Genomic DNA, 72,089 nt, shown 5'->3' on the forward strand with positions numbered 1-72,089 from the left:
CAAGAATTAAAGTCACTAAATGCCCATAGAAATTCTTGATTCATTAGTCTAAAAGAGATTTTTCCAAAATAATCATCTTCATTAGTAAAATGGACATCCAATGAACTCAAAAATTCCAAAACAAGACGAGGATATGTAGGCAAATGGGTGTACATAATATCACTCCAATCCAAAAACCCAATCATCAAATCTACATCTTCCCTAATTCCAAGCATATCAAGAACAGTTGGGTCCATATATCTAGTACACACTATCTTTCTATTGACAAGAATTGCAAATCTAGTTACTTGATCATCATTTCTAAACACAATATTGAATTCATTGTCATTACCTTCGTTGCGTGAAGTCCTTTTGCCTTTGCCCTTCACTTGTTGTTTTCCTTTATCCCTTGATGGCTCCTTCTCTTTGTCTCCACTGGATCCACCACCTCCTTTGCGAAGTTTCTTCAAAATATTGGACATCTTGATGAGTTTAGATAGGGGAAGAATTATCTAGAGTTGGAAAAATGGAACTCAAAGAACAAAGATCTTAGGTTAGGAGAACAAAAAGTCCAAGTCTTAGAAAGGAGGAGAATCGGATCTAAGAGATCTTGAGAGATTAGAGAGGAGTTTTTAAGAGATCGGGAGAGAAAAATATGTTTTGGAGAGTTGGGGGTGTGCGGAACACGGCCAAGATCTGGCCGTGTAAGGTAGAAAGAAGACTTTAATAACTCTCCTACACGGGCCGTGCAGATCCACACGGCCTCCCCCTCTTCCCTCTCTGGATTCTTCGCACGGCCGTGTCTGAGACACGGCCTATACCTTTTTCTCCTCGGGAGATCCCACACGGCCGTGTCTGGATGACACGGCCCAAGCACTTCCCTTCTCTGCAACCTTTACCTGGCCGTGTATAGCACACGGTCTGGCTCTGTTTTGCACCTAACCTGAAAATAAAATCAAAAGAATGCATCAAACTAAAAGAAATTAAAATACAAATCAAAACTAACTAAAAGAACCCTTGGGTTGCCTCCCAAGAAGCGCTTGTTTAAGGTCTTTAGCTCGACCACCTCATTAGATTCATCGAAATCTCTCTCTTGGAGGGGTAAGATATTTTAGAACCTTCTTACCAAGGGTTCTTATTATGGAGGGAGCTTTCAATATTGGAGTTAAAAAGTGAAGTATCGCCCTCTCCATCTTTGCCTTCTTTAAAGTTCTTTCAGGTGGTCGAAGACGGTTCAGTATGAGCTTCCAATTATTGGCTTCTTGAAAACCTTCACACCAAAAAGAAAAACAAACCTCCCACAAGCATGTTATATAAGAAGGAACTAAAACAATATTAGTATGAATTGAGTATGTATCAAAAAATGAATCACATCCAACAAAATCAATTATAGGTACATCTATGAAATTTTCTAAAAGATCACTAAGAATACTAACCTTGCATTGTTGAGATGTACCTGAAAGTTCTAAACAATGGGATGTGATTTCTTCAGAATTATATAGTGTCTCTAGCTCAGACTCAAATGGTGGTGCTTCTGAAAATGGTGATTCTTGGCACTTTGCTTCCATTGCATAAGTCCCTACACAATTATCATCAACCAATTCTATTCTTACACATTCCATAGTATCAATTGGTTGTGTGACCAAAGGAGGTGATCCCTGGGACATATCCTCCATAGTACATGTCCCTACACTTTTATCCACCACATCATCATCATAAGTAGTGAAGAGTCCACTAACATCAATATCATCAATAGAGGAATCAACAACTTTATTGAAATTTTGTAGTAGTAGTCGTAAAGCTAAGATTCCCCGTTGTACCATTAGCTCTTTAGAATCTTGTGTTGTGGTCTTCATCTGATTGGGAGCAAGAGTATTTGAGTTTTGGGAGTCCTCCCAAACAATTGGCTCATCAAATTGTGAACAATGTGGTCCATCTAATGAAGAATCATCCTGAAATTTTGACAAACTCTGATTTACTTGGGAAGTATACTCAACATTTTGTATGTAGTTGTAGTCCAAATTTTGTTGATTCATCCAAAAGTGATTATAATGTTGAGGAGGGTCAGAGATCTTCTGCTGGAATAATGACTGCTCACTCTGCTCTGAAATTAGCTGGGGTTGAAGGTACTGAATTTGATGATCTTCCCAGTCATAGCCATAAGTATTAGGAACTTGCTCATATGTATCTTGATATTGAGGTTGAACCAAACACTGAAGTTCCGGAGTTATAGCAGTCTTTTGAAAAAAATGGCAAATAGCAGCTGGATGAGATGTGCTACCACACACTCCACAAAGAAACTCAAATTTGTTGGTGCAATATCCCTCAGGTCAAGGGTGACCTGGTTAACCAAGCTGAGTCTTGGTTAGGGTTTAGATGTTTGACAATAAGATATTGATTGAAGAAGAGTCAAGTAGGTCAAGGTTGACTAGATACTTGACTGGGAAGTCCTAACTGGAATGTCAGGCAGAAGGAAAGTCCTAGTGAGTGAAGCTAGGCAGAAGGAAAGTCCTAGTGAGTGAAGCTAGGCAGAAGGAAATCCTGGTGAGTGAAGCCAGGTGAAAGTCCTAGTGAGTGAAGCTAGGCAGAAGGAAATCCTGGTGAGTGAAGCCAGGTGAAAGTCCTAGTGAGTGAAGCTAGGCAGATGGAAAACCCTAGTGAGTGAAGCTAGGTGAAAGTCCTGGTGAGTGAAGCCAGGCAAGGAAGGAAATCCAGATGGATCAAGGATGATCGGACATCTGGTGTTGGGAAGTCCAAGTAGGTCAAAGGATTGACTGGATACTTGGCAAGGAAGGAAGTCCAGATGGGTCAAGGTTGACCAGACATCTGGTGGAAGTCCAAGTAGGTCAATGGAGTGACCGGATACTTGCACGACGAGTAAAAGTCCAAGTGGGTCAGGATTGACCGGACACTTGGTGGGGAGTCCCGGCAGGTCAAGGGAGTGACCAGATGCGAGGCATGATGTACCAACAGTCAAGGTTGACCGGATGTTGGTTAGAGGTTTGGGACTTGGTTTTGGGCAAAATTGCGTCGGATCGATCCGTGATCGATCGCGGATCGATCGCGATCGATCCGCATTCTTCCCGGTCAGAAGCTCGGATCGATCCGTGGATCGATCAGAGGTCCCGATCGATCAACCGATCGATCGGGACGATGCTGCTTCGCGCGATAAGCGCTGGATCGATCCGTGGATCGATCCAGGCGCGCTTCCAGAGCACAGAGGCGCTCTGGATCGATCCGTGATCGATCGATTCGGAACATTCGAATCGATCGGGATCCGACCGTTGCGTCGGGTTTAAAGCCGCAGGCGAGCGTGGTCTTCGGCATCTCTTTACGAGCTCTTCTCAGATTCATTCCAGCTCCTCCACAGCTCTCTACAAGCACGTGATCGCCAGTTCTTGAAGGTTCTTGGAGGCTTTCCAAGTCAAGAGGCGGATCTATTGCAAGAGGAAGAAGTTAGGGTTAGGGTTTTTACTGCACATCTTGTAAGCTTAACTTGTATTTCCCTTTCTTCTTCTTGTATTGAGAGTGTTGTAGGGCTTCTCCGCCTTTGGTAGTTACCATAAAGGAGTGTTATTCATAGTGGAGGGTGTGTGCGTTGGTGTGGATCCTTGGATTAGTCACCTCTTGTGAGGTGGATACCAAGTAAAATCCTAGTGTTAGCGTGTTTGTGTTTGTTTCTGTATTTTCCGCTGCACATCCAAGAAGAAACAAGCAACGCCAAGCAACGAAGCGCACCGAGTGAACGCGACGAGCTATTCACCCCCCCCCCTCTAGCTACTTTTGGTCCTAACAAGTGGTATCAGAGCGAGGCCGCTCTTCACCGGAATCATCGCCGGAAGGGTCAAGCGTAACAAGAAAAGCTAGAGGGTGAAGAAGTTGAAGCAATTTCTTCAAGTTCAAGATTGTATCAAGCTCAACTTCAAGATGCAATTCCAAGATGGACTTGGATTTGACACAAGGGTAGCTCCACCATACACATCGGCAAGCTTCGATTCTTGGAGATCAAGAATCGAAAATTTTCTTATGATGGAGATAGAGCAATGGTTTGCTCTAATGGAAGGCTTCAAAGCTCCAACGAATTCCAAGGGCAAGCTTCTAAAGAAAAGCAGATGGAGCTCGGAGCAAATTCAAAGGGGCGAGGCAAATGACAAAGTGACCAAACTTTTGGTCAACTTATTGCCTAGCCACATCTTGGCTCAAGTTGGAGAATTCGAAGATGCCAAGGAGCTTTGGAGCAAATTGGCCAAGCTTCATGAAGAGATCCCCTCCACTGTACAAGATCAAGAAGAATCCAGAGAGGGTGACTCTTTGGAGCAAGACCAAGAGGAGGATTCCGAGGTTGAAAAATGCTCAACCTCCGAAGAAGAGGAAATCCAAGAAGCTTCATCCTCGAAGGAATGCAACGAAGGGAACAAGGAGGGAGCATACTCCTTGTTTCATATTCAAGATGATGAAGCCTCCACCTCTAGGATTGAGGGGGAGCAATCCTTGGTGACACCGGATCAAGAGGAGGAAGAAGCTTCTACCTCCACAAGTCAAGAAAAATCAAATGGAGGAGAATCAAGGTCCGATCAAGAGGAATCTTCTACCTCCGGATCCAAAGGAAAAGATGTCACCCCTACAAGTAAAGGTATAAATATTTCAATTAAAAATAAAAATCATATTATATGTTTTGAGTGTAGGGAAAGTGGGCACTACAAGAGCAAGTGCCCTAAATTGGCCAAAAAGAAGGGTCAAGTGGCACAAAAGGGCAAGGTGAAGCCCAAGGAGACCGTTCCCGGAACAAAGAAGAGCAAGGAGCATATTATATGCTTCTCTTGCAATCAAAAGGGGCATTACCGGAGTCAATGCCCCAAGGGGAAGAAGACGGCCAAGGCTCATGGAGGAAGCTCATCTAAAGGGGGAGCCTCCAAGGTAAAAAGAAAGGTAACATTTATTGAGCCCACCCCTTTACATTATGGTAAAAAGCATGCTAGGTCAAATTTATATCATTTCAATGCTATTTACCATGAACATAGGAAGCATGAGGGCTTTAAGGAAAAGCATGTGACCCTACATGCCAAAACTACCCAACCTAAGGTTAGGAAGGTAGATAGACACTTGGGCGGGAACACTAAGGAAAATAGATACATGCCCAAGATCAAAAATGCTCATGGACCAAAACCTAAGGATTTAATGATAGAAAATCAAGTCTTGAGGTCAAGACTTGATAAAATGGAAAAGACCCTAAAAAGGATGGAAAATATCCTAAAAGGGCAAAATGAGCAATACCTAGGGTTAGGAGCACAAAGGTCATCCAATGGCCATAGAGGTTTGGGATACAAACCAAAGGTTAAGAAGGATGCTCCCTCTTATCATAGAGTTCCATACAGTTATGGAACAAACCCTAGGTCTAGTGGTCAAGTCAAAAATACTAGGGAGGTCATCCCTAAGAGTGTTTTTGCAATAAAAGTGACTAAGGCTTCTAAGAAGTCTAAGAAAGTCACCAACAAGGTCACAAGGGAGGCTATCCCTAGAGTTGACCTAGAAAAAGTGACCAAGGCTTATAAGAAGCCAAACAAGGTCACTAGGAAGGTATCTAGGGAAGTTATTCCTAGTGAATACCTAGAGCATCCAAGGAGCACCAATAGGTGTTGGGTTCCTAGGAGCATCTTCTCTACCCCATAGATGGGTTAGAGAGTGTCAACTCCGATTAGAAGGGTAGGTAACCCAACTTTGAGGAAATTGACACTCAAGGAGCATTTTCAAGGTTTTTGTTAACCTTTGAAAATGAAATGGAATTATTATTTACTCCTTGAAAGAGTAAAATGTGCCTAATGGTGGAAAATTGATTTTATCTTAAAATGGCACAAATTAGGAAAATCTTGAGAACTACCAAGTTGGGATTTTGGTATGTTCTTAGGAAATTTAAGGCAATCCGGGCCTTAAATTTAAAAGTGCTACTTTTGTGGAAAAATGAAATTTGCCAATATTTGAGGAATACGCTTAATTTTAATTGGCATACATTAATCAAGGGAATTAGAAATGCCAATTTAGGCTTTGGTATTTTCTTGAAGCACTTTAGGGCAATCTAGGTGTAAGTTGTGAGTTTAGCTAAGATTTTAAGGATGCTTAGATAGTTAATCTAGGTATATTTTATTTATGCTAAATCTTGTCATGATTGTTTGCCCATCATATTCCATGACATCATAACTATTTTTGCATTCATATTTTATTATGAAAAATACAAAAATACCATGTCATGTCATGCATACATCATGTAGTTATAGGAATATTTCTTTTGAAAGTTATTTTATTTTGATGTATGCCATAACATTATCATGCATTAGTTTAATTCCTTGTAATTAAGGACAAAAGGCATTTAACAACAATTATTAACAAGTGACATCCTTGGTGGATGTCTAGTATATATCTAGAATGCCTAGATAGATATGCATGATCCCTAGATTAGGGCAAAATCAAAATCTTACATCTCACAAGGACTATAAGGTGACTTGTATGTGTTTTAGTGCACATTAGATATAAGTGAGATGTTAGGAAGATGAACAAAACTCAAGATGTTGATTTAGTGCATTCTTTTGAGTTTTAGGTTCATCAAAACACATAGTTATGTGTTTTCCCATCATTGGGAAAGCTAATGTACAAGTCATGTGCATTAAGCCCAAGGAACATGGTGGGATATTGGTTTTGAAAATGTTTTCAAAATGATTTTGGAAAACATTGGTGAAGGCTATCTTTTGATAGTAATCACCATTGAATAGTTAGACACAAACTTGAAGAAAACAATACAGTTTTTGCAAGTTTTCAAGTTTGTGTCAATCTTTGAAAATATGATGTATTTTCATAGAAAACTATTTTTCCTTGATAGTATATACCCTAAACAAAGTCTACACAAAATTTCATGATTTTTGGATTTTTGTAGAATTTTCTAGGGTTTTCTGAAGTTGACTGAAATGGAATTTCAGCAACTATCAGAGCTCCGATCGATCCATGGATCGATTGGAGTGCCTGAATCGATCCGTGGATCGATTCAGAAGGCATTTCCCGCGAGCAAAAGCTCGCTGGATCGATCAGCCGATCGATCCAGGGTGTCTGAATCGATCAGTGGATCGATTCAGAGAGGTTCAATCGATTGGAACCCAACTCCAATCGATCCAAGTTGCTGATTTTGGCTGGGAAGGCCTGATTTCAGCATCTTTGAACCGATTTTAGTCTAGGTAACCATTCCAAACCCATAAAATACATTTGTATACATAAAAAGGGTGTTTTCATGTGAAAACAAGGATGGATTGGTTAAGGAAGGCTAAGTTGAAGTTTAGGTTGAGGTTTGTTTCAAATTTTGAATATTTGAACCTCAAAACTTCTAAAATTGGTTTTCCTAATGGTTTAGGGATTCCAAGTCATTGTTGGTGCAATGACAGAAGTTACCACCATGTCTTTAGGGGGAGGGACTCTTTAAAGACATGAAAATTATTTTTCATGAACCTTGGAAGGTGGTTAACCTTCTGTTGTGAACTTGCTCAAGGTTGAGCATTTAAACTTGAAATGGGGATAAATGGGGAGTGGATATCCTCATCATTTCAAGTGGCAACTCAAGTGGTTGAAAATGCTCAAGGTTGGGTATTTGTCAACATTGAGGGAGAAGTTAAGGATAATGAAGGGTATGGGACCTTCAATATTGAGTTAATCACAATGAGTGAAATTGTGATCACGATGAGCAACTCTTCAGGGGGAGAGTCTTCAACAAATGGAGTTGTTGAAGTGTGCCCAAAATTGGAGCATAGGTTGATGTGTGTCCAAAGACGGGTTGATGTGTTTTATTAGTAGGGGGTTGATGTGTGCCAATAGGGGGAGAATGAAAGGAAGTAAGTTAGGTTTTCATTACCTAGAGGGAGTTTGCCCTCTTAGGGGGAGAATGAAAAGTTTAATTTATGGGTTCATTACCTAGTGGCATGAAGAAGGAGGCTATATGATTAGCCTAACTTACATGTGGGATTGTAAGTGTTATTGTGGTATTGTCAAACATCAAAAAGGGGGAGATTGTTGGTGCAATATCCCTCAGGTCAAGGGTGACCTGGTTAACCAAGCTGAGTCTTGGTTAGGGTTTAGATGTTTGACAATAAGATATTGATTGAAGAAGAGTCAAGTAGGTCAAGGTTGACTGGATACTTGACTGGGAAGTCCTAACTGGAATGTCAGGCAGAAGGAAAGTCCTAGTGAGTGAAGCTAGGCAGAAGGAAATGTTGGAGCAATCCTAATGGTTCGTGGGACCATGTGTTTTGGTGTTTGGGCAAAGGGTTTAAGTTAGGATTACCCTTGTTATTTGATATGTGTACTTGAGTTGTGCAGGACTGCAGGTGACACATGTGACTCAGGTTGACGGCTTCGGGTCCGGTGAAGGATGGAGCATCCGAGGGACCGTGGACAAGGCAGCAAGGACAAGGGCCGAGGGAAGCGACTTCGAGGCATACGCGAAGGATGGCATTGGGGACGAGCCGCGGGCTTGGATGCATCCGAGGGACGAGAGCCAAAGGAAGTAGGCTTGAAGGCAAGAGGTCAAGGCTGCAAAGAAAAGTCAAATGAGTCGTGAGGGTACGAGTGCATGAGAGATTGTACTCGGAGTAAAATCCTAGTTTTAGGATTTTACTGTAGCGCACTGTAGCAGTTACTGTAGCGTACTGTAGCAGTCGACTGGTGTATGGACCAGTCGACTGATGCACTGTAGCAGAGAGCCGTTGAGATAGCCGTTGGGCTGGCATCAGTCGACTGGTGCAAGGACCAGTCGACTGGTAACGGGCAAATCAGGTTCTGATTTGTTCCAAGCTCTATAAGAAGGAGCTTGGTATGGCCGGCCAAGGCGACGAAATTAGACTTGGTTAAGGTCTAATTAGTAGTCTACAAGTGCTCAAGTGTTTGTGGAATCCAAGAGGTCTTGGTGTGTTGTGGTGAGGTTTCTCCACCCACAAGGAGCGACTTGAGATAGCCGGAGTTTCCGGGGGCTAATCCACCGACGGATTGAGGGATCGTCCACCTTACGGACACGCCGTTGTGTAGGAGCAAGTTATCTCCGAACCACGTAAACGAACGTGTTAGCGGTTTGCATTTCCATTCTTGTATTTAGTGTTTAGCCTTCTATTTGTGTTTGTTTGTATTCCGCTGCGCTAACATCATAGGAAGCAACGATTTGGGGGTGCCGTCTATCCAACCCCCCTTCAAGCCGGCCACCGATCCTCCAACAAGTGGTATCAGAGCGAGGACGCTCTCCGTTGGACTAACCGCCAAGGAAGCATAAGATGGCCGGATTTATTGTCCCTCCAAAATTTGAAGGAGGAAGTCTTGGGGACATCACCTTTTGGATGGTGAAGATGAAGAGCTTCCTCGACACGGATTGGGACACAATGATGGTCGTCGAGGAACCATTTGAAGTCCCAAGAGACAAGAAAGGAAAGAAGCTCCGACCACGACATTGGACGGAGGAGCAAACGACACGATCGGAGGCAAATTCAAAGGTAATATCAATATTGATTGAAATTTTGCCTTCTAACGTGATAAGTCGTGTAGGTGAATACAAGAATGCCTACGAGTTGTGGAGCAAGGTAAAGAAAGTTCTAGGAGAAGAACTTTTGCCTACACATGAGGAGATAGAGCCCAAGGAGATGGGCTTAGTAGCTCAAGAAGAGGAGGAGGAGCAACCGGAAGTTGAGTCATGCTCAACATCCGAGGAGGAGAAGCAAGATGAGGCATCATCTACATCCTCAAGAATTGAAGAAAACTCCAAGGCAAGTGAAGAAGAAATCTTGGAGGAGGTCAACCTAGTGAGCATCTCCACCGAAGCAATGTCAAAAGATCACATAGTGTGCTTCGGATGCAATGAGAAGGGACACTACAAGAGTAGGTGTCCAATGGGTAAGAAGAAGGTAACTCCTAAACCCAATCAAGTTATTTTGAATACTAACATGGGTTGTAGGAATAAAGAAGCCCAAAAGAAGGAGAAGAAATGGCACATAGTGTGCTTCACGTGTGGTGAGCGGGGTCATTACCACACCAAATGCCCAAAGAAGAAAGAAATCAAGAAGTTGGCGCATTTGAAGAAATGGGAGAAGAAAAGAAGCAAGAGTCAAGGGGGAGCTTCAGGGTAAGGGAGGTATACCCTAACTTGAAGGTTAATTCAAATTTAAACTCCTCCATGCATGTTAGGAAAAATAATGTTAATCATTATATGCCCATGCAAAATTTTGGATTTAAGTATCATGATAGGAATAGGGTTAATGTAGATCAAAACCCTAGGAGGCCAATTCATGAAAAACCTAGAAATGGTAGACCTAAGGAGACCCAAAGCATTAATCCCAAGAAGGGGAGACACATGCCTAGGAAGGGTAGGTCTAGGAATGTCCAATTTGGATAAATTAACTCTAGGGTTAGAAACCTAGAGAAGGAGAATCAAGCTTTAAGGGGAAAGCTTGATAAGTTAGAACAATTCCTTAAGAGATTCAATGTTGGATCTAAGGAATTAAGGATGATGTTGGGTAGCCAAAGACCCAACAATAATAGATCGGGATTGGGATACCGATCTAGTCCCTCCAAGGCCAATGAGAGTTCATATGCTAGGGCGGAAAATGATCATGGCAAGGGAGAGTCCTCCAAAGCTAAGGGAAAGTCTTATGCTAGGGTTGCATATGACTATAGCAAGGAGAAGTCAATAAATGACAAGGAAAAGTCATTTAATGGTAAGAAGAAATTAACCAAGGACAAGGTGTCCAAGGTTAAGAAAGTTAGGTTTGTAGGCCAAGTGTCACCGGGGGTGGATCGATGTGGCCTAGCCATTGTGGATGAGTCACCTAGGGAGGTGGCTAACGCTAAGAGCTCTAGGGGGAGCTCCAAGAGTCAATTTGGGACTCATGGCCAATGGATCTCAGGTGGGTTCTACTTGGGAGTCTAGAGGAGCCATGGAGTGTGCCAAATGGTTTAGAGACGGACTTGAGTCTCAAACCTAGGGATTGACACACATGGTTTGTATTTTATGCAACAAATATGACAATTGGGGTCATATAGCATGATAATTGGTTTTGGATGTATAGATGCCATATAAACCAATGCTAGGGATGCATTGTGGGTTGGTATGGGCAAATACATCAAAAGGAAGCCAAAACTAGGACTTTAGGTCAAGGTTCAATTGAACCATTTAGCTAGTTTTGGATTTTGTATCAATCTTGGGATTCGTGATAGATACATTTTGTAATGTATTTTTCCCAGGTAGACAAGAGTACAATAGACCTCTCCACAAAATTTGGGAATTTTTGGAGGTCTAGGGAATTTCTGGTGCATTTCTGAAGTTAGCCTGAAAAGGCTGATTTTTTCAGAAATAGGGTACCAGTCGACTGGTACAGATACCAGTCGACTGGTAACAGTGTTTTTGAGCACAGAATGTCTCTGTAAGCTCATTTTGTCGATACCAGTCGACTGGTGATGATACCAGTCGACTGGTAACAGTAGATTTCGACCACAGAATGTTTCTGTAAGGTTCTGTCGAAAGGGGCAGTCGACTGGCACTTAGGGCAGTCGACTGATACCAATCTGAAATTGTTTTCAGCATTGGTTTGTGACCATGTCAACTCGCTTAGATGTATGGGATCCAAGGGGGATTAATACATGAGTTTAGGGTCAGTTTGGATGATAAGTTTTCAACAATTGGGATATTGTTGGAGAACTTTTTGGATGTTAGGCAAAGGGGGAGAATTAAGTTTTAGTTGGGAAAACCTTTAGTTCCTTTGCGTAGGGGAGCCTTGTGATAGGTTCTTAAAAAGCCTTGTGATAAAATCCTAGCTCAACGGGGAGCTTAGGTGTAGGGGGAGCCTTGTGATAGGTTCCAATGCATGTTTGCATTTTGATACGGCGGTTGCCAAGTGTGTAGCTTTGGCAACGTAAGTCCATTCGGCGGTTGCCAAGTGTGTAGCCTTGGCAACGTAAGTCCATTCGGCGGTTGTCAAGTGTGTAGCCTTGGCAACGTAAGTCCATTCGGCGGTGTAAGTCCAAGTGTGTAGCCTTGGCATCGTAAGCCCATCTGTTTTAGCATGTTTGTTTTGCTATTTGTTTTCCCTAACTTAAACGTATTGCCAAACACCAAAAAGGGGGAGATTGTTGGAGCAATCCCAATGGTTCGTGGGACCATGTGTTTTGGTGTTTGGGCAAAGGGTTTAAGTTAGGATTACCCTTGTTATTTGATATGTGTACTTGAGTTGTGCAGGACTGCAGGTGACACATGTGACTCAGGTTGACGGCTTCGGGTCCGGTGAAGGATGGAGCATCCGAGGGACCGTGGACAAGGCAGCAAGGACAAGGGCCGAGGGAAGCGACTTCGAGGCATACGCGAAGGATGGCATTGGGGACGAGCCGCGGGCTTGGATGCATCCGAGGGACGAGAGCCAAAGGAAGTAGGCTTGAAGGCAAGAGGTCAAGGCTGCAAAGAAAAGTCAAATGAGTCGTGAGGGTACGAGTGCATGAGAGATTGTACTCGGAGTAAAATCCTAGTTTTAGGGTTTTACTGTAGCGGCACTGTAGCAATTACTGTAGCATACTGTAGCAGTCGACTGGTATATGGACCAGTCGATTGATGCACTGTAGCAGATAGCCGTTGGGCTGGCATCAGTCGACTGGTGCAAGGACCAGTCGACTGGTAACGGGCAAATCAGGTTCTGATTTGTTCCAAGCTCTATAAGAAGGAGCTTGGTATGGCCGGCCAAGGCGACGAAATTAGACTTGGTTAAGGTCTAATTAGTAGTCTACAAGTGCTCAAGTGTTTGTGGAATCCAAGAGGTCTTGGTGTGTTGTGGTGAGGTTTCTCCACCCACAAGGAGCGACTTGAGATAGCCGGAGTTTCCGGGGGCTAATCCACCGACGGATTGAGGGATCGTCCACCTTACGGACACGCCGTGGAGTAGGAGCAAGTTATCTCCGAACCACGTAAACGAACGTGTTAGCGGTTTGCATTTCCATTCTTGTATTTAGTGTTTAGCCTTCTATTTGTGTTTGTTTGTATTCCGCTGTGCTAACATCATAGGAAGCAACGATTTGGGGGTGTCGTCTATCCAACCCCCCTTCAAGCCGGCCACCGATCCTCCAACAGGAAAGTCCTAGTGAGTGAAGCTAGGCAGAAGGAAATCCTGGTGAGTGAAGCCAGGGGAAGTCCTAGTGAGTGAAGCTAGGCAGAAGGAAATCCTGGTGAGTAAAGCCAGGTGAAAGTCCTAGTGAGTGAAGCTAGGCAGAAGGAAATCCTGGTGAGTGAAGCCAGGTGAAAGTCCTAGTGAGTGAAGCTAGGCAGAAGGAAATCCTGGTGCAGAAGGAAATCCTGGTGAGTGAAGCCAGGTGAAAGTCCTAGTGAGTGAAGCTAGGCAGATGGAAAACCCTAGTGAGTGAAGCTAGGTGAAAGTCCTGGTGAGTGAAGCCAGGCAAGGAAGGAAATCCAGATGGATCAAGGATGATCGGACATCTGGTGTTGGGAAGTCCAAGTAGGTCAAAGGATTGACTGGATACTTGGCAAGGAAGGAAGTCCAGATGGGTCAAGGTTGACCAGACATCTGGTGGAAGTCCAAGTAGGTCAATGGAGTGACCGGATACTTGGCACGACGAGTAAAAGTCCAAGTGGGTCAAAGGGATTGACCGGACACTTGGTGGGGAGGTCTGGCAGTCAAGGGAGTGACCGGATGCGAGGCATGATGTACCAACAGTCAAGGTTGACCGGATGTTGGTTAGAGGTTTGGGACTTGGTTTTGGGCAAAATCCAGGTCGGATCGATCCGTGGATCGATCCGCATCTAGCTGGGAAGCTCGATCGATCCGTGGATCGATTCAGAGGTCCCGATCGATCGGCCGATCGATCGGCTGTTTCGCGCGATAAGCGCCGGATCGATCCGTGGATCGATCCAGTGCGCTCTCGAGCACGGTGCTCGGATCGATCCGTGGATCGATCAAAGCTTCCGATCGATTCAAACATTCAATCGATCGATCCGACCGCTGCCGGGTTTAAAGCCGCAGCGAGCGTGGTCTTCGCATCTCTTTACGAGCTCTTCTCGATTCATTCCCGCCTCCACAGCTCTCTACAAGCACGTGATCACCAGTTCTTGAAGGTTCTTGGAGGCTTTCCAAGTCAAGAGGCGGATCTATTGCAAGAGGAAGAAGTTAGGGTTAGGGTTTTTACTGCACATCTTGTAAGCTTTTGCTTAACTTGTATTTCCCTTTCTTCTTCTTGTATTGAGAGTGTTGTAGGGCTTCTCCGCCTTTGGTAGTTACCATAAAGGAGTGTTATTCATAGTGGAGGGTGTGTGCGTTGGTGTGGATCCTTGGATTAGTCACCTCTTGTGAGGTGGATACCAAGTAAAATCCTAGTGTTAGCGTGTTTGTGTTTGTTTCTGTATTTTCCGCTGCACATCCAAGAAGAAACAAGCAACGCCAAGCAACGAAGCGCACCGAGTGAACGCGACGAGCTATTCACCCCCCCCCCCCCCTCTAGCTACTTTTGGTCCTAACAAAATTGATCATCTTCTGAATCATAATATTCATCAATGGAAGATCTTGCGCTCATGGGTGTGAAAAATTCTCTTGAAGCCCTGCTTGACATGTTAGTGCTCAAGATATCTAAAAAAATACAAGCGAAACTAAAAATGCAGAATTAAAGACAAGAAATGAAATGCATAATGAAAAGCAAGAAAGAAAATGCAGAATTTAAATTGCATGAAAGAAAGTGCATAATGAAAACAAGAAAGAAAAGATAAAAGGAAAAAGAAAAAATGTCTAGAATAATTCATATGCTAAAGATTGCAAGATATGTTTACAAAAGAAAAGAAGAAAGAAACTAGATCAAAAGAGAAAACAGAGAAAAGTTAGATTAGAGTGCTAGAAATCAAGAATGCAAAGTTAGAATTAGAATTAGAATTGCAACAAAAAGAATTGTCAAGAATGTTATTCAATAAAAGAAAAGCTTATAGAAACAGAATTCTAAAAAAAAAAATTAGTTACAACTATGGAAATGTAAAGAAAAAAAGAAAAGTTATGTTTAGTCTAACTCAATTGATAATCTCTAATGTTATAGCGCAGTCCCCGGCAACGGCGCCAAAAACTTGTCACGCTCCGCAAGTGTACGGAAATGTCGCAAGTAATATAAAAGATTATCGTATCCACAGGGACTGGAATAAGCACTAGAAATGTCTCAATGCGAATTAGCTAAACAACTATCCAATCGTTTCAAATGCAAAGTGAAGGTAAACAAATCTAATATTATAGATCAACAAACAAGAGTTTAGTGTTTTGGGTTATGATAAGGGAGATTCTAGGAGTTTCGGTTTCTTTGTAAGATTTCTTGAATGTAAATGGCTCACCAATTCTTATCCCTCAATTGCCAAACACTTGTAGAAAGTTGCCGGTTCTCTCTTGCAATAGATAACCGGCTAAGGACTGAGAAATGTATCTAAATATGATCAATTAGACGTGAACCTACGTTGTCCTTACACAGAAGCGCACCTATTACTATGCCTTCCTCGGATATCAACATAGAAGCCCACAACTTATTAATCTATCAAGATACAAGAAACTAATCACAAAATCCATCCTACTCTCTTGAATATTCCTATTTCCTCTTCAAGATTATCTCTCAAACGTCCTTACACGGGCTTGCACCTGTCACGTGGATCCCTCGGATGATCGAGTGAGAGTTTATCTTTACAAAGTCCACAAGAAATCCAAACAATCAATCAAGAATGAGAATTAAGCACAAATCACCATTAATCATTCAAGATCTAATTGATACAAGCAAGACAATGTCATTGAAACAAGAAAATGGCAAATCCATAAGAGATTACATCAATCCATCATACAAATACTCCCTTAATCCTAGAATACAAGATCTACTCCATGAATCGAGGAAGAATATCCGAATAAATGAAGATTACAAGCATTTCCTAAATCCCCAATCCAAGAAACCAAGAAAAGGGGGAAAGAGAAAACTTATCTACGAAGAAGCCTCGTCTTCGGATCCAATCCTCGCTCCGGAGTCGAAATTGTCAAGAACTCCCTTAGAATCGCCCAGAAATCCTCCCGAGAATGGGAGGAAACCATCAAATCTTGCCTTCTCCCAAAGGGAGAGAGATCCCTTTTCAATTCATGAAGGAGGGTTTAAATAGAGGAGGGAATCGAGCGCCACACGGCCCCGTGACACGGCCGTGTGAGATTCACACGGCCATGTCCAGTTCCTTCTCTGCCAAAGCTGCACGGCCGTGTGGTGCACACGGCCACAGCCTGCTTGGTTTCTGGAAACCTCACACGGCCGTGTAGATCCACACGGCCGTGTAAGGCTTCTGCTCTGGTTGGCTTCAAATCTTGACATGGCCGTGTGTGTCACGCCCCAGAGGAGTCCCTGTCCGAGAAAATTTCGACAGCATCTCCCCTGTACGGCGGACAATCAAAAATTTTCTACAAGCACTAAATACTCAGCCACAGGCGGCTGGAATCATAACAATAATAAAAATCAATCACCACGCAGTTTATATATATATTCAGCCTCTGGCTGACACAACCACGCAGTAATAATACTCTGACTCAAAAACCACCCTACTCAACTACACTCGTAAAGCTCAAAACCGACGAACTCACCTCTTCTGCCATCCAGGCAGGCATGTAGTAGAAATAAAACCAAATCCAAACCCATCAATATAATAAAATCTATATCATGTCCATAAGCAAATAATCCAGAACATAACGAGTTCAAACAGTCTAGAACAGAAAGAAACCAAAGAAAAACCAAACATATCCTGGAGGTCTGCAGGACCAGCACTATGTGCAGTGAGGACTAGCGACTGGAACTCCCTCCTGACAGCATCAACCTGAAAATATCAACAATGGAGGCGGGGTGAGTCCAACACTCAGCAGGTACAATTGATATGCAAAGTAAAGAAACAACACCTAGCACTAATCATGCGTACAGTCTCCTGATAAGAAAGATAAAAATGCATCTGAAGTAAACAGGAGAATACTGTACTAACCAGGTCCTGAGTATAAGGTCAAACAGTCCGAGTGGTATAGGGATCCTGTATGCATGTCAAACATAGGTATCCAAACAATATGCAGCATATAAATGCAGCAACCACAAACACAAGAAATAAATGCATCATGCATATGATGCCAATGATGCGTCCTGGTCACCCCTGACGTCAGTCGATCATCTCACACCATAGTGAGGCCGAGTGGGTAGGGCTGTAACAACCGTGCACTCTGTCGTCACTACTCCTGATGAGTGACCGAGTGGATGGGATGCTGTCGGAGTACACCTATCCTCCTACCCCAAATCATAGATGGGGGAGCGCAATGCTCTCAACTCCCGGTACACGATGACGGAGAGGAATCCCTGCCGGATAACTCGTTGTGTCACACTACCCATGAGCGGACCAACGGTACCTAACAGAGTCCCTGCTGCAACACACTCTGCCTGAATCGACCACTAACCCATGAGTGGTGGTGTGTGCAGATCCATGTAACTGGCGATGTGCTCAACAATAATGGAGCGGACTATCGCACAGCATGCAATCATGCAAATGATGCATGGCAATAACCATATAAACATCCTGACCTAATCCATATATATAGAAAAGTGCACCCTAGGTCAACGAATCATATCGAATCAAAGGTACACAGAAGGTATAAAAAACCTAGGTCCTGAACATGGTGAAGCATGGTATATCACTACTCGTATAAGCATGTATAGACAGGTAAAGTATACATGGGATGCAAAACAAATCAATCAATCAAACATATATCAAGATTTGGGTAGTGATTAACCGAAACAGATAAGAAACACAATTGATGCAATATGTTAATTTCATTACTAAGCATATCAAAGACAAAAAGTCAAAAGTACCTGCCTCCGATAAAATGGTCCAGTCCGACAAATCGAGATACTCGTCTCGCGTCAAAGTCCTGAAATTCCAATAAGTATATTTTTATTTAGCTAAAATTCAATTGAATTGCTAAATAAAACCCTTGAAACTATTTAGGGCAAAACCCTAAATCATAATCAACCTAACCTCATCAATTAAACTAAAACCTAAATCAACCGAATTTAACCTCTTACCTCAAACGCACAACCTTAATTGTACTGCCTGAAGGAGGTCCTGTCGGGATCCAAGGTGCTGCTGAATCAAAGAGCAACCCACAGCACACTATACCTCTACCTCACATCCCTCCACAACCAATGATCGTTGTTGCTGGAACAAGAACCGAGCCGCTGCTGGAAATCAAAGAGTTGCCAAAACCAAACTTCTGTTGACGCTTAAACTGATCAGAAAACCCAAAAGTAGTCGGCTGTGGAACAACACCCCGAGTATGTGGCTGAGGCTTCGTCGCCGATGGCAGCAGGCTTCTGATGGCAGGGCTAGGTCAAGCATCGGATGCACTTCGAGGGCTCTCGGTGGCTGGCGGCTAGGGCACAGGGAGTTAGCCGGCGACGAGAGCTCGGGTGGCTAGCGACCTGCCGAAACGCTGTGGCGTCGAAAATGGGATGTCGACGCTAGGGCAAAGGGGAGTCGACGGCCAGAAATTGGATGGTGTTGGGCGGTCTAGTCGGCGTCGCTGGAGGGGAAAGGAAGACAGCGGCGCGATAAAGATCACGGTGTGAGCAGGAGGCACCGACGCTCAGATCAGAAGAGGGGGAAGAAGAAGGAACCGCCGGCCGGCGGTTAGGGCACGCCGACGGTTAGGGCAAGGTGGATCGGCAGAGGAGTGTCGGGGAAGAGAGGAGATCGCGTGAGGGCTCCGGGGAAAAAGGGCTCGGGGGAAAAAGAAAAAGAAAACAAATAAAGGAAATAAAAGGAAAAAGGAAATGTAATTATAAACATTTCCTCGCGTAAACGGGGTAACCTAAACAGGCTTTTCCGGACCCCATCTTTATCCCCGTTAACTCGTTCGTACGAGCTCCGAAAAATTCCCGAAAAATATCCAAAAATTCCGGAAAATTCCCTTATTAATATTCGCCTATTTTTGGTATTTCACATTCTCCCCCACTAATAAAAAATTTGGTCCCCAAATTTCGTTATCTACCATCAGCAAGTATAACAACAGATATAAAGTATAAATGCTGAACGGTAAACAATTCACATCCTCAAGTGAAAAGATGGGGGTATCGAGCTCGGATGGTATCCTCGTGCTCCCAAGTAGCCTCCTCGTCCGAATGATGCTGCCATCCGATTTTAACCAGCCGGACAGTCTTGTTCCTCAACTGACGCTCTTTCCGGTCCAAAATCCGTACCGGAATCTCCTCATAAGTGGCGTCAGGCTGAACTGGAACTAAGACATCTGTCAGCACATGTGTCGGGTCAGGTACGTATCTACTCAGCATAGATACGTGGAATACATTGTGCACGCCCACCAAGGACGGCGATAGTGCCAACCAGTAAGCTACTACTCCAATCCTTTCCGAGATCTGGAAAGATCCAATGTACCGCGGAGCTGGCTTACCTCTGAGGTCAAATCTCTTCACCCCTTTCGTGGGCGAAACTCGCAGAAATATATAGCCGCAAATAGAGAACTCAAGGTGTCTCCGACTCGGGTCAGCATAACTCTTCTGGCAGTCCTATGCTTTTGACATCCTCCGTCTGATAATATGGACCAACTCCGCCTCACGTTGAGCCCTATGAGGTCCCAACAACTGGGTCTCTCGGATTCTCGTCCTGATCGACGACTGAGCAACTATGGTAACAAGAATACCCTGCTCTGTATGTCCCTGCTCCTCAATGTCTAACTCAGAGAAACCCTGAATCAAATCTGTGACCACAACTCGGTGGCAAGCTAAAGTCCCTCTGGACCTCTAGCTAAGTGCATCGGTAACCACATTAGCTTTTCCCAGGTGATAGCTAATGGTACAATCATAATCCTTCAGGAATTTCATCTATCTCCTCAGTCGAAGATTAAGTTCCTTCTGAGTGAACAGATATTTGAGACTCTGATGGTCAGTGAGAATCCCAATGTAATATTATACAGGTAATGCCGCCAAATCCTTAAGGCAAAAATAATAGCGGCCAACTTCAGATCATGAACTGAGTATTTTCTTCTCAGGCTCCCTCAACTATCGAGAAGCATATAAGAACGCTCTACCATGCTACCACAAAACAGCACCCATACCCTGTAGAGACGCGTCGATGTAAAGGACAAGTTCGTCCTCTTCCGAAGGTAAAAACCAAAAATCAAAGCCGACACTAGTCTCCGCTTCAGCTCCTAGAAGCTGGTCTTGCAATCCTCAGTCCAAGTAAACTTCACGCCTTTCGTGGTCACGCGTGAAAGTAGCATAGCTATGCGGAAGAAACCCTTGACGAAATGTCTGTAATATCCTGCAAGTCACAAAAGACTGCGGATCTCCTACACTGATTTCGGCTGCTCCCAACGGTAACAACCTCTATCTCCAGTGGAACCACGGTACACTCCTACTGGTGACCGTGTGTCCCAAACATCATAACAAAAGACAATCCAAACCAGCACTACTGATAATCACATATAGATGTTCTCGTCGAATCATCTCTAGATCTATGCAAAGGTAGTGTACGTGACTCACCTCGGATCCGTAATAGATCACAACATCGTCCACAAAAAATAATAGAAACCTATCCAAACATCCTCGACATACCAGGATCATCGAGTCCCTGAAAACATCTAAGGCATTGTAAGCCTATATGGCAAAAACCAAGACACATAATGTCCGTATCACAGACATTCCTATCCATAAGATCTCCGAAAATAAATCGAAAAATCTGATCATCAATAACATAAATCATCAAAGAATAAATCCTCCAGGATGAGAGCAACGCTCCATCACAGGAAACACCACATATGTGGGAGCAACGCTCTACCACAAGAAATCCTCAATATGTGGGAGCAACACTCCACCACAAATAATCTGAAATATGTATCTGCAATAAATATATGAGCAATGCTCCGCTACCAGTAATCCGTAATATGTGGGAGCAACGCTTCACCACAAAATAATACATAAGTACCCCAAGGCACCTAACTATCCAGCTAGAGATTGTACAATATCTCTCTACCACAAATCACTGTGGTTAGCCTAGGCTATAACTACCTAGTAACTAATCAAATCCATCATCAACTCTATCAGCATCCTAGTGGGTCATCCACTAATAGGAAAATTAGTTGATGGGTTAATCCAACAAACGACATAATGCAGTCACTCCACATTCTGCATTCAGTATAAGTAGAATCATCATACTGCTACCAATGTATACACCTAGCACACATGCTCACACAACATATGTATGATCAACAAAATCCTCCAATTATTATACACCAAACATACAACTCAGGTATATTCAGTATGATACCTCTAACAATACATACCGAACACGTGTGCAAAATCAATATAGGTATAATCGACAATACACCTCAAACAACCTCACATGGCATATATACACCTATGCCAAGAGTATAACCAACATATACTTTCAATAAAGCATACTAAACCCAGGTGCACTCACATATCAAACATAATCAAAAAGATACCTCAGATACCACACCAAACACATATGTACATATCACAACTCAGATTAAATCGACAAAATGCCTCCATCAAAACACCACCGATGTACTTATACTACATCTCGGATTTAATCAACAAGATATCTTCAATAATACCTCCAGATACATACACCCAACTACATATCTATGATCCACAAGGAACCTTCACCATATCAGAACATGGATACATATACTACTTGCAAATGGACAGTCTACCACAGGACTCCTACAACCCAAAACAATCATGATATACATGCAAAATCAGCATACCAGCTCAATCAAAGAGATCAACCTTATGCTACCAACACTCATGGGTTACCGGTATATCTAAACAAAATTCATGCATATGTATCACGCATGAATACATCAATCAAAGGCAACCCAAAATAAAGCAGCCTAATCATCCAGTAACAACCCTGCTCTAGGTTCAAAGAAACTGGTATCGGACAAGAAAAATATACACACCGTGGTATAACATTGCCAGTCAATGTCATACACTACCAAGACTATATCTAATGGGAAAAATTTTATCAACATAAATCCAAATGTACTCTCCCAGTATACATTAGTAACTATTGTATCCCATAAGTGTTAAGCAATTAGCTCTACACTTCCTTACATCAGCGGAGTCACATATCCCAAAGCACCCTCTAAGTTATCCCACCAGGTATATACAATCCACGGTCAAAATCTTCATGGAATAGGATACATCGATCCTTTATAACCTATCCAAGCCGATAATGATATATGGCTAAATCAGTCATTTTCACGTCAGTACAAAACATGTACTCAAATGTGCTCTAGATACATAACTAAGCACAAATAACCTAAAGGTTCGAACCTCCAAAAATAGAATATGGCAATCCTCTACTGATCACCCAACAAAACTAAATCATTCATCTACTAACTAATCAAGAATACCTTAATCCTCCACAAGCAACTAAGGTATATCCAACCACATAATATCATATGTATAAATGTGTACAACCCAAAAGAAAAAGTCAATATTTAGGAACATCAAGACACTCTCATTTTCATCCTCAAAAATATCAGCCCACATAATATCAGATGAATCAGTCTCTACTCCCCATGAGGGCAAGTTAGCATTCAAAACATCAAATCATTATTTATCCACGAAGTCCAATATCAGAGGAAGCAATTATCCATTTTATCATCCTTTTAACTAACCACAACTAACCCAATTATTAAAATCTCATAGGCACACTCAACCATAAACTCTCTAGCACCCAATTTATAATCTGATCACCAACCATAATCATCAAACCTGTGAATATCATACATGACATTCACTATGTCACCATCAACAACAACCCAAATAATAGATCATCAAAATAGTTATCCACTAATAGATCATCAAACAACCACATAACATTTACTCTCATAAATCATTAGAAATCAACACATCACAATATCTGATCTCCCAATATCCCTCAACATCAAATCATTCTCAACAATGATCAAACATGGTAACTCCCAATGACCAATTTCCATCGTACCTGGTACCCTAATATCCAAAAGATATGAGTATAAAACTCTCCTGGCTAAGTCAACAGGAGTCTGTAGGTATCATCCATTAGCCAGCTAACAATAGCAGAGGCTGGTATGTGCCTCCATCTCCTAATAGTAGTAACAGAAGCTAAAACTACTGATGGTATGATATATAAAATCACCAGAGACTATAATCCTTGATCTCTATTAGGGTCGACCAAGATCAGTGGCTAACCCATCATATGTAATATGAGCTACAACAACCAGACAGGTAATAAAGATAAAGTGCTAATAGTTGTCCTAACTATCATAAAGTAAACATCATACCTATTTGCCGTCTGGAGATGTTCCATCGCTGTCCAGTCCCCAACTTCTGACCTCAAAATTCTGAACGAAAAAAAATCGCCAGAAATCCATATAAATCCGAAACGGAAATCCGAAACATAACCATATCGAAAATCCGAAAATGCCCAGTTTGACTCGCAAACCTGGCTAACCAAATATCCAGAATACCAACAACAGGTATCCGATAAATCTCCAGAACACCAAAAGCAGGTATCATAACCCGCTCTGATACCAAATAAATTGGTATCAGATAAATCCCAAAAATCCAAAATACAAAAATCCAACAAGTAACGCCAAACTTGGCGCTCTGATACCAAGTAAATAAATTGGTATCAGGTTATCCCAAACATCCAAAATACGAAACAAAAGATCGTAAAACTGTGCTCTGATACCACTAAATTGTCACGCCCCCAGAAGAGTCCCTGTCCGAGAAAATTTCGGCAGCATCTCCCCTGTACGGCGGACAATCAAAAATTTTCTACAAGCACTAAATACTCAGCCACAGGCGGCTGGAATCATAACAATAATAAAAATCAATCACCACGCAGTTTATATATATATTCAGCCTCTGGCTGACACAACCACGCAGTAATAATACTCTGACTCAAAAACCACCCTACTCAACTACACTCGTAAAGCTCAAAACCGACGAACTCACCTCTTCTGCCATCCAGGCAGGCATGTAGTAGAAATAAAACCAAATCCAAACCCATCAATATAATAAAATCTATATCATGTCCATAAGCAAATAATCCAGAACATAACGAGTTCAAACAGTCTAGAACAGAAAGAAACCAAAGAAAACCAAACATATCCTGGAGGTCTGCAGGACCAGCACTATGTGCAGTGAGGACTAGCGACTGGAACTCCCTCCTGACAGCATCAACCTGAAAATATCAACAATGGAGGCGGGGTGAGTCCAACACTCAGCAGGTACAATTGATATGCAAAGTAAAGAAATAACACCTAACACTAATCATGCGTACAGTCTCCTGATAAGAAAGATAAGAATGCATCTGAAACAAACAGGAGAATACTGTACTAACCAGTTCCCGAGTATAAGGTCAAACAGTCGGTGGTATAGGGATCCTGATGCATGTCAAACATAGGTATCAAACAATATGCAAGATATAAATGCAGCAACCACAAACACAGCAATAAATGCATCATGCATATGATGCCAATGATGCGCCCTGGTCACCCGACGCCATCGATCATCTCACACCATAGTGAGGTCGAGTGGGTAGGGTGACATGCACTCTGTCGTCACTACTCCCGATGAGTGATCGAGTGGACGGGCTGCCGGAGTACACCTATCCTCCTACCCCAAATTATAGATGGGGAGCGCAATGCTCTCAACTCCCAGACACGATGACGGGAGGAATCCGGATAACTCGTTGTGTCACACTACCCATGAGCGGACCAACGGTGCCTAATAGAGTCCCTGCTGCAACACACTCTGCCTGAATCGACCACTAACCCATGAGTGGTGGTGTGTGCAGATCCATGTAACTGGCGATGTGCTCAACAATAATGGAGCGGACTATCGCACAGCATGCAATCATGCAAATGATGCATGGCAATAACCATATAAACATCCTGACCTAATCCATATATATAGAAAAGTGCACCCTAGGTCAACGAATCATATCGAATCAAAGGTACACAGAAGGTATAAAAAACCAAGGTCCTGAACATGGTGAAGCATGATATATCACTACCCGTATAAGCATGTATAGACAGGTAAAGTATACATGGGATGCAAAACAAATCAATCAATCAAACATATATCAAGATTTGGGTAGTGATTAATCGAAACAGATAAGAAACACAATTGATGCAATATGTTAATTTCATTACTAAGCATATCAAAGATAAAAAGTCAAAAGTACCCGCCTCCGATAAAATGGTCCAGTCCGACAAATCGAGATACTCGTCTCGCGTCAAAGTCCTGAAATTCCAATAAGTATATTTTTATTTAGCTAAAATTCAATTGAATTGCTAAATAAAACCCTTGAAACTATTTAGGGCAAAACCCTAAATCATAATCAACCTAACCTCATCAATTAAACTAAAACCTAAATCAACCGAATTTAACCTCTTACCTCAAACGCACAACCTTAATTGTACTGCCTGAAGGAGGTCCTGTCGGGATCCAAGGTGCTGCTGAATCAAAGAGCAACCCACAGCACACTATACCTCTACCTCACATCCCTCCACAACCAATGATCGTTGTTGCTGGAACAAGAACCGAGCCGCTGCTGGAAATCAAAGAGTTGCCAAAACCAAACTTCTGTTGACGCTTAAACTGATCAGAAAACCCAAAAGTAGTTGGCTGTGGAACAGCACCCCGAGTATGTGGCTGAGGCTTCGTCGCCGATGGCAGCAGGCTTCCTGATGGCAGGGCTAGGTCAAGCATCGGCGGCACTTCGAGGGCTCTCGGTGGCTGGCGGCTAGGGCACAGGGAGTTAGCTGGCGACCTGCCGAAACGCTGTGGCGTCGAAAATGGGATGTCGACGCTAGGGCAAAGGGGAGTCGACGGCCAGAAATTGGATGGTGTTGGGCGGTCTAGTCGGCGTCGCTGGAGGGGAAAGGAAGACAGCGGCGCGATAAAGATCACGGTGTGAGCAGGAGGCACCGACGCTCAGATCAGAAGAGGGGGAAGAAGAAGGAACCGCCGGCCGGCGGTTAGGGCACGCCGGCGGTTAGGGCAAGGTGGATCGGCAGAGGAGTGTCGGGGAAGAGAGGAGATCGCGTGAGGGCTCCGGGGAAAAAGGGCTCGGGGGAAAAAGAAAAAGAAAACAAATAAAGGAAATAAAAGGAAAAAGGAAATGTAATTATAAACATTTCCTCGCTTAAACGGGGTAACCTAAACAGGCTTTTCCGGACCCCATTTTTATCCCCGTTAACTCGTTCGTACGAGCTCCGAAAAATTCCCGAAAAATATCAAAAAATTTCAGAAAATTCCCTTATTAATATTCGCCTATTTTCGGTATTTCACAGTGTGAGGTTCACACGGCCATGTCATCTTCCTCTTCTGTTGGTGCCAAACTCCACACGGCCCGAGCTCCATACCAGTGCAGGGCCGTGTGAGGTACACGGCCTGGTGCTTTCTCCTCCAAGGCTTGCCCAAAGATGTAGATTCTTCACCAAATCGACTCCTGTGTACAAAAAATGCACAAAAAGCAGATCTCCGAACCAAAAGAGTAAATATGCTAAAAGGAAAGCTGGAAGTATAAAAATGCATAGATCAAGCATGCTCAAAGTATGTAAATGTGCGTAAAAACATGCATAAAAGAGTATATAATCTACGCACATCACCAGGCAGGCACGTAGTAGAATGAAATCCAATATCATATCAAAAATCCATCAAAAGGTATCACTCCATACAATATCCATAGGAAAAATCCAAAGACAATACTAAAACAAAGTCTGATATAGAAAAAGGCCAAATAAAAACAAATAACGAACTAGTAGAGAACTGGCTCTACGTGCAGATGGGGGGCCAGCGAATCAACCTGAAAATATCATCAATGGAGGCGGGGTGAGTCCAACACTCAGCAGGTACAACTGATATGCATAATAAAACAAATAACAAACAACACTAATCATGCGTACAGTCTCCTGAATACGAGAAGGAATAAATGCAACTGAAATGAAATCAGGAGATAACTGTACTAACCGGAATCAAGGTACAAAGGTAACAGGTCGTCAGACCGAAGAAATCATAATCCTGTATGCATGTCAATCAAATGCATCCATACAAATGCAGTATATAAGTGCAGCAATCACAACAATAAAATGCAATAAATGCATATGGTGACCGTGCACTCGGACATCACTGCTCCTGACAGGATCGAGTGGACGGAATGTTTGAGTACTCCCTCCGCCCCAAATCATAAATGGGGGAGCTCAATGCTCTCATCTCCCGGTACACAATGACGGGGAGGAAAAATCTCTGCCGGCTACCACGCTAAGTCATCTGACCAACGGAGCCAAACAGAGTCCACCATCTGCCGGCTACCACGCTGCTACACTAAATGCCAACGGAGCCAAACAGAGCGGAACTGACTGCCGGCTACCACGCTGAGTCACCTGACCAACGGAGCCAAACAGCAGAACCGCCACACACCTGTCTGATATACCACTAATCCATGGGTGGTGGTGTGTGCAGTACATGTAACTGGCGATGGGCTCAACCATAGTGGAGCCGACAATCGCACAACATGCAAACATGATGCATGATACTAAGCATGGCAAACTCATGAATAGCATAGCAAGATCCATACATAAATAAAAGGTGTACCACAAGTCAATGTATCGGATGGAAGGTACACAAACAGATAGGGTATCATATAAACCCTAGGTCCTGAACATGATGTATCACATGGTTGGGTCACTACCGAAAGCATGTATGGTCAGATAAATAATAACATGCAGTGCATAATAAATAAACAAACAACATGTAACAGATCATGTAGTGACCAACCGAATCAAATGGAAACACAATTCTTGCTATATGTTAGACACTTTATCATGCATATCAAAAGACATAAGTCAAAGTACCCGCCTCCAATAGGAAATGTCCAATCTGGTCCGAACACGACGTCGAGATACTCGTCTCGCTTCAAGGTCCTGTGATACCAGCAGAGATATATTTTATTTAGCTAAAATTCCAATGAATTGCTAAATAAAATTCCCAACACAACTTAGGACAAAACCCTAAGTCATAATCATTAACCTACCTAATTAAACACATATAATTTAGTTACTCAACCTGTATCAAATAACTAAATCAAACTCTTAATTCAATTAGGAAAACCCTAATTATCGATTAACCTTAATTGATCATCAATTAACTTATCCACATCAAAACCTAAATCCATAAACGTTAAACAAGAACCTTACCTTTCACTGCGCTCTAGGTTCTGTCTGTATCGCCAACACCTGCAATTATTCCAGCCAACATAAGGATTCTAGTGAAGTTAAAATGATCACACAAGAGATCGAATCCACACTTACCCCTAAGTGTTTACTGATGACTCTCAACAACCCAAAATTTCCGGCAGCCAGGACCAATGAACAGCAACACTCAGCTAGTGCTCACGGCAACCGGTGCTAGGGCTGAGGCTTAGTCGACAAGGGCATAAATCACTAAGCAGTGGCGTCGGCACTGTGCAGAGGTGCGGCGGGTCGTGAGCACAGGGAGAAGAGGAAGTCGGGTGTCGGCCTGACCTAAAGCGGAGGAATTCGCGGCGGTGCAGGCTGTGGCTAGGGCACAAACACCAGAAGGGAACTCGGACTGCCGGCGGTGGAAGGAATTCGGCTAGAGCAAAGTGGCGGCGGCTGTGGCCCAAATCTAGGGCAGAGGGCGTCGTGAAGGAGTCTGCTAGGGCACCGGGGTGTGAGGCAGTGCTCCGTGCATCACCGGCGGTAGTGCTCCGTGCGTCGACGGCGGCTAGGGCACGAAGGAGATCACTCGGCTACGGAGAGGGAGAAAGGAAGTGCCGACTTCCCTTGGTCCGGGCCTTATGCACGCGAGGGAGAGGAGGAAGGAACCGCCGAGTGGTGGTTAGGGCGTGGGAGCGGCGTCGGGCGCGCGGGGAGAGGGAAAAGAATCGGCGAGGAAGAAATAAGAGAAAATAAAGAAAAATAAAAGAGAATAAAAGAAAAGGAAATGTAAATATAAACATTTCCTCGCTTAAACGGGGTAACCTAAACAGGCTTTTCCGGAACCCCATTTTATCCCCGTAAACTCGTCCGTACGAGCTCCGAAAAATTCCCAAAAAATGTCCAAAAATTCCGAAAAGTTCCCTTATTCATATTCGCCTATTTTCGGTATTTTACGCGGTGGTTACTCCTCCTCGAGCATACAACCCCTCCGCCAAGCCCTCTTTTCTTCTTCTCCATTTTATGTTTTCTTCTTGAGCCGCCACCAAAGTCGACGCCGAATCACCTCTACCGGCCACCGATCCGAGCCCTAGCACCAGGGCCTCTCGTCGGCACAAATCTCACTAATCAAACCACCTGTTTCGACCTCGACCGCTGTGCCCTAATTCCTCGCCGCCATTCCTTCGTCGAAGCAGAATCAGCGACGGTGTTGCTAGTCACCGTAGAGGGTTTGGCATCACAGCTGCCGAGGACCTGCCATCACCCTTTTCCTTTCCTCTCTGCCCTAGCATCTCCACACGATCGCCTGACTTTGTTCCCATGTCCTAGCAACGATCCTCAAGGTAAGCAGGGACGAGAAATTTCTGGATTTCAATGATTTTGGTTGATTGGGTTTAACAGCTTATAACCTTCTTCCTGTTTTACACTAGGAGGAAGATTTTGGATCGTTCTTGCTGTTTTTCCTGATCGGAGCTTGGACTCCTTCTTTGCAGAGGGAATTTAGGGCTACTAGTTGGAGGTAAGTGCCATACCTGGCTGTGGATTTGGGTTTGATTTTCTGTTGGTTGTAGATTGCTTGATCTCACTTTGATCCGGAACCACAGCAGATTGGCTCGCTCTGTTCCAACAGCTACTACCTTGAAATTTTAGCAGCAAATACCCTTTGTTTCAGTAACAACAGCAATTGATAATTTGATGTAAGGTGTAGTGCAGTTGTTTCTTTTGCTGTAGTATGCACCGAATTGAAGGAAAGTTAGGAAATAAAATTGGATTTGAATTTATTATGTTAGGTCGGATATATATATATATATATAGACCTTGATCAATTGAAGGGTGGAAGGGTTAGGGTTAATGAGTTTAACTCTAATTGATCAATGAAATTATGATTTGGTTTAGTTAATGGAGGCATGATAGAATTAACTAAATTAAATATTGTGACACAGGATTTTGACACGAGACGAGTATCTCGGAGTCGGATTGGACATTTCGATTGTAGGCGGGTACTTTTGACTTATTGTCTTTGATATGCATAGTAATGAAATTAACAAGTTGCATTAATTATGTTCCTCATTTGTTTCGGTTAATCACTACTCGATTACCTGTTACATGCTTGATTGATTGTTTGTTTTGCATTTCGTGTTGTTATGTACCTGATTACACATGCTCATAGGGGTAGTGATATAACCATGTTTCACCATGTTCAGGACCTAGGTTTGATACCTTATTTGAACAGTGCACTTTGATATGATTTGTTCACTATGGTGCACATCATTATATGTCGATAGATTGGTTTAGTATATTACCATGCTTAGTGTCATGCACCATTCGCATGATTGCATGCTGTGTGATAGATTACTCCATTATTGTCGAGCACATCGCCAGTTTCATCACTGTTCGGTGCTCCGTTGTTGACGCTCATGGGTAGCGTGACGCAGCGTGGTAGCACATCAGTTTGCTCGTTCGGTGCTCCGTTGGTCCACTCATGGGTAGTGTGATTGCAGCGTAGTAGCACGTCGAGACTCCTCCCCGTCATCGTGTACCGGGAGATGAGAGCATTGCGCTCCCCCATTTATGATTTGGGGTAGGAGTATGTGTGTACTCCGACAGCATCCCGTCCTCTCGATCACTCATCAGGAGTAGTGATGCAGAGTGCGCGGTCGTCACAGCCCTACCCACTCGGTCCCACTTCTGTTGTGAGTTGGCTGACTGGCGTCAAGGGTGACCATGACATTGGCATCATATGCATGATGCATTTATTGCTTGTGTTTGTGTTTGTTGCATTTATATGCTGCATATTCTTTGGATACCCATGTTTGACATGTATACAGGTCTTCTATACCTTTCGGACTGTTTGTCCTTATACCCAGGTCCTGGTTAGTACAGTTTCTCTCCTGTTTACTTCGATTTGCATTTACCTTTATTTTTATCAGGAGACTGTACGCATGATTAGTGCTAGATGTTATTTTCCTTACTTTGCATATCAGTTGTACCTGTTGAGTGTTGGACTCACCCCGCCTCCATTGTTGTTATACTTTCAGTTGAGGCTGTCCGGAGCAGTTCCAGTCGCTAGTCCCCATCTGCACGTAGTGCTAGTCCTTTGCTGGTCTTGAGTTGTTATTTTATCTTAGTTTCTCTATCAGACTTTATTTTTAGTCTTTTATTGTTTTACTTATGGATATTGTATGGATTCTTATCGTTTGATGGATTTTTGATATGATTTGGATTTATTCTACTACATGCCTGCCTGGACGGCAGAAGAGGTGAGTTCTTCGGATTTGAGCTTTACGAGTGTAGTTGAGTAGGGTTGATTTCGAGTCATCTTATTACTGTGTGGTTGTGTCAGCCAGAGGCTGAGAATTATATTAACTGCGTGGTGATTGTCTATTTATTATTGTTGTTTATTCCAGCCACATGTGGCTGAGGTATATGAGGATGTAGAAAAGTTTCAGATTGTTCGCCGTACAGGGGAGATGCTGTCGAAATTTTCTCGGACAGGGACTCCTCCGGGGCGTGACATCCTCCCCTAAGGATATGACTAACTTTATCTGATTGAGTGAATGAACCTCATTGCATGTGAACCCATACAAAGGAGTGGTCATGGGTTAGAGCTCGCTCGAGTCTATTTGCAGGTGTTCAAATGCTTGTTTGAAGATGATATTCACTGAGTTACCAGTGTCAACGAAAGATAATAAATATTATAGTTGGCTATAACAACCTTGATTATTAAAGCATCATCATGAGGGACTTCCACCCCCTCTAGGTCTTTAGGCTCGAAACTGATTTCGAGTCCGGTTGCCTTCTGCTTACTGCAACTGACCGCGTGAATCTCCAATCAACGAGAGTGTGAATTTCTCGCTCGGTAGGAGTTTCCATTAGTTGGAACCTCGACGATCACGCCAATATCACCTCAGGCGACATTGTTACGATTCTCCTCCTGCCGAGTTGGGAGCTCCGTTTGGTTCTGGGCGAGAGTTGGTGTCCGGTCTACTGGCGGTGGTGGCATCCTTTGGAGTCGCTTAGTCTCTCGCTGATTTCTTATAGGCGAGCCATTTGGTCATCGATAGGGGCAGCAGTTGGGCGACAGAGTGCACTGTCGAAATCTCTGATTACCCCTATCGATTGGACAAACTATAGCAATCTTGTGTGTCATGAGTAGTCGACAGGTGGAGGGTGCACGACCATCACGGAGCTCCTCAGGGGGGCTCGGGATATCTTTCTTGTTCGACCTCCACATGAAGCATGACCTAAGGTCATGGTTCTTGATGATGAGGTTGAGGACCTGCTCGGGGTCCCCTAGGTGGAGGAGTGGTTAATGCTTGGCATTCGGGCCCCGGAGTGGCAGCTGACGCGGTAACCTCCTTCCTTCGAGCGGCCTGCGCCTCTTCAATATTAATGAATTCAGTCACCCGATCCATTAAATGATCGAAGTTCTTTGGAGGTCTCCTAACTAAGGAGACGAAGAAGTCATTATTGCTGAGTCCTTGGGAAAAGACGCTCACCAGAATCTCGGTAGTAGCTATAGAGACGTCCATGGCCACCTGATTATATTTTTTTTAATATAGGCTCTCAGTGATTCTTTGGACCCCTGTTTGAGTGAGAAAAGGCTTAGGGGAGTCTTTTGATAGTATCGGCTACTAGCAAAGTGATGAAAAAAATCTTACAGAAATCCTTAAAAGTACGAATGGATTCAGCAGGTAGTCACTTAAATCACCTCTATGTCAAGCAGCCGAATGTGGTGAGGAACACCCGACACTTTACCTCGTTAGTGAATTGATGGAGAAGGATAGCATGCTCAAATTTAAGGTGATGATCCTCAGTGTCAGTTGACCGTAAGTATTCCCCTATTCCCAAAGTTTGATAATACTTTGGCAGCTTGTCTCCTAACACCCTTTGAGAAAATGGGGTGCTACTGTGCTCGGGAGAGCTGCAAATTGCTGGAGCCTTTCCCTTGCGTCCTTCTCGGACAAACACTTCTCCAAAGGATTTCTGGTGCAATCTTTCTTGACCCAAGTGTTCGGGTGGCGTACAAAAGAGCGCTCAATGGCATGGAATTGATGAGTGAGACGCCCACAGCAAATGAGCTAGGCCTTCCTCCCAAGCTTCTCTCTCCCATTGGTGAGTTGTCATTGATGCGACGGGAGTGGGTGGTGGTGAGGTGCCACCGATAGCCACTTGTTGTTGTTGTTGTTGTTGCAATAATTTTTGCGCTCAGACATTGATGAGTAGATTCAAGTCTTCTTGTGTTACGATAATGGTAGTAAGTCTTCTAGCTTCATCCATCTCTAATTCTAAGATTCAGACGAAACTTTCCACAGATAGTGCCAAATTTGATTTTGTCTGAAAATAGCAGAGATGATGCGCTAGGCACGGTTGATCGATGGTTGACAGGTAGAAGACCTTTCTCTCTAAAAGGAAGCTTTCCTCCAATCTTGCGCACACGGAGCTGATCCAACAAAACGTCAGTGCCTATAAACCAGGGGAGTCCCTAGCAAAAGCCCTCTGACACTCAAGTCAGTCCAAGTCTCGGCAAGCGAATGAAGAACAATAGAGGATGTGCACGCGAAGGTAAGTTGCAGATGTTCAGAGAACGTATCTTTGCCACGGAGAAGATTTATATTACCTCATATAACTTTCGCAATCATGAGGTAATGCAATATGTCACAGTTTGTTAGGTAAAAGCAAAAGTAAAACATGGGTAATATGTCATAATTATCCAAGGAATCTTTCGTTTACTCATATGTATACCTCTTTTGTTGTTTTTAGCTTAAATTGTTGTTAAAGTCATTTGTAGGAATATACTGTTATAACTGGTCGGCTGATAGGAGACAAGACGGTTCCTGAAGAAGGTTCTAGAAGAATATTCTCTGACAAAGTTGTTATTCTGATAGGTTGTTAGGATTCTCTGATCATGTTGTTGACCGAGTATATCCTGATAGGCTCTATAGGAGTATATCCGGGCCGGCCTTATAGACCGGTTGTTTTTATGCATGTTCTCGTCTTGAGCTGCTTTGTTATGTACGGAAGGTTATCAGGAACCCACTCAAAGACTGATATACTGCCTTGGGCCTGTTGAAATATATTCGAGAAGAAATATGAAGCCAAGTGTTGCAGGCCAGTTGTCCTTTTATCCGACCGACGTATAATGGGCTACCTAAAGAAATGAAATTGTGTTATGAGAGATTCGGTCAATATGTTAAACTAGGCTGCGTAAGGCCCAGCCAGCTTTCTGTCCGACCGGGGCATATGAACTCGTTCGACTTTATAACCAAACGAATACACAGACATACTGTCGCATGGAAACCTATGGGGTGACCAGCAATCAGGGTCGCCCGGGTGTGTACAGAGAATATTCATACAAAGTAAGGAGTTTAACCTTCTCCTCGACCAAACCTACAGCTGGTTTATTGTGGAGTGAATCAGTCATTCCGGCTGACACAAAAGGGCGGGCGTCCTTAATCTTGGTCGACTTAAGAGCTGACCGTGCTTAAAGCACTAAACTCCCTAGGTTCGATCGGCTTAAGGACTAGTCGTCTATCTAAAAATTTTAGTGCTAGGCGACCAATCAAAATCAGGTGAGGAGATGTTCTCCTTTTTCGATTTTGATCGTCATATCATTTTTACTTTAGTCATCACATCACCTTCAGGATCTGTTCGTTATAATCGAGAGATGATATGGGCAACTTAAAAAATATTAAAGTCTTTTTAATCTGCGTATTTTATGTTCAACTAACATGCTTGCACGTCATATATGATCTGCATATTTATATTCCTACTTATGAATCCGATTACCAATCAGCTGTTTGTGAACATTTGACTTCTTCAATGCTAACTTAATTAATTTGTGTGTAGATTAGCAGTGTGTTTATCGTGTATATATTTAAGTAAAGTCTAGCTGCTTCCATTAAATATGGTTTAGTAAAATAAACAACTACATCCTAACAACATAATCATACCTCAAGCTGAACAAAGAAGATTTAACTTAGACATCATAATTCTTATCATATCATAGGAACTTAACAAAAGAATAAATTTATTCCCTGGCTATTTCATGTCAAACATAACCTGCACCATCAACTAACAAATTGTTTGTGGTTCGAAACACGGATAAATGAGACTCGTATTCGTTATTTTTTTTTCAAGTGAGCACATGATGAGCAGGATCCTCTTTCCCTCTTGACTATTTCATCTTTCATGGGCTATCTCTGCCTGATCTTGTAACTGCAATCTTCCATCAGTTGCTCCGTCTATTTCGATAAATCTCTGAGACGTCGGCGTGTAGCTGATTGTTAAACCAATCCATTGGATTCCTCAACCAAGTGATGGCTAAGAAACATATACAATGTACGAAACGGGCATGTTGAACGAATACTAAATCCATTACATTTAGCTGAATAGCCTTAGCCACTGATAAATAAAATACTACAACAACAACAAGACATACACGAATCCTGTAAAAGAAGAAAGAAGAAATTATCAGTGCAAAAGCTATAAGATTATACAAGATGCATGATTAAGAGAGAAGTGACTTACAAGACGAATTTTCGTAGTTCTTAACTCCACTATGTCGATGAGACTGCACGGGTACTTTTTAAAGCAATATGTTTAGAAAGAAATGGTTTCTCAACACACCAACACTATACATCAAATGCAAGAAAACAAATACAAATTGTATGGTAGAAATGATTAACATGAAAAATACTTGCACCTAGTAGCTTTTTATTTACCAACATGGAAGACGTAAAACACACTTGAAGACTTCAGATAATATGAACCTGACAGAAGAAAAGAAGACGATCATTGCAGGAGTCATATGGTTTATGCATATCGATTATGAGAAGGAAGAGCCTTACATGGGGTGAGATGAACTGCTTCAATTGTACAACATACTTCATAATAAGCTCACTGAAGACGATGACGATACTAACAGGGATAGACGTGCCTAGACTGATGGACTTCGCAAAAAATACTTCAAACTAAGTATAAATCACAACTTTTTATTTTATTTTCTTGAACAACACCAAGGGAAGAGCGGCTATTCTGAACAAACAGTCTTGCAACCAAATGCAGAAGAAAGCAAATACAAACAGCACTATAGAAATCACACCTTGCGCTGAACAGCTTTATTCGCCAATACAGTTAAACACAAACTGATACTTTTACTGATACAAACCTGTAAAAACAAGCAGAGGGTCATTGGCAAAACTTGAGGTTATAAGGAAAGGAAGAAAAGTGACTGACTTAGCAGATAGAAGAATCACCTTTCTCAATTAGCAGGAACGTGCGGATCATACATGTAGGGATCCTTGGTATAGCGTATATATTCTTTTTCAGAATATGTTGTGACTTTGACAATAGGAATTTGCTTGATGATGTCCCAATTTTCGTTGCCCTCAAGACAGGTCTTCAGTAGTTTCAGGCTGCATTGCATCTCGAATTTTCTGAGACTCCTGTGAGTGCTTGATGTGTTGTTATGCTGCTCGATCAAGACCGATAACCACTGCGGGAGCTGTTCCATTTCCTCTGAACATATCAACACCAAATGCTGCAGCTTGCCAATATTTTCCACGCACTCCAAGTTGGGACAATTATCAACCTCAAGATATCTTACTGAGGAGATGTTGGATATCTTCTTCAACCCACTGCCATTTGTCACCTCGAGTTTGTACGCCATAGGGAGATTGATTATTTCTCCTAGCTGATACGTTTGTCGCAGGCACAATTCATTTAAGTCGGTGGCGCGGTAGAGATCTGCAGGAAGAGCCCTTAGCTTTGGACAGTCGATGAGAACACAATCCCTGAGACTTGGAAACAACTTCACTGAAAGAGGTGTTCCATGACCAGTTAACTCCTCTACTCCATCGAACGTCCATTCCTCCCATCTAGGCATGTCTTCTAATTGGAGCACTTCAAGTTTGGGAAATGCAGAGCTTCTTGATCCGAGGAATCGAGAACCGATGGTGGTTATTGCGCTTGCCCGTTCAATACTGAGGTACTTCAGCTGGGGCAGTGTGCCCAAGGGAGGGAGCTCTGTACAACATGGCAAACCAAGGAGCTTCAAATATGCCAAATTTGGAAAAAATTCAGCCAGGGAAGAGCATATCATCCAGCTCGGGAGCTGTCGTCCCGGATACTCAACGAAGAGAAGGTCTTCTATGCTTGATGAAGGCTGAGACATTTCATTGCATATCCTCTCGGCTTTGCTAATTTGCTCATCGCTCCATCCTTTTTCTTCTTCCTCCGCCTCGTCCTCCTCAGTTTCGTCTTCTGTTTCGTTGCCTACTTCTTCTGCTTCCTCATTTTCATTTTCTTGTTTGGAGCTATCATCATTGCCATCCCCCTTCTCATTGCCTGCATCTTCATCATCATTGGCATCAGCTTCTGACTCTGAAGCGACTGTATCATCGGCGCCTCCTTCATTAGCCTCTTCTTCCTCCGAACCTTCTGATTCATCCTCCTCGTCTGTATCATCCTTATCTGGTTGCATCCATCCCAGCGTTAGCTGCTTAAGGAAAGGTTTGTCTGCAAGTGCAGAGGCTCCTCTTTCTGCCCTCTCAAGCCTGTAAATGCTTATGCCTCTCAACTTGGAGAGATTTTTCAGCTCTTCCAAGTCACAGCCTTTGTCAGTGGTTGAGTCATTCTGCCCCACCAGAAATCCCTGAAGATTATAGAAATTTCCCAGCTTTCCAATTCCCTTGGGCACATAAGTCAGCAGTGGAGTATCTCTCATCTCAAGACATCTTAGATTATGCAACATAGTGATGGACTCAGTAAGCCTTTCCAAGTACTGACACTCGGAGATATTTAGAGTCTGAAGATTTACAAGATTCCCAATAGTCTTTGGAATCTCGTGAATGTTTGTCCCATCAAGATCTAAATATCTTAAATGCAATAAATCCCCAATGCAATCTGGAATTTTTTCAATGGATGTGCTAGTGAGATCCAAAACTCGTAAGCATGATAATTCTTGCAGTACACTATCTTCAATAGTCTTAGTTTTCCGGGAGTCCATGAGAATCAAAGTTCTCAAACAACCTTGTTTTAGAATTTGAGAGGGTAACACTAGCTTGGACCCCATATTAGAGACCGATAACCGACGGATCTTTATATTATCATCTGTTTTGAACTCTCTACCATGTCGATATAAAATCCCTTCCTCTCTCATTAAATGTGCACCGAGAGACCGGAAGTGATCATGCATAGAAAAGTAATCTTTGGACACATCTACAATTGCATCAGCTTCTAAGACATTCCTCCATATTAACTCCCTATAGATCTCCTCCCCTATATCTTCCATCGTTTTTTTTTTTTCAGTTGGAACATCATCCATAATAAGACCTTCAGCTATCCAAAACTGAACAATTTCCTTATAATACATACCTTTTTGAGAGTACAAAGAGCAATAAAGGAAACATTGTTTTAATCTAGATGTTAAGTCTTCATAACTCAAGTATAAAGGCCTTAATTCTTCTTCAATCTGGTCCATCTTCCATACATCGCTTTCAAGAACCTCCTCCCATTTTGCTTTATTTTGCTGGTATAGGACCCCTCCGATAGCTTTAATTGCAAGAGGTAATCCATCACATTTTTTAACAAGTTTACTCCCTATTTCTTCCAAACTTGATATCTCATCTTCTTCTTCGCCTTCAAACGCTAAATGTTTAAGCAAATTCCAACCACTTTCTTCATTCATTTTTTCAACTGGGTGAATATATTTTGGTCTCATATTCGTTACAACCTTTTCCTTTCTAGATGTAATTAGGATCGTACAACTACTAGCACATTTAACTATAGGTTTCCTCAAGAAATCTGTCCACACAATTGAATTCCAGACATCATCTAACACAATGAAAGTGTTCCTTGTGAGGACAGTCACAAGTTTGTTCTCCAGTTCTGCTTTACTTTTTCCTTCAAAAGTTTCCCCTTTAGTTTCACTTCCTTCCTCAAATCTAATCAACTTCTTTAATAAATCAGTTTCAATGTAGTTCTTAGAGACATACAACCATTTTCTTTTTGGAAAATTCTCTTTGATCCGTTCATCCTCAAATATTTTACTTGCTAAAGTGCTTTTTCCAATTCCCCCAGTCCCCACAACTCCAAACACACGAGTTTTCTTTGGGTTATTCTCAAGTATCAAACTAATTAGCTTCTCAGTTGCATTTTCAATTTGCATCCCAACAATATCTCCTTCCACTTGTAAGTGAGATGTTTCATGTGCAAATACTACTTTGTTAGCATTTTCAACTGGTTCTTTTATTGCTTGATCTAAATTATTTTTGATAACAGCATCATTTTTTAGACCTTCTAATCGACTATTCAAAGATATAATTTGGTTGGCAATATCATGGCGATACTTAAGACACTTAAAACATGAAATGAGATAGTTGTAAGGGATGCTTACAGTCGATGAACTTGAAGAGACTTGAGCTGTCAATAATTTCCCCCCTTCGATCATACAAAGATCAATAACATCATCAACATCATACATGATATCTTTTAACTTCCTTACCCATATATCAATTTCATCATTTCCTTGTCTCTTTTGCTCTGCTTGACGAAGATAACCATTGATCGTTCTCAACCAAACTTGGAGGGTTTTTATCTCTTTGTCAACGCCGAGCACCTTAAAGATTTCCTTCTCCACCATGTCTGATGTGTCTTTGATGAATTTTGAGACAAAAAAATCTAAAACCATCGCCATTTTGAGGAAAGATTTCACAAGTTGTGGATTTTTTGGCTTGCTGCAGTCTTGAGAATATATAGGCTCAAGAGTCAAGAGTGTTTGAATACATATTCAAAAAAATATATTATAATGATAAAGTAGTCGATGCAGCAAATAATAATCATTTCCACTTTATTTAGTATTAGTTTTTTTAATCCATTATTTTAATAGCAAGAAAACAAATTATATAACGATATCTTGTGAATTTGGATTAGCATTGCCGATGGCAGAATTGACTAGTCCGGATTTGTTTTCCTGAATTCACGTGTCCCCCTTTGTTAATAAAGACGATTTTGGCATCCTTAAATATGTGACGATTTTGACATCCTTAAATATGTACAACCTCCTTCTCCGTATCTCCTCTTGAGATATAATTTGATCAATGAGTATAATAGAGGAGACATATGATTTTAGGATGATAGATGATCCGAACTTAGAATTATCTCAATTATTATCGATTTGTACACCTATAAAATTAATTAAATTTACTTGTCTGAATCACGGGACCATAATATTAAAAATAATAATGATAAGCGTATTATTAAAATACCTAAAGATTTAATATTTTTAAAATATTTCTAAAATTGATATTAGAAATGTTAAAATTCTCGTCATTATTATTGATAATAATAATAATAATAATAATAATAATAATAATAATAATAATAATAATCTTACTATTTTATTAAAAATCTCTCCCTTTTACTAACTAATTTTGGTGAAACCTAAAATAAATTTACGTTGATATCCTTTTTTCTATTCACACTAAAAATATCCAAGATTTATTAGTAATTCCACAAGTGAAACAATCAATGATCTAAAGTTCGAGACTCAGTTGCGACGTATTATTATGAAATTTTCTCATCATTAATTTTCTCTGGTTGTTTTATATAAAAAAAGGTATAGTGCTCTTTAGTCCCACATCTTATAATTGACAACACATGATCAAAGAACCTTCTATAAATATTTTAGGCCGACAATATTAAAAAATATACTTTTCTTAGTTTTTTTTTTACTAAGATAAGTATAATATTAAATTAAATTAATTTTTTCCATAGGGAAGTCTATTACAATATTTGTTGTGGGGATTCTCTAGCGTCACCCTTGCATTATTGCACTATTACATGGTCTGAGGAATCTTATCTAAATAATTAACTCTTGATTGACTTCTCGAAATAAATTCATTTTTTCTCGGTTCGTTCCGCCATCCCACCCAATGAATTATTCGGATTTATTTTCAGTAGAATCCTATGCAATCACAGGTTTCATCGTTCCTATAGCTTCTCTAGCTTCTCTATTAATGGTTAAGTCTGAACTCTGCAATGGAGCTCCCAAAAAAAATTTCTCTTCTCGAGTCAATCTCTTTATTATTCATATCACTTTATTTTATTATTATTTTATATTTATTTTTATTATTTATTCAGTTTTGATGCTTTATTACATTGCCTTTTATGAGGTAATTCATAGACCATACATATTAGAATCATATATCATTGATATTTTTGATCTTTCTTTCTCTCATCCTTTCATTTATCTACATCTCTTTATTTTTGCTTCACAACCCAACCCATAAATAAGATTATTTCCATAAATAAGATTATTTCGATAAAGGTAACACTTGAAAATCTAAAGTAGGTATTTTACCCTGATGACTCTATTAATGACTCTACTTTAGTATTTTAATGCTAAAATATTTTAATTAATATAATTTCATTATAAAGGGTCAATATGATTTAATTTAATTAATATAATTTCATTATAAAGAGTCAATGTGATTTTAATGTATTATATTATATGTATCTCACCGAATATGAGGGCATGGATAGTTGTATATGGCGGGGCATGGGTAGTTGTACTTGTACATGCTTGAGTGTATCCGATGGTGATGGATATCTAAACAGCTAATCATTAATAAATGTGTTTTAAGTGTGGAGCCCGTTGCAGAAAAGATCAACCATTCAATTATATTGAAATAATATTTTGTTTAATTATAAAATTTTATTATTTTTTTTTTTATTGGTATCCAAACTTTTGGATTGGATTGATTAATCTGGAGAAGGATCGATTTAATTAGACAGAAGTTTTTTTATCAATTATCTAAATAAATAAAAGAAATACATACGAAGATAATTTTATTATTTGTTACCATCACGTTAATTAATTTTTAAAAGCAATTGTATGAATCAAAGGAGAAGATTAAGTGGCATAGCCACTAAACCACTTAATTAGTTCTTTTTTGTATGTTTACTAGATTTTTTTCACAAAGCAACTGATTGCAATCACTTTTAAAAATCCTTGACTACTTGTCAATTATTAATAATTTAAATCTTCTTATACTGATTAGTATTATTTTTTTATTTTCCAAAAAATAAATATAGTAAATTAATAACAACTGACCTAAATGTTTCTTAATTTATTTTTATTAGAAAAAAATTATAAAATATCTTCTGAGATTTTAAAATTAGTCCAATATTATTAGTAGTTCTAAATTTTGGCATGATGGAAAGGAGTGACATGATATATACATAGACATTTGTTTTCATGTTATTTTTTAGTTAAATAAAATAATTATGATATATTCAGAGGTATTTTTCCCATCAAATTAAAAATATTTTAGTAGTTAAGAAATAAAATATTAAGAGTTTAAAAATACTTGATCCTAATTTATAAACTTTAAGAGCTAAAATGAAAATCTCTATTTTGATTTAGTGAAGTCATTTTTTTAATTATTATGCTGATGTATGTATATGTATGATTGGATGGATTTATAGTAAAAAATGGAATCAAACTATGAGAAGGTAAATCAAAAGATTATAGTTAGCCAAGAAAGATATTTTGATTCATTCATTATAGTAATATCTATCCGCGCTAACCAACTAAATTATGTCACGGGACCTAAATGACATGACATTTATAACAGATGGCAATTGTGGGAGCCACGACCATGATGGGTGCGTGGACATTTTCCTTAATAATATATTAGAACTTTATAAAATGTCTTAGGTAAATATAATAAAAGCAATGATAATTTCTCATAATATTATTAAAAGATTTAATAATTATTATTATCTTAGTATTTATTTTAATAATTAATTTTGATGAAGTTTAAAATTAATTTTTTTATATTTAAAATAAATTTAAAATTTATTAGTAAATTTTTATGATTAATTTTTATACATCATAATTAATTTTAGTCTCATATTTTAGAATCGATAATATTGTGAGTTAAGAAACTTTGATAAATACCAAGAAAGATATTTTGATTCATTCATTATAGTAATATCTATCCGCACTAACCAACGTTTGGTTCTTTTCTAGGAATAGGAATCGGAATGGAAATCATTGTATTATGAAATGAGAATGTGTATGAGCATGGATATCACTCTTAAAAGCAATGTTTGGTTACTTGCATATTTTCTATCGGAATAAATCAAAATTTTATTTTTTACCCTTAAAGGAAAATAAGAGAAAAAATTAGATGTGAGAGAAAGATAAATGTGAGAGAAAAAATATGATGAAAGAGAATGATGAGAGAGAAAATGTGATGAGAAAGAATGAAAAGAGAGAAAGTGTGATGAGAGAAAATGAGAAAAGAGAGTATGATAGGAGAGAGCATGATGAGAGAAGATGAGAGAGAAAATATGATGTGAGAGAAAGTATGATGGGAGAGGATGAAGGAGAGAAAATGTAATGAGAAAAAAAGAGGAGAGAGTGTGTGATGAGAGAGAAAGTATGGTGAGAGAGAAAGTATGATGAGAGAGAAAGTATGATTAAAAAAAAGAGAACAGTGAGTGTGATGGGAGAGATTGAGGAGAGAGAAAGTATGATGAGGGAGAAAGTACGATGAAAGAAAAAGTATGTTAAAGAAAAAAAAGGAGGAAGTGTGACAAGAGAGATTGAGGAGAGAGAAAATGTAATGAGAGCAAAAGTGAGATGAAAAAAAAAAAAAAAAAAAAAAGTGTGATGGGAGAGATTGAGGAGAGAGAAAGTATGATGAGAAAAAAAGAAGAGAGTGTGATGGAAGATATTGAGAAGAGAGAAAGTATGATGAGAGAGAAAGTGTAATGAGAAAAAAGAGGAAAGAGAGTGTGATAGGAGAGATTAAGGAGAGAGAAAGTGTGTGATAAAATGATGAGAGAGAACAAGGAGAGAGAAGTGATATGAAAGAAAAAATAAATAAATATATTTTGATATTTGATATTAAGGGAGAAAATTTTAGTTTTAGGTCAAGGGTATTTTTGGAATAAGGAAATATTTTGATTGATGAAAATAGGGTAATGACTCATTGAAGGGGAGGTACATGGGAATTAGCCATTATCCAATTTCAAGGATTCATTCCCTTATTTGTATTCCTATTTCTATAATCCAAACATTAACAATGACAATCAATGATTTTCATTTTCATTCCCCACTCCTATTACTCTAAACCAAACGTCCCTTAAATTATGTGGACCTAAATGACATGACATTTATGACAGATGGCAATTGTGGGAGCCACGACCATGCTGGGTGCGTGGACATTTTCCTTAATAATATATTAGAACTTTATAAAATGTCTTAGGTAAATATAATAAAAGTAATGATAATTTCTCATAATATTATTAAAAGATTTAATAATTATTATTATCTTATTATTTATTTTAATAATTAATTTTGATGAAGTTTAAAATTAATTTTTTTATTTAAAATAAATTTAAAATTTATTAGTAAATTTTTATGATTAGTTTTTATATATCATAATTATTTTTAGTCTCATATTTTAGAATCGATGATATTGTGAGTTAAGAAATTTTGATAAATACTTAGACAGGTAATTAAGCGTAGTATCTATTTTTATCAGTTTAATATCTAATATAAAAAATAAAATAACTATTAGTTATTTGGTTTACCAAGATAGATATTAAAATTATATATATTTAGCAAGTCAAATAATAATTATTTTTTATCAATCTTGTCAATTGTTTTTTTTTTATCTCACATGACACTTTAAAATAATAATAATAAAAACTTTTAAGAAAATGTATATACACACACCCTTCTCGTGATTTTTTCCCCTGCAAAATACCATCAGTAAATATATAAATTAGCTTATTTTAATATTTAAAATATGTATATTTTCATTATTATGTACACTTGTGAGCTTATTTATAAAAAAAAAACATAGTGAAAACTGATTTATAAATTGGTCTTGGTGTATAAGTATATTTTTTATCATTTAAAGGGTAGATACAAGAATCCACGTATCTTGGTAACTACATATTTATTTATGAATAGTGGTAGATTTATTTTTATCTCTATCCAAAAGTCTCATAATAAGGAAGATATATTTTATCTTTTAAACATAAGGTCATAATTTTTTTTTAATGTATTTTCAGTATAAAATTTTAATTATATTTCTAACAATCATCTTTTAAAAAAAAAATACTATTATTCTCGTGATCTAATTTTTCCTTTAAATATCCAATTGCTATCGATTTGCTTAAGGTCTCCCCTCAATAATTCAATCAATATTGACATATTTTGGTCCTCTAAGAATTTTTCACCATCTATGTTCACTCTCTTAAGATTTCTGTCAAGGATTCTGTTACTCTTGATCTGCTTGAATTTTTCATCACCTAAGGTTCATTTTCCAAGATGTTCGTTAAACATTTAGTCACCTTGATCTGCTTAGACTTTTCGCTTAGACCTCACTTATTTAGAAGTCCCCACTTCCTTTGTTCAAGATCACTATTATATTTTACTCATATAACTCGAAATGGATCATGATTCTGATATCACTTGTTAGAATTAAAAAAATTTATATATTTTCATAATGATATGATATTATCTATTTTAAATTTAAATTCTCATTGATTTATTATTAATAGAGATATCTTTTATTTTTTAAATATATAATTTTTCTTATATGTTTTTAAAGTGAGATTTTAATTGTATTCTTAAAAAAATATTTAAAATGATCAGTTTAAAGTATCTCAAAATTAGACGGTATAAATTTATAATTTTTATTGTACAAACTGAATCATAAGTTAACTTATATAGTAGATAATAATATAAGTGTCGAAAGTATAATTTAAAATTATAGAAAATAATTTATGATAAAAATATACCTTTGATATTTGAAAACTATCATAAAGGGTCTTATAAAATCTTTTATGAGATTTAAGAAAGTAATAAATTTCTCAAAATCCAAATCAAAATGATTTAAAAAGTTTTTTAGAATGACTCTGCCAATCAAAGTTCAAAAAAAAAAAAAAAAAAAATAATTAAGGTAAATATTTTTTTATCAATTTAGTTTTGACTGAAAATTGAAAGACAAAATATGTATTTTTATTTTATTATTTTATACCAATTAGTATTATCTGTTTTATATTGGTTTAAATTGTGTTGGGATCAATTTGGATATCTTAAGATTTAATCTTGATTTGAAATAGAATCATAATTTAAAATTTATTTTATAGATTATTTGAAAATTAAATAGTATAAATTGAAATAGGGTATAAAATTTTTGCCACATTTTTATATATCCACATTATTGTAGCAATACGCTTACTTCAAACGTGTCTCACAATCGTTCTCAAGTTATTTGAATGGAGATAAAATATCGTGGGACTAACTTATAGTTGACCGCCAAATGTATATATTCACATTATGAAAATAGTGAAAAAAATGTTGATATTATCTCTAAGGAGTCTAACCAAGTAAAACTTTATGTGAGATAATCTAGCTAACTAAGTCAAATTGATCTTAAAATGAACCAAGATATTAGAATGGGTGTTCAATCTTAACTTAGTTCTTTTTTGTAAGCTTGAATTAGTTCATTAAAATATTATCAAGTTCTTAATTTAATTATTTGAAATTATTATATTTTTAAAATTATTTTTAATAATATTTTTAAAATTATTTGAAACTATTTTATTTAATTGGTTAGTGAGCTTAATATTATACTGTTGTTTACACATTTTAAAAATTTCTTTGTTTATTTATAAGTTTGATAAATGTTTTTTTTATGAACATAATTCATAAACTTTGTTCGTAGATAATGTTCATGATGCGCATATATAGTTCGCAATCTTTGTTCATGAACTAATACGAATTGAATATATATGTGTCCAAGTTTATTTATTTAATTTAATGAATTATTTAAATTTTTTATTTAATTAACTTTGTGTATTGAATGAACATAAATAAATTCTTGGTTGATTTCATGTCGTTTACTTTATTTTTATATGAGGCTCTTCATTGGGTGGATTGTGTTATCTTACTAGCATATTGATCAAACATTGAAATATAAACTCAAGTTAACTTGAGCTTGGTCAATCTGATCAATCTTGATCTGAGGTTGATTGCACCAACCATCTCCTCTATTTTTATGTTTGATAATATATTTAAGTTAGGCCAACTCATTAGCCAAACTTTCCTTCTTCATCCTTTTTCTCATGTCAAAACATGAATGAGAGTTTCTCAACTTAAACCATGCATTCTTCCTCTTTGGCACATATCAAAAATCTCTTCTCAAGATTCATTCATCTTATCCAAACTAATCCTCTCAAATGAAAATTACCTATCTTCCATTTCATCTAATGCTCATCCTAGAGCATTCAATCCTTCAAACATTCACTCATCCTCAAAATTTCTCCTTTCTTACCCAAATCATGCCTTTAAGGTGGACCTCCCCCTCAAATAATGCTCCATCTTCAACTATTGCACCAACAATGATTTAGAGTTCCTAAACCTTTAGAAAATTCTAAAATCTAAGTAAGGTTAAAAATTCAATCTTGAATCTAATCCTCCTCAAATCCTCATTCTTCTCTTTTTACCATCTCTTTCTCATTTTTATCAAGAAAATTACCTATGAATGTTTATCCAAGAATTTTAGAGGGTTAGAAATAATTAAATTATCTAAACGTGGCTTAACCGACTATAATAAATCCATTTCAACCAAAACTATAGCTATCAATCGATTAATATCACTTACCAATCGATTGCTGCTTGTGTCAATCAATTGATACATGTACTCATTGACGGGTAATGGTTATCAATCATTGGTGTGTCTGAAATTTCAAATTTAATTTCAGACCAAATTTTATAATTTTATAAATAATTTTATGATTTTAAAAATATCACAAAATTTCATCATTACTTATGTCAAATACTATTAGGAAAAATAGTTTCTTATGAAAATTCATCTTATTTTCAAAGAATGGTACAAAGTTGAAAACTATTGAAAACTTCAATGTTTCACTCTAACTTTGTATTTAACTAATTAATAGTGATTCCTATCAATAAATAGACTTCACTAAGATTTTCCAACTAAGACACTTGCGAGCTAGAGGGAGTGAATAGCTTCGATCGCTTCTTGTCGTTGTTTTATGCTTGTCATTGAATGAGTAGCGGAGAATTGAATCAACTTGGACTCCACATGCACAACCTTAAGATTTACTTAGTATCCAACACCTTGATGTGACTAATCCAAGGGTCCACTCCTAGTGATGGGTGTGGCAAATTCCCAAGTGCATGGAGATGTCGTCAAGTAATAAAGATATTGATCCTATGAGGACTGTAAATCAAGTACTAGTTAGCTTGGCAAAATAGATTATCTAGACGATCAGAGTTGTGTATGTGGTCACAAGTGTTGGAGTGTATACTGAAAGCCTAAGCTTTGTAAACATTCATTATGAATAAAGAATCACATTTGGTCAAATTGTCTACATTTAGTTGTAGTTGTTCAATTAATTTATATTGTAGATAACATAGTATGTGGTGTCACATGCAAAAGATAATGTTATCAGTACCTTATAAATTATAAACAGTAGCTCACGACCAAAATGGAAAGGAACAAACCATTAGAAGGTCATAGTGTAATTAGGTATTAGTTTATCTTGACTATATAATTACACTAGTACACTCAGAGTGTATTGAGTAGGACCATTTGAGGTCGTTTCTTTTATACTGACTTTATAAAGGAACAAAGACCTCAGTTATTATGGAAGTGTGTGCTCTTAATCCTAATATAATAACAAGCACATATATTTGATATTTATTTCTTTAATTTATCAATGGGTGAGATTTAGTTCGATGAATCAATAAACTCGATAAGTTGGGAAATGATATCACTTATAGTGTGTGTTGTTGATTATAGAAGGAAACTGTGTCCTAGAGATACTAGGTTGATAATGTCCTCAAGAGGAGCTCATAAGGATTGTCATGTTAAACCCTGCAGGTGGACTTAGTCCGACATGATGATAAGGTTGAGTGGTACTACTCTTGGACTAAGATATTAATTAAATGAGTTGTCAGTAACTCACTTAATTAGTGGACATTCGATATCTTAAACACAGGGAGACTAACACACTCATAATAAGAAGGAGCCCAAAATGTAATTTGGGATTGGTGCGGTAGTTCAATAATAGTTCTCTAGTGGAATGAATTATTATTGATAAAATTAAGTTGTGTGTTCGGGGCGAACACGGGATGCTTAATTTTATCGGGAGACCAAAACCAATTCCTCCTCTCGGTCCCTATCGTAGCCTCTTATTTATAGAGTTCTATACCCACCTATACCCACCTTCTATACCCACCAATAAGGGGCCGGCCAAGCTAGCTTGGGAACCAAGCTAGGGCCGGCCTAGGTATATTATTGGGTGGCCGGCCCTAGCTTGAACCCAAGCTAGTGGGGCCGGCCAAATTAAATTAAAAAGGGATTTTAATTTTAATTTTTATTATGTGGAAGAAATAATTTATTAAGGAGAATTAAAATTAAAATATCTCTCTTGTAAAAGATCTACAAAAGATTAAAGAAAGAGATTAGATCTCTTTCCTTATTTGTAGATTGGTGAGATATTTTATTTTCTCTTTAAAATTATCCACATGTTGATAAAATTAAAATTATAGAAATTTCTTTTTATCAACCATGAAGAGATTTTTAAAGAAAAATTTTATTTTTAAAAATTTCCGGAAACAAATTAGGAAGTTTTAATTGTTAATTAAAACTTGTCTAATTTTTTCCTTCATTGATGTGGCCGGCCATTGGAGTTTGATTTGGGAAATTTTATTTTATTTTTCTCAATTAAATCATGTCAAGGAAATTAAGGAAATTTTATTGTAATTAAATTTCCTAATTTGCCTAGGCCAAGGAATATAAAAGAAGGGGTGAGGGTGCCTTCATGAGACACAACCTCTATTATTTTCTCTCCCTCTTTTGTTCCTTGGTGTGGCCGGCCATCATCATCATCTCCTTCTCTTCCTCTTGTGGTGGCCGAACCTCTCTCAAAGGCTTGGAGCTCTTGTGGTGGCCGGATACTACTTGGAGAAGAAGAAGAAGAAGGAGAGGAAGCTAGCATCTCTTGGAGCTTGGTTAGTGTTTTGATTTTCTTCCTTGGTGAAGCTTCTTTCTTTGTGGCCGAACCTAGCTAGGAGGAGAAGAAGGTGGTTGGTGATTTCTCATCTCGGAAGATCGTTGCCCACACAACGTCCGAGGTTAGAAGAGGAATACGATAGAAGATCAAGAGGTTTTTCTACAAGGTATAACTAGTAATTTTTCTTTCCGCATCATGCTAGTTATTTATGGAAATAATACCAAATACAAGAGGCTTACGTTCTAGAATTTCGAATATGTTTTTCGATGTTGTGTTCTTTTATTTTTTCTTTTCCTTGTGATTTGATTGTTCTTTTCGCTTAACCTAAAGTTATTTTAGGAAATTAAATATTAGCTTTCCATAAGAGGTTTTATCTAGTCGGTGGTGGTTGCTCTCATATCCAAGAAGGACATGTGCCTCGCCACGTCAGTACTGGGAACCAATTATTGAAATTAATATTTAATGGAATTAATAACTTAAGGTGACTTGGGTCAAACGTGTTAAGTTCCGCAGGAGATCTAAGTCAAAACCTAAAAGAACAAATAGATTAAGTTTTGGATCAAACGTGTTAAGTTCCGCAGGCGATCTAAAATTTAATTTAAAAGAACACATGGTAGCTAGGAAAAGGTTCAGACCTTTGTACAAAATTTTTGTACAGTGGAACCTCTAGGTTTTCCGAGTAGCAACCAACAATTGGTATCAGAGCTAGGGTTTTGCCTCTGTGTATTTGGTATTAGTTTAATTATGCACATGTCATACATAATTTAGGCAGGATAATAGTAGGATGTGCTAACTTTGTGGATGCAGGATCCAACTATTATGGCTTATAGTTATTATGTGTGTGATTGGACCCTTGGACATGTCAAGGGCATTTTATTGTGTGTGCATGATTCTATTATAAAATACAGCAGGAGCTGTATTTAGTTTTATTAGGATTTTATTTTTGATCTAGATACATGTACATTCCTTTTATGGAATATAGGATCAAAAATGTAAAATTCTATTTATGTCGCGGATCGAATCTTGCAAAGCGTGGAACCTTCTAAGGACCAGAGGCGCAGCGGAACTAGGAGCAAGATGGATGCGACAGCTAGATCCAGTGGCAGTGGCCAAATATGGCAGCAGCTTGGGATGACAACACACGGAGGACAACTAGAGATAAAAGCCATAATAGTTGAAATTAGATTTTCTATTTATTGCTTTTATATTGTGCTGTGTGTGCATGTTAGTTTACAAGTTTAGTAGGCTAGCATAGTTAAAATTCCTCATTTATAATTAACTAAATGGGAGAGAGATTTTTAAATAAATCCCATGGTCTCCATTACTGGTTTGTAAGTGATGCAAACAAGCTTGCGCGTTGGCTCTGAGTGCCTTCCTCCATAACGGATGAGCTTGTTTGCGGATCACTAGAATAGACTTCCATTTTTGGATGACTATAGAAAGTTAATTAAGAGCGTGTGATCTTCCCCAACGGAAGGGGCATAATCTTATTAATGGACTTAGTGTCAAGTAATGGTATACACTTAGACACATCTAATAGTATCCTCCCCATCGGAGTCACTGCTATTATTTGTGTGACCAAATGATACCAACTATTAATTTTATTTGTCAAAAAGTTAGGTTGACAAGATAATAAAATTAATGGGTTAAAAACCCTCCTCTTACAAATGTTGAATTTGTATACGTCCACACTAACGTGGCATACAAAATTCACGGTGTTATGAGGTGTTGGTTAATTTAAAATAGTATTGTTTGAGGAATCAATATTATTCTAAATTTAGAGTTCTGACCAAAAGTTATTTGTGATTCTTAGGATGACTTTCAACCAACTGTCCATCATACTTCAACAGAATAGACTTACTGGACCTAATTACATAGATTGGAAAAGAAACCTAGACATTGTTCTTACTGCTGAAAGCTATAAATTTGTACTGACTGAGCAGTGCCCTGAAGCACCTACTGTTGAATCTACCCAAGAGGAGATTGAATATCATAGGAAATGGGTAAAAGCAGATGAGATGGCGCGGTGTTACATTTTGGCTTCAATGTCAAAGGTGTTGGAGTGTATACTGAAAGCCTAAGCTTTGTAAACATTCATTATGAATAAAGAATCACATTTGGTCTAATTATCTACATTTGTTTTGTAGTTGTTCATTTAATTTATATTGTAGATAACATAGTATGTGGTGTCACATACAGAAGATGATGTTATCAGTACCTTATAAATTATAAACAGTAGCTCACGACCAGAATGGAAAGGAACAAACCATTAGAAGGTCGTAGTGTAATTAGGTATTAGTTTATCTTGACTATATAATTACACTAGTACACTCAGAGTGTATTGAGTAGGACCATTTGAGGTCGTTCCTTTTATACTGACTTTATAAAGGAACAAAGACCTCAGTTATTATGGAAGTATGTGCTCTTAATCCTAATATAATAACAAGCACATGTGTTTGATATTTATTTCTTTAATTTATCAATGGGTGAGATTTAGTTCGATGAATCAATAAACCCGATAAATTGGGAAATGGTATCACTCATAGTGTGTGTTGTTGATTATAGAAGGAAACTGTGTCCTAGTGATACTAGGTTGATAATGTCCTCAAGAGGAGCTCATAAAGATTGTCATGTTAAACCCGCGGTGGACTTAGTCCGACATGATAATAAGGTTGAGTGGTACTACTCTTGGACTTAGATATTAATTAAATGAGTTGTCGGTAACTCACTTAATTAGTGGACATTCGATATCTTAAACACAGGGAGACTAACACACTCATAATAAGAAGGAGCCCAAAATGTAATTTGGGATTGGTGCGTAGTTCAATGATAGTTCTCTAGTGGAATGAATTATCATTGATAAAATTAAGTTGTGTGTTCGGGCGAACATGGGATGCTTAATTTTATCGGAGACCAAAACCAATTCCTCCTCTCGGTCCCTATCGTAGCCTCTTATTTATAGAGTACTATACCCACATATACCCACCTTCTATACCCACCTAAAGGGGGCCGGCCAAGCTAGCTTGGGAACCAAGCTAGGGCCGGCCTAAGCTTGGGTTTAAGGTGGCCGGCCCTAGCTTGAACCCAAGCTAGTAGGGCCGGCCATAATTAAATAAAAAAGAAATTTAATTTTAGATTTTATTATTATGTGGAAGATATATTTTAAAGAGAATTAAAATTAAAATATCTCTCTTGTAAAAGATTTACAAAAGATTAAAGAAAGAGATTAGATCTCTTTCCTTATTTGTAGATTGGAGAGTTTTTTATTTTCTCTTTAAAATTATTCACATGTTAATAAAATTAAAATTATAGATATTTCCTTTTATTAACCATGAAGAGATTTTTAAAGAGAAATTTTATTTTTAAAATTTCCGAAACAAATAAGGAAAGTTTTAATTGTTGATTAAAACTTGTCCAATTTGCTTCCTCTTGATGTGGCGGCCATTAGAGTTTATTTGGGAATTTTATTTTATTTTTCTCAAATAAATCATGTCAAGAAATTAAGGAAATTTTATTGTAATTAAATTTCCTAATTTGCCTAGGCCAAGGAATATAAAAGAAGGGTGAGGGTGCCTTCACAAGACACAACCTCTATTGTTTCTCTCCCTCTTTTCCTCCGTGGTGTGGCCGACCATCCTCTCCCTCTCTTCCTCTTGTGGTGGCCGAACTTCTCTCTTGGAGTTCTTGTGGTGGCGGATACTACTTGGAGAAGAAGAAGAAGAAGAGAGAAAGCTAGCATCTCTTGGAGCTTGGTTAGTATTTTGATTTTCTTCTTTGGTGAAGTTCTTCCTTTGTGGCGAACCTTGCTTGGAGAAGAAGAAGGTGGTTGGTGGTTTCTCATCTTGGTAGATCGTTGCCCACACAACGTCCGAGGTTAGAAGAGGAATACGGTAGAAGATCAAGAGGTTTTTCTACAAGGTATAACTAGTAATTTCTATTTCCGCATCATGCTAGTTATTTATGGAAATAATACCAAATACAAGAGGCTTACGTTCTAGTATTTGAATATGTTTTTCCAAGTTGTGTTCTTTTGTTTCTTTCTTTTCCTTGTGATTTGATTGTTCTCTTTGGTTAACCTAAAGTTATTTTAGGAAATTAAATATTAGCTTTCTATTAAAGGTTTTGTCTAGTCGGTGGTGGTTGCTCCCATATCCAAGAAGGCCATGTGCCTCGCCACGTCAGTACTGGGAACCTTTTATGGAAATTAATATTTAATGGAATTAATAACTTAAGGAGACTTGGGTCGAACGTGTTAAGTTCCGCAGGAGATCCAAGTCAAAACCTAAAAGAACAAATAGATTAAGTTTTGGATCAAACGTGTTAAGTTCCGCAGGAGATCCAAAATTTAATTTAAAAGAACACATGGTAGCTAGGAAAAGGTTCAGACCTTTGTACAAAATTTTTGTACAGTGGAACCTATAGGCTTTCCGAGTAGCAACCAACAAAAGGTATTGCAACATCAGCATCAAGATTTACCAACAGCCTATGATATTATGAACAATCTCAAGGAACTCTTTGGTCATCAGGATAGGGCTTCTAGGCAAGAAGCCATGAGAAAGATAATGACAGCCACCATGCAAGAGGGTACTCCTGTGAGGGATCATATCCTAAAGATGATGGCTTATCTGAACGAGATACAGATCCTTGGAGGAGAAATTGATAGAGAAACTCAGATCGATATGATCCTCCAAACGCTACCTAGAAGTTTTGAGCAGTTCCGCCTGAACTATAATATGAATAAGAGGATTTATTCATTAGCGGAACTACTGACAGAACTTCAAGCAGCAGAAGGATTATTTCGTCACAATGCTCAAATTTACTATGCTGAAAATGGTTCTACTTCTAAACCGAGAGGAAAGAAGAAGAAGAAACAAGCTGGTTCAGCAAAGAAAGTGAATAAATCTCAGAGTACGGGATTTAAAGCTGGAGTGAAGAAGCCGAAGGGCAAATGCTTTATCTGCAAGCAGGCAGGACATTGGAAGGCAGACTGTCCTCGTAGGAACCAAAACAAAGGTATATCTCATGCTCTAGTTGTTGAAACATGTTTAGCGGTGTTATCTACCAGCACATGGTGTGTAGATATGGGAGCCACTGATCATGTCTGCAATTCTCTGCAGGGGTTCCAGGAAACCCGACGACTATCTGAAGGAGAGATTACCGTCTACATGGGCAATGCTACTAAGGTGGCAGCTGTTGCAGTGGGAGACGTCTACTTATCTTTTAGTAGAAATAGAAATTTGATTTTAAGAAATTGTCTTTATGTACCCAGTTTTAGAAAGAATTTAATTTCAGTTTCTAAACTGTTTTTAGATGGATATTCAATTTCCTTTGGTAACGATGTAGTTATTAAAAGAAATAAAGTGATTATCTGTTCTGGTGCATTAGTTGGCAATTTGTATACTTTATATCCAATTTCTTCCACAAAGCAAAACATGGAAATTTATAACTCATCTTCTAATTATAATAAGAGAAAAAAACCTTCGGAAATGAACCAAGCATATCTTTGGCATCTAAGGCTTGGTCATATTAACTTAAGTAGGATTCAGAGGCTTATAGCTGATGGACTTTTGAGTTCATTAGAGTTGGAAAATTTTTCAACTTGTGAATCTTGCTTAGAAGGTAAAATGACCAAGAGGCCGTTCAAGGCAAAGGGGTATAGAGCCAAAGAAGTGTTAGAATTGGTTCATTCTGATTTATGTGGTCCTATGTCTGTCCAAGCAAGAGGTGGTTTTGAATATTTTGTCTCTTTTATAGACGATTATTCAAGATACGGATACATTTACCTAATGCGCCGCAAGTCCGAGTGCTTTGATAAGTTCAAAGAATACAAGGCTGATGTAGAGAAACGACTAGGTAAAAGTATCAAGACACTACGGTCTGATCGTGGTGGCGAATACCTCTTAGGAGAGTTTAGGAATTACTTATCAGAGGCCGGGATTCAATCCTAATTGTCTGTGGAAGAATGCAGAATGGTGTAGCAGAACGAAGGAGCAGGACTCTTATGGAGATGGTTAGATCGATGATGAGTTATTCAGAATTACCAAATTCGTTTTGGGGATATGCTCGGAAACGCAGTGTACACTTAGTACCTTCTAAATCCGTTTCTTCTACTCCCATAGAATTGTGGAATGGGCGAAAACCCAGTCTAAGACATATTCGGTTTGGGTAGTCCAGCACATGTGTGAAACCAGATGTTGATAAGTTAGAATCCGTCAGAAGTTCGCGTGTTTGTAGGATATCCCAAAGGAACGAAAGGTGGTTTATTTTATAGTCCTAAAGACCGGAAGGTCATTGTTAGCACCAATGCCCAATTTTTAGAAGAAGACTATATAATGGATCACAAGCCCGAGCAAAGTTGTTTTAGAAGAACTTAGAGAGGATACGTCTACTTCAGTAACAAGACAAGATGAAGTACCACAAGAGAGCAACACGTGTCACATATGATACACAACCAGAGCATTGCCTCGTCGTAGTGGGAGGGTTATAAGGCGACTGAAAGATTCATGTTTTGGGAGAGTCTTGGACTTGATCCGTAAACATGAACCTGATCCCTGAACATATGAAGCACTCCAAGATATAGATCGACATCTTGGCAAAAGGCAATGAATTCGAAATAGAGTCTATGTACTCTAATAAGGTGGGAGCTTGTAGAACCACACGATGGTGTAAAAGCCGTTGGATGCAAGTGGATCTACAAAAGTAAAAGAGGACAGACGGAAGGTAGAAACCTTCAAAGCTAGGCTTGTTGCGAAGGGTACACTCGAAAGAGGAATCGATTATGAGGAGACCTTTTCACGGTGGCCATGCTTAAGTCTATCCAGGATACTCTTATCCATTTTTGCTCATATGGATTATGAGATTTGGCAAATGGATGTCAAGACAGCTTTCCTTAATGGAAGTCTTGAAGAGAACATCCATATGAAGCAACCAGAAGGGTTCATTGAAAAAGGCAAAGAGCATCTAGTGTGTAAGCTCAATCGGTCCATTTATGGACTAAAGCAAGCTTCAAGATCTTGGAACATCCGGTTTAATGAAGTAATCCAGTCATATGGATTTATTCAAAGTCCGGATGAGTCTTGTGTATATAAGAAGTGTAACAGAAACGTGGTGGTATTTCTTGTACTATACGTAGATGATATTTTGTTAATTGGCAACAATGTCAAGGTATTATCAGACGTAAGGGTATGGTTGTCCAAATAATTTGATATGAAGGACTTAGGAGATTGTGCACACATTCTTGGGATCAAAGTTATAAGGGATCGTAAGAAAAGAATGTTGTGTCTGTCCCAAGCTTCATATATAGATACAATCCTTGCTCGTTTTAGCATGCAGGATTCCAAGAAAGGTTTCTTACCTTTTAGACATGGAGTAGCTCTATCTAAAGAGATGTCTCCAAAGACATCGAAAGAGATAGAGGACATGAAAGCAGTTCCTTATGCTTCGGCTGTAGGAAGCCTAATATATGTAATGCTATGTACGAGACCTGATATCTGTTTTGCCGTGGGCATGGTCAGCAGATATCAGAGTAACCCTGGACAAGGACATTGGACTGCGGTAAAGCATATATTAAAGTACCTGAGAAGGACTAGAGATTATATGCTAGTTTACCAAGCAGACGATCCGCCTCGCCCACATAGCGCATTTCCAATCGAGATAGGGATAACATGAAGTCTACATCGGGCTATGTGTTTACTTTAGGAGGTGGAGCCATTTCATGGAGGAGTGTTAAGCGAAAGTTTTGGACTCAACCATGGAAGCTGAGTATGTAGCGGCCTGCAGCTAAAGAAGCAGTATGGCTCAGGAACTTTCTAATGGACTTAGATGTGATTCCTGGTTTGCCCAAAATCATCACAATTTATTGTGATAATAGCGGTGCAGTTGCAAACCCGAAGGAACCACGAGCTCATAAGGCAAGTAAACATATAGAGCGCAAGTACCACCTGATACGAGATATCGTGAAGCGAGGAGAAGTTGTCATCACCAAGATTGCATCAGCGGATAACCTGGCAGATCCTTTCACTAAGGCCCTTCCGGCGAAAGCTTTTGATTCGCATGTGGAGGGAATGAGAATCAGATGTATGGTAGAAGATATGACAGCTTAGTCATTAGTATAAGTGGGAGATTGTTGGAGTGTATACTGAAAGCCTAAGCTTTGTAAACATTCATTATGAATAAAGAATCACATTTGGTCAAATTGTCTATATTTAGTTGTAGTTGTTCAATTAATTTATATTGTAGATAACATAGTATGTGGTGTCACATGCAGAAGATAATGTTATCAGTACCTTATAAATTATAAACAGTAGCTCACGACCAAAATGGAAAGGAACAAACCATTAGAAGGTCGTAGTGTAATTAGGTATTAGTTTATCTTGACTATATAATTACACTAGTACACTCAGAGTGTATTGAGTAGGACCATTTGAGGTCGTTTCTTTTATACTGACTTTATAAAGGAACAAAGACCTCAGTTATTATGGAAGTATGTGCTCTTAATCCTAATATAATAACAAGCACATATATTTGATATTTATTTCTTTAATTTATCAATGGGTGAGATTTAGTTCGATGAATCAATAAACCCGATAAGTTGGGAAATGATATCACTTATAGTGTGTGTTGTTGATTATAGAAGGAAACTGTGTCCTAGAGATACTAGGTTGATAATGTCCTCAAGAGGAGCTCATAAGGATTGTCATGTTAAACCCTGCAGGTGGACTTAGTCCGACATGATGATAAGGTTGAGTGGTACTACTCTTGGACTAAGATATTAATTAAATGAGTTGTCAGTAACTCACTTAATTAGTGGACATTCGATATCTTAAACACAGGGAGACTAACACACTCATAATAAGAAGGAGCCCAAAAATGTAATTTGGGATTGATGCGGTAGTTCAATAATAGTTCTCTAGTGGAATGAATTATTATTGATAAAATTAAGTTGTGTGTTCGGGGCGAACACGGGATGCTTAATTTTATCGGGAGACCAAAACCAATTCCTCCTCTCGGTCCCTATCGTAGCCTCTTATTTATAGAGTTCTATACCCACCTATACCCACCTTCTATACCCACCAATTGGGGGCCGGCCAAGCTAGCTTGGGAACCAAGCTAGGGCCGGCCTAGGTATAAAATTGGGTGGCCGACCCTAGCTTGAACCCAAGCTAGTGGGGGCCGGCCAAATTAAATTAAAAAGGGATTTTAATTTTAATTTTTATTATGTGGAAGAAATAATTTATTAAGGAGAATTAAAATTAAAATATCTCTCTTGTAAAAGATCTACAAAAGATTAAAGAAAGAGATTAGATCTCTTTCCTTATTTGTAGATTGGTGAGATATTTTATTTTCTCTTTAAAATTATCCACATGTTGATAAAATTAAAATTATAGAAATTTCTTTTTATCAACCATGAAGAGATTTTTAAAGAAAAATTTTATTTTTAAAAATTTCCGGAAACAAATTAGGAAGTTTTAATTGTTGATTAAAACTTGTCTAATTTTTTCCTTCATTGATGTGGTCGGCCATTGGAGTTTGATTTGGGAAATTTTATTTTATTTTTCTCAATTAAATAATGTCAAGGAAATTAAGGAAATTTTATTGTAATTAAATTTCCTAATTTGCCTAGGCCAAGGAATATAAAAGAAGGGGTGAGGGTGCCTTCATGAGACACAACCTCTATTATTTTCTCTCCCTCTTTTGTTCCTTGGTGTGGCCGGCCATCATCATCATCTCCTTCTCTTCCTCTTTTGGTGGCCGAACCTCTCTCAAAGGCTTGGAGCTCTTGTGGTGGCCGGATACTACTTGGAGAAGAAGAAGAAGAAGGAGAGGAAGCTAACATCTCTTGGAGCTTGGTTAGTGTTTTGATTTTCTTCCTTGGTGAAGCTTCTTTCTTTGTGGCCGAACCTAGCTAGGAGGAGAAGAAGGTGGTTGGTGATTTCTCATCTCGGAAGATCGTTGCCCACACAACGTCCGAGGTTAGAAGAGGAATACGATAGAAGATCAAGAGGTTTTTCTACAAGGTATAACTAGTAATTTTTCTTTCCGCATCATGCTAGTTATTTATGGAAATAATACCAAATACAAGAGGCTTACGTTCTAGAATTTCGAATATGTTTTTCGATGTTGTGTTCTTTTGTTTTTTCTTTTCCTTGTGATTTGATTGTTCTTTTCGGTTAACCTAAAGTTATTTTAGGAAATTAAATATTAGCTTTCCATAAGAGGTTTTGTCTAGTCGGTGGTGGTTGCTCCCATATCCAAGAAGGCCATGTGCCTCGCCACGTCAGTACTGGGAACCAATTATGAAAATTAATATTTAATGGAATTAATAACTTAAGGTGACTTGGGTCAAACGTGTTAAGTTCCGCAGGAGATCCAAGTCAAAACCTAAAAGAACAAATAGATTAAGTTTTGGATCAAACGTGTTAAGTTCCGCAGGCGATCTAAAATTTAATTTAAAAGAACACATGGTAGCTAGGAAAAGGTTCAGACCTTTGTACAAAATTTTTGTACAGTGGAACTTCTAGGTTTTCCGAGTAGCAACCAACAATAAGAGTAAGTGAGAAAGCTTGAGTTGAGAGAGCAAGAAAGAGAGGTTTGAGAGAGAGGGATGTAGAAAAGTTCACAGAAAGAGTGAAGGCAATTCTAGGACTTCAGTTTCATCCAAATAATTATAAACACCTAATCTATGTTTGATTTCCTATCCTCAATGGGTATTTATATAGGTAAACTATCCTATGATATCCGATATGAACTTTTATTTCTACAATGGTGTATCAACCCTAATCATGGTCTATAATGAATTAGGTTTGATCCACTAAGCTTTATGATAGTCTAGGGCTTCTTGCGACAAACTGGGTTACATTTTTGTATATGACTCTTTGCGTCTCAGTTGTCTATGGGTCAAAGGGTTGGGTTCTCTTTTTGGTTCATCCTTATGGGATATGAATTTTATGATTTTGGCATCGAGATTGTGTTAATACGGTATATCCGGACCATAAACATGCATTTTATCAAACAAGAAATATGTAAACATATAGATTAATCGAAAAGATGTTTACATAACAAAAGGGCTACTTCTTACATCCTAGAATCATAAGAACTACTCCATAACAAAGGAATTACAATCCAAAGACATAAATGAAAGCATTCATATAGATGAAAACAATGATAGAGATTGAGAGATGCTTAGATAGAAGATTCCCAGTGTCTTCGGAGTAGTTCCTTGTGCTGGAGGTGAATGGATAGTCGGAGTCATGGAAGATGATGGCTCTAGGGGTTTCCCTAAGATGGGAAAACCCTCTCCCTAGGAGGGGGATGAAGTCCCTTGGACCAAGAATGGTCAAACAAGGGTTTTCTTGACCCTTTTATATCTCCTCCCAAGCTGTCCAGATCTGTAGAATTACTTAGCTACACCAAAAGTGATTTTTCAACCCTTAAACCTAGTTTTCTCGAGTTAACCCCTGAATAAAAGTTGTAGATATTGAAATTATATACATTTTCATATGTAGTTTTACCTATGTCTCAAACCGATGTGAAAGTTATGATCATTCGAAGTTCGATCTATAGTTTAGATCAAGCGGGGCAGATTTGCCAGATTTATAAGGCTCCACCAAATCAACTTTCTTGACCATCAGATAAGATTTTCTTGAGTTAGATCCTGAAGAAAAGTTGTAGATTTTGAAGTTATCTACATTTTGATATTTGGTTGACTTGTAACTCAAACTGAGTGAAAAATTATAGTCATTCTAAATTCAGTCTACAGGGCAAGCAGAGGCTCGCCACGGACCGTGCTAGTTCCCATGGGTGCCTATTGGACATATGGTCGATTTGGCCATGGGTCGTGACTGGCCACATAGGTGCCCATGGTGGGCATTGTTGGGAAGTGTTTTGGGAATTTTTTGAGCCCGATTTCTTCCATATGAACCAGTTTGAGTTATGGGTCATTGTCAAAGTGTGTTCCTTTATTAAAACTTCATTTTGATAGTCTTTTCAACCCTTTTTCTTCATGGATGCTTTGTGTATTCAACTTTATAATAAGGCTTGATGTTCAATGCTCCATTTTTAGCTCAAAATTCACTTCCTATCAATGTAAACAAGCAAAAAGCAGTTCTTCAACTAAAAGTAATAAAAGGAAGTACACGAAGATGAAAACATCAAATATATACATATAAAATGGGATATGATGTGTGTTAAACTAAGATAAAAACATATATGAAATGCACACATCAAAATCTCCTAGACTTGAACTTTTGCTTATCCTCAAGCAAATATCAATATCAAAAATGCATGTGAATTCATATCTCCTAAATTTCAATAAGTTCATCTAATCCTATCAAGTAGTATCATCCTTAAGTGAGGGCATTCGATTAGTTTCACCAAGCCTAACGAGCTAGCTTAAGTGCATAGTGTATAGTTTGTTCCTAAGGTTTCAAGTTCCTTCCTAGTCAAATCGTCATTCCATTGTGTTCTTATAGTTTCCAGCGTTAGGCACTTACTTGTCGTACGCGAGGTTCATCCCATTTTCCCAGCATAAAGTCTCAAAGGTATGCTTAGTGTTGAGAGAAATGGATAAATATTTTCCCAATAACCTAACTTGGTCTTAATGGGGCATATCATCCTTTCCACCTATGACAACTAACTATTAAGTAGGCATATGGTGAAACAAAAATTAACTCAACATCACTTTAGTAAAATTTTACTACTAGATAGGAAAGCATGAATCACCAAAAATAAGAGAATGCATCCACATGATAACACTAATACTAAACACATCAAAATATTGCTTAATGGACAAGGCATGCATGGGTGCTTCTATTTGATATGATGTTTATTACGCAACAAGAAACAAGACAAATTAACTAACAACCCAAAGTATGTACACTCCCCTAGACTTAAATTTTTCAATGTCTCGAAGAAATCATAACTATAATTTGGAGGGAGTTTAGAGTGAGGAGAGTTATCGAGTGATGCGCACCAAACGTTTGAATCATTCATGTGTTGAAAATACCCCTCTATCTAGTGTTCACATTCCTCCTCAACATTGAATCTTTAAAAAGAAAATTAAACAAGAAAAATCAAGTAGACGGTTAGGGTTAGGAAAAAGGAAAGAAGGGAAATCAAAGGAGGCATGGCCCGTGCTTGCTCTTGATGAAATTCAACACGAAAGAGATCAAGTTCTTCCTTTTTATTTAGCGCCTAAAATGGCCCGTGCTGGAGGGCACGACCCTTGTTGGGGGTTGTGAATCCCACTGGTGCCCGCCACGACCCGTGGAAGCTGGCATGAGTATTCATGGCGGGCTTTGGAACCTAGGCAAGGCTAGTGCCTAATGGCATGAGCGTCCATGGTAGGGCACCCAAGCGAAGCACGACCCTTGCCCAATGGGCACGGGCGGCCATGGTGAGCTCCTGGAAACTCTCCTTTTACCCTTTCAAAGAAAATTAACATGAGTCGCTCTTCAAAATCATGCTCCTTGCCCTGAAATTAAATAAAGCAAAAAGTTACTATGAAACAAGAGAAAAGCATAAATAAAAACCAGAAAGAAACTTGGGTTGCCGCCCAAGAAGCGTTTGTTTATGATTATAAGCTCGACCCCTTTTTATGTTCATCTAAATCTCGCTCTTGGAGGAGTGAGATATTTTAGAACCCTCTTGCTAAGGCTTCTTGGCCTTACATTTATCTTAAATCTTGCTCGTGAAGGAACAAGGTAGTTGCTTGCTCCAAGCCTTAGTCCATCATTAAATATGCTAATCTTTAAATGGTTCTCATGAAATGTGTCCATGTGGTTGCTGTGAAAAATATGCCCTACGACAACCAAGCTCGAGAAAATATTGATTAGTAGCTTCATATATATCAAATAAAGTTTTACCTACATCAATCATCAAAGTGAGTAAATTATCAAACATGGTTTCATATGTGGTTAGGCTAGGTTCTAGCTCCAGTGGGTGAGTGTTACACTTCGACAAGTGCACGGATACGTCGTCAGTAATAAAAGATTATCGATCCCACGAGGACTGGTTATAAACACTAGTGATTGTTCACGTAGAATTAGCTAAACTACCAATGGTTATAAGTTAACTATTTCCTGAAAGGAAAGGGAATGGGGAAGTAGACATGAGAAATAACAAAAGAGAGAAAGGTTAACTTGGCTTGGGAAGAGTTCTAGGAGTTCGGTTTCGTTGTGGTGGAACCTGATGTATCATGTTCTATCTTTTCCTCATTGTCATCAACATGCATTCATCAGAAGTTAAAGCTGCTATCCTTAAGCACTAAACAGAGAAAATCCCTATGAAATCCTGTTATGGTTAACCCCTGTCACTAGGGCGCCTCGGTAGATCACAAGAATACAAATCCAATAGGTATCATTAAGGATAGAGATAGGGGTTTGGTTCGGTCTCTTACTTCCTTGTGGAGAAGTTGCCTCTCCTTTCAAGGGAGTATCCTAGATGTCCGTGAACGAGTTACCCCTGTCAGTAAGGCCCCTCGGATATACGATCTAAGATCCTCTCTTTACGAAATTAGCAATTCCTACACAATCGACCAATATGACGAGATAATCTTAGCGAGTCTCATACATATCAAATAGAAACAAAGCAAGCGAAATCATCCAATAAGTAAAGGCATAAACATGAGTCTTATATCAAACCTTATCTACAACTACTCCCTGATCCTAGAATAAGGGATCTACTCCATAGACGCTGGAGAAAAACTCAAAGACATAATAAAAGTAAGCATACAATCCGCAAACGAGAAGAGAGAAAGAGAAAAGATACTTATCCAATAACGTCGAGTGATCTTCGGGTCCAATCCTTTGCTTCTGAAGTTGATGCGATGATGACGGTGATCTCGGAAGTCCGGGATAGCGTGGAACGACACCAAGGTAAATACTTTCTGATGGCTCGTCCCTGATCCTAGAAGGCATAAACATGAGTCTTATATCAAACCTTATCTACAACTACTCCCTGATCCTAGAACAAGGGATCTACTCCATAGACGCTGGAGAAAAACTCAAAGACATAATAAAAGTAAGCATACAATCCGCAAACGAGAAGAGAGAAAGAGAAAAGATACTTATCCAATAACGTCGAGTGATCTTCGGGTCCAATCCTTTGCTTCTGGAGTTGATGCGATGATGACGGTGATCTCGGAAGTCCGGGATAGCGTGGAACGACACCAAGGTAAATCCTTTCTGACGGCTCGTCTCCTCCCTAAAGAAGAAGAGCTAAAAGTCTTTATATAGGCTAGGGCACAGGCACCGTACGACCTATGCCATGACCGTGCGAAATCCGTACAACCAAGCTCTTCTTATCTTCAGGTAAAGTGGCACGGTCGTGCTACGTCTGCACGACCGTGTCTTTCTTTGGCTCGGGCTGCACTGCACGACCGTGTCTTTCTTTGGCTCGGGCTGCACTGCACGACCGTGTGAGGTTCACACGGCCGTGTGGTTCTTGGCTGCTGGTAGTGAGGCACGGTCGTGCTCTGCTCTCTCTTGGTGAATGACCACATGACCGTGTAGGGTTGCACGATCGTGCTTTGCTCTCTTTCTAGAATCTCCACACGACCGTGCAGGGGTGCACGACAGTACTCTGCTTTGCTCGGGTGCATCGACAATCGCCGTTTTCGCTCCAAAAGTTATTCCTGTCAACACAAAATCAAACAAAGAGCAGATCTCTGACAAAAGAGTAATAAATGCTGAATAAACGATAAGAGGGATGATCATGTAAAGAATATATACAAATAAAGCAAGTGAATGTGTGTTAAAGCATGCATAAACGATCATAATATCTACACACATCACACCCCCAGACTTGAACCTTTGCTTGTCCTCAAGTAAAACGCTGCAATCTATGTTCATAAGTTCCTATAGTGTATCATAATCCCTAGTGTACTCACCTAACTCTATCAACTAGTTTCATTGATAAGCATGATTGTGGAGTAACCTAAGTATGGCCTAAGCATAAGTTCTTTGTGCTCGGTGCAATAAGTAACTTAAACTCTTCAAGTTTCAATTTTTTGTCCTAATTAAATCGTCATACAATTGAATTCCTAATCTTCCCGGTGATAGACACTTACCTGCCACACACTTAGTTCATTTTCCTTAAATCACACAAGGTCTCAAAGGATACTACTTGGAATCAAGAGAAACATAATATTTATTTCCCCAGTAACCTAACTCGGTCTCAAAGGGGTAAATTGTTAGTTTCCACTCACGACAACTATTTTTTTATCCCTCATTCAACTCTTTTTTTTCTTATTTTATTTTTTTGGTGTTATAGAGGTGTAGCACTAATCACAAATGTCAGATGCATATGTTGGGATTTAGATTTTTTTAAATGAGCTTCCATGATCCGAGGTCATCCAGTAATCAAAATGTAACTAAGGAATCCCCATGGGAACAAAAGTACTAAGCAGATTGGATGAATCATAACTATTTCAAAATATGTCTACTATTCAAGCTTAAGTACTTAAGTGAAGTGAAAGTAAGATCCTTAAGGTTAGGCCAAGACTTATACTAAACTCCGTACAATGCTTAGCTTATTTCATGCTACTAAAGATAGAGAAAGGAGGTACACCAAACATACTAATACTATTTCTATAACACATGAACTATGAAAATACACGTGCTAGTCATTTTACTATTGGACAAGTCGGCAGAGGAAGTAGAGGGTTTGATGTTCTCAAATATGCTTCAAAACTATAAGTGGGAAAAGAAAGTGCAATTGAGATGTAAGTAGAAATATGAAACTAAAAGAAATAAGGATGAAATGCAAGCAAACTAAATAAATTTGTAGAAAGAAAGAAAGAAAAGAAAAGGACTCAACACGACTCAGGTTGTGCAAACACAACACCCCCAGACTTAGATTTTTCATCATCCCGATGAAATCAAAATGGCCAATGAGGCTGAAGGTCGGGGAGGTCGGGAAGCTCAGGATAAGACTCAACTACCCATCTCAAGTCCCTTACTTGTTTATGATACGAGAACAACTTGTCAATACTACTCTGAAAATTCCTCATATACCACCTAAAATCCTCGTTCCAAGCCATTCTCTTCCTATGAGCATCCATGAATTCAAGCATTCATGTGCATAAATCTCTTTCACTCCTAAAACAATCTTGCAAGTGCTTAAATTGCTCGTCCTTCATGCAAAAATTTCTAGTAAACAATCTATTAGTTTGATCCAAGTCATGATGAAAAGAGTTAATAATAGGATGAAATTCTTGGAAATCGAATCGCAAAATATCTAGACTAACCGAAGGCATATTTCTAGGAAGGGAGGTTGGAGGTGGGTTAATCTATTGCTTTGCTAAAGTCAAACGCTGATTCTCCTTAACATGGATCGTGGTCAAAGTCGAGTTGGGCAATCTAAGGGGGAAACTATCCTTAATCACAAGACTATACCCATATTCCTTTGGGTGAATCAAATGAGTGGTTAAACAAAAATTTAAATTCATTCGATAAACATCTTCAATCATTTCAAGACCACTCATATCATAACCTAGTACTTCCGCAATATAAGCAAGCAATCCTCCTAAAACAATGGGGCAGAGGAAAAAAGTCTTCCCTAATGTTATCAAGTGCCTTAAAAAGAAATATCCAGAATTAATAGACACATTTTCTATCATTGCCCATAAACAATACAAGTCTGAAAGTCTTACAATTCCTTCTTTACCGCCCCTTCCAAATATCGTGGTCCTCATCATCATATGGACATATCAAAAAATTGAGTTAATCATACTAGTACTATTAGAAACATGTGGATTAAAGCAAGACCGTCCACCAATTTGCTCCCATAAATTTGACTTTTTCAAAAGCAGGTAGGATTATGTAAGCTCCATCCCTAGGCAAATCATAGCATACATTAAAATCCTCAAGACTCCATTCATAGTCATCATTAAATAAACGAAATTTTAATTTTCCTCCTCCTTGAACATTATCAACAGTGATGGAACTTAAAATTTCCAAAACGATATGAGGATAAGTTGGGTATTTCATGGTCATCACGTTAGTCCAACCTATTCTATCACGCAACCAATTAATATCATTCCTAAACTCCAGCACTTCCAAGGTTTCTTGGTCCATAAACCTAGTGCTCAAAATAGAACGTTTGGATAAAGAGTGATAACGATGCAATTGTTCATCACTAGAGAAAGTAATGCTGAAGTTGTTAGATATACCTTTGAAGCGTGCATTCCCCTTGTTTGAGACAACCAATGACTCTTTTCCTTTCCTTTAACGAGAGCTCCCTTCGATGATATTCGACATCACGGATGACGGGAGAGGTAGATTTGAATGAGATGAATGTGGGAGATGGGTGGTAGCACTTTTGGAAACTTGTGGGAGGAAAGAAAGAGAAGGGGGGTATGAGGAAGGAGATGATGGTGGCGGCACGACCGTGTAAGTCTCTGCTCACCCGTGCCCTAATAGGACTGGAATTGGGTTGGGCCGTGTAAGAATCCGCACGCCCTCCTCTTGATAGCTTGGCACGGTCGTGTCAATTGACACAACTGGTTCTTTCCTCCTCTCGGCCGCGATCGCACGGTCGTGCCAAATCTGCACGACCTCTTCCCCTCTGGTGAGTTCGCATGGTCGTGTCATTCGGCACGGCCGTGTATTGTTCTTTCTCTGCACAAGCCACACGACCATGCGGGGTCGCACGACCAGTGGCATTTCTTCCTCTGTTAGCTTCACACGGTCGTGTGGGGTCACACGACTGACTCTCTTACGCGTGTAGTCCTCTGACGCCTCCACGTCCATGAAACGATCACAGCCAGCTCATGGAGGTTATGCACATCCTGAAAACAAAGATCCGACAATAAAAAAAACTTCATTGAACTAAATAGAACGACAAATTAACAACAAATTAAAACAAAAACCCTTGGGTTGCCTCTCAAGAAGCAACCCAAGGGTTTATTAGTAATTCAAGTTCTTTATTTATAACATATATCTTATGTCATAATATTTTTTATATGCAGGTTTACTCCAGATGATTATCAAGTAGCGACATATATTAGCAGAAAATTTAAAGAAAGAGTCTGCATTTTTGGTACTACATAGAGGCATGTCAACTCAGAGAATAAATTTATGGTAAGTAAATTGAATATGTACAATATATTTATCTTTTAATATACTAATTTTTTTAATTTTTAATTGCAAACAAAATATACGTGGGAGGATGGATAAGAGGTAGAATTTACAGCAACTTGGAATATTTATTGTGTCAAATTATACAAAGACCTCTTATATTATATAAGAAGGAACGACACAAGGCTAGCTTATGTATCCAACGAGATACTATGTGAAAATGGGCAATAGACTTCGTCACTGTTTACTTCGATAATCAGTAATTATGAAGTAATATATGATAATCAACTTCAATAATAAATTTGATGCAGTAAATACGATTTTAGACTTTATAGGTTTAAAAATATGGGTCTCACTTTTAATTTTATTTGACTTTTTATTTTATAATATATATTTGATGAAGTAATAAATTATAAAATAAAATTTATACATATAATTGTTTCAAATGGCAGCCTTCTCTTTCAGAGTTTTCTCCCCAATGCGCGACAGCAGCCTTCTCCTTCGATGTTTTCTCCCCGACTCGCGAGACCCACCCGACGCTAGATTTCTTCCCTCTCCACCCCTTCTTTCCTATGTTATGTCATTAATGTTCTTCCTATAAAAAGGTAGACCCGCTACCTTAGATATCTCGCACGACCAGTGGCATTTCTTCCTATAGATATCTCTTCATTTTGTTTTGTTTTGTTTGTTTGTTAAAAAAATGATGATTAACCTTCGCAACTCCTTTCTTCTTCAATCTTGTCATTCTGCTCTTGTACTCTTAACCTTAGCATTGCAAAGAGCCTCTATAACTACAGCAAAGAGACATTGAAGTTGATCATGCCTGTATAAGATTATGGCACAAAGTGGGGCCAAAATGGAGGAAAAGAGCTGCTACTCCCTATTTCTATTAGCAGAGATGTTGAAGAAAAAGGCTTTTCCAACATGAAGAAATCTTAGACATCACTCTCTTTCCTGATCTTGAATGTCTACTGGTCATATGGCACAAACAAGGATCAAATTTGTCTGCAAGCAAATTCTATTAAACTATTAGACATCCAGATGATAGCAGAAGAGATAACTTTGTTATTCAATTGATTCTATCATTACTAGTAGAAGGGTTAGAAGAAGACTGGAAAAATGATAACTTCCATGATAGATATCCTAAATATCTTTCATAGGGCATCTAATGAGTTCATCTTGCATGGCATTACTGAAACACTCCGGAAGGTGTTTTACTCTGTATACTTCAATCAATATTGTTGCACAATACTATCGGTTAATTTATTGAACTTTTGGTACTTCTATTCTAGGGTTGGTATTTTCAAGAATTTATTCACTCAAATTTGCAGCAACGTATAACTTTTCAAAAGATTTATTTGGTTCAAATCTTGGGTTCGGCAAGTTGGGAATTAGTTGTAGTTATGGAATTATTTGGAGAGTAATTTGACATCTAATGTTTAGAATAATTGCAAATGTTCTTTATGGCATCTTGAGTGTCTTACAGGTTTTGGTTACCATCATCAAAGCAGGTGCTGCTAGGGAACATGAAATACTTGCTAAGATCATAGATGCATCTCTCTTGAACCAAAGAAGGTTATGGGTTCTGTGCTAGTTTCACATGTCAGAATATTATACTTAAGATCTCTATTTGCGAGATCACCGGAGCTGTAATTAATGAAGGTAATATATCCTAGTCTCTGCTACCTTCTAAGAGTTTTTGATTTAACTGGTTGCATTTCTTGCTAGCTGTGAAATCGTTTAATCTTGTTCCACTTCTTTTTAGTAGGTTTCTTCAATAGAATGGTTCCTTGAAAAAGCTAATGTTGGCCATAACAAAAGCTCCAGTCGTGGTAGTAGTCATAGTAGATCTATGGTTCACTATGATTCTAGTTCAAGGTCTCTTTTCCCTAAAGAGGTCCATGGTTTTAAGGTGAACATAAAATAAGAAAAGAAATCTAAATTGTCATCCATAGTCTTAAACCTTTTTAAGGACAGGGAAAAAGTACTACTTAGATTGTTGGTAGACACAACCTTATATCCTAAGTATTCTTTTATTTGCAAGTGCAGGAGATGTGGAGACAACATGTTATTGGAGGAAAGCTCCGAGAAATAATTGAGGAGGCTAAAGCTTTTGCAATTGGAAGTAAAGCACTTGCTACACTTTTTGTTCATACACCAGCTGGTGAGGTGCAACGCCAAATTTGGTCATGGCTCGTAGAAAAATATGACTTCCTCTCTATTGCGGGTGTTGATTTTATCTGTAAAAATTCGACTGGCCAACTAGAACTTATGTCAACTGCCAGTATGGATGGATGGATGGTCTAGGCATTGCACAGCCTCCGAGTACTGATGCTTTGGGCCAACTTTTGTTTGAGTACACCAAGCGGGTTTATTCTTGAAGTTTTATGGCCAATTACATTCCTTTTTATCTTTTTTTTTTTTTATTTCTAAGGTAGTGTTGGCATTGCTGCACAATACTATCAGAAGGAGACCCAAAAATATTGATTCATCATGTTCCGCTTGGAGAAAGGAATTTCAAGATATCTGTTGATGTTATCATAGATGAAGGAACAGATCTTCCAATCCTAATTCGGACTGGACTAACAATCGTCAATGATGCTGTTGGAATAATTGTTATTTGGTATAAAGAGTTGGTAATTTTACCAAT

The 72,089-nt window shown here is 39.0% G+C and overlaps 1 protein-coding gene and 1 long non-coding RNA gene across 2 annotated transcripts; both read right to left on the bottom strand.

Moving 5' to 3' along the window:
* Positions 1 to 17,887: 17,887 nt before the first annotated feature.
* On the bottom strand, positions 17,888 to 25,999 carry LOC122013440. The gene is made up of 3 exons (XR_006120580.1): positions 25,880 to 25,999; positions 18,097 to 18,492; positions 17,888 to 17,942 (listed from the first exon to the last, which is right to left on the bottom strand). It is a non-coding gene; the product is annotated as an uncharacterized LOC122013440 (long non-coding RNA).
* Positions 26,000 to 35,302: 9,303 nt separating this feature from the next.
* LOC122017865 (putative disease resistance protein RGA3) lies at positions 35,303 to 40,047 on the bottom strand. The gene is made up of 4 exons (XM_042575572.1): positions 36,548 to 40,047; positions 36,140 to 36,459; positions 35,820 to 36,061; positions 35,303 to 35,737 (listed from the first exon to the last, which is right to left on the bottom strand). The coding sequence occupies exon 1, from the start codon at positions 39,985 to 39,987 to the stop codon at positions 36,553 to 36,555; it is 3,435 nt and encodes a 1,144-aa protein (XP_042431506.1). The 5' UTR covers positions 39,988 to 40,047; the 3' UTR covers positions 35,303 to 35,737; positions 35,820 to 36,061; positions 36,140 to 36,459; positions 36,548 to 36,552.
* Between the last annotated feature and the right edge of the window lie 32,042 nt (positions 40,048 to 72,089).

The sequence above is a fragment of the Zingiber officinale genome, chromosome 8B, assembly GCF_018446385.1.
Source record: "Zingiber officinale cultivar Zhangliang chromosome 8B, Zo_v1.1, whole genome shotgun sequence".
Classification (NCBI taxonomy): Eukaryota; Viridiplantae; Streptophyta; class Magnoliopsida; order Zingiberales; family Zingiberaceae; genus Zingiber; species Zingiber officinale.

Coding starts and splice junctions, on each gene's coding strand:
- LOC122017865 (XM_042575572.1), bottom strand. CDS start 39,987: ATGGCGATGGTTTTAGATTTTTTTGTCTCAAAATTCATCAAAGACACA.